At 43.9% G+C, this 71,491-nt stretch overlaps 3 protein-coding genes across 6 annotated transcripts in view; 1 reads left to right on the top strand and 2 right to left on the bottom strand.

Moving 5' to 3' along the window:
• The window catches only part of DRP2 (dystrophin related protein 2), a 162,956-nt gene extending 145,171 nt beyond the window's left edge, over positions 1–17,785 (top strand). For 2 of the 3 annotated variants that reach the window (XM_089685516.1, XM_089685517.1), the window contains exons 19-23: positions 195–341; positions 1,507–1,756; positions 2,882–2,981; positions 8,786–8,872; positions 10,955–17,785. In XM_089685516.1, the coding sequence (XP_089541642.1) occupies positions 195–341; positions 1,507–1,756; positions 2,882–2,981; positions 8,786–8,872; positions 10,955–10,971 (601 nt within the window). In that variant the 3' untranslated portion in view covers positions 10,972–17,785. The remainder of the gene's footprint in view (positions 1–194; positions 342–1,506; positions 1,757–2,881; positions 2,982–8,785; positions 8,873–10,954) is intronic. The other variant, XR_016313966.1, reaches the window with a different exon arrangement.
• A 2,607-nt stretch (positions 17,786–20,392) lies between these two features.
• TAF7 (TATA-box binding protein associated factor 7) lies at positions 20,393–54,490 on the bottom strand. 2 transcript variants are annotated; one of them, XM_089685514.1, is made up of 13 exons: positions 54,338–54,490; positions 47,772–47,814; positions 45,215–45,288; positions 42,091–42,169; positions 39,829–39,962; positions 37,579–37,705; positions 37,294–37,352; positions 35,370–35,442; positions 33,697–33,801; positions 29,305–29,469; positions 27,168–27,280; positions 27,002–27,061; positions 20,393–20,692 (listed from the first exon to the last, which is right to left on the bottom strand). In XM_089685514.1, the coding sequence occupies exons 2-13, from the start codon at positions 47,782–47,784 to the stop codon at positions 20,648–20,650; spliced, it is 1,047 nt and encodes a 348-aa protein (XP_089541640.1). In that variant the 5' UTR covers positions 47,785–47,814; positions 54,338–54,490; the 3' UTR covers positions 20,393–20,647. The 2 variants fall into 2 exon arrangements, with proteins under 2 accessions (XP_089541640.1, XP_089541641.1); XM_089685515.1 differs by having other exon boundaries at positions 33,709–33,801.
• A 10,027-nt stretch (positions 54,491–64,517) lies between these two features.
• The window catches only part of BTK (Bruton tyrosine kinase), a 70,868-nt gene continuing 63,894 nt past the window's right edge, over positions 64,518–71,491 (bottom strand). Inside the window, exons 17-19 of the mRNA XM_089685511.1 lie at positions 68,030–68,148; positions 67,727–67,884; positions 64,518–64,906 (exon numbers count right to left, since the gene is read on the bottom strand). Of these exons, the coding sequence (XP_089541637.1) occupies positions 64,838–64,906; positions 67,727–67,884; positions 68,030–68,148 (346 nt within the window). The 3' untranslated portion in view covers positions 64,518–64,837. The remainder of the gene's footprint in view (positions 64,907–67,726; positions 67,885–68,029; positions 68,149–71,491) is intronic.

Genomic DNA, 71,491 nt, shown 5'->3' with positions numbered 1-71,491 from the left:
TATTGACTCTGCAGACAGTTGGTGACTTCTGCGCACTGTGCGCTTCAGCATGCGCTGACCGCGCTCTGTCATTTTATGTGGCCTACCACCTGAACTTATCAGTTTAAAAGGATGTCTACATGCTAATAGAACTTACTTGATCAGACACCCATTACTGGCCATAAATAAAATGTCCTATGTTTTGTTTCTTCAAGCGATGAAGATCAGTATATACTACGCCATTCCAGTCCGATCACAGACCGAGACCCATGCGGTACTTCACAGTGTACAGGAACAATGGATCCGAAGGAAGAAGAGGGTGAGCTGGAAAAGGTCATCGCACAACTGGAGCATGAAAACAGGTACTAACACACCAGTCGTATCTTTAGGACATAAGTACATTCAACTTTTGCGGTTCTCCCCAAAACCCCATCATGGTAGGGTACCGTCAAGGGAGCCCTGGTGTTCTTCTCTAGAATCAGCCCTCCTGGTAGTGTGGCAGAGATGGCCTTTGGGTGCTGAAGATTCAGAAATGCTTGGAAGAGCTTTTTTGAACCTCCAACAGGAACTTGTAGAACCAGCAGAATGTGAACGTTGGGCCTAGGGACCAGACAGGAGTGGTGAAGTCAGCAGGCAGCCAGCGAAGATCTGCAGGAGTTATTGAGGTGCAATCCCAGGCCAGGAGTAGACCAGGTGAGAGTCATGGCAAGGTACCAAATCAAAGGTCAAAGACCAGGCCAGGGTTGTAACCACACTCCAGGTTGTCCATAGCCAGGTCTTCTACTATACCTTACCTTTTCTCTACTGCAGTTTAACAATACAATTTGATGATCCAGCTTCTGATTGGACCGTGAAGAAAAATCCGAACAGCCGAATGTTGCTAAGAACACGACTATCTTCTTGTTGACAATGCAGAATTGAGAATGCAGCTCGTCCTGCTTGCGCGATTACTTCTGTGCAGGTGGTAACGGGAGGTGGAGATCAGAGCAGATTCTATCTCTTCTTAAAATGCATTTAATTTTTTTTTGCTTTAGATAAACTCATAACTAGGTTTATTGATTTTTCTTTTTTTTTTTTTTCCTATCGGGAGTTCATTTTCAAAGGAAATGTAAACTCCCGACTGCAAAGCTTGGTCCACACGATGAGAATATCGGAGGAACGGTATCCGTTTGAGAGGCTTCTAAAGTCATTCAAAATTCATTGGGAAGAATTTTCCCCTTTATAGATAGCTAAAAAAGATGTACGGTGTCAGTAGGAAGTTATCGTAGAGGCAGAAATTGCTCAAGGAACCTCTAGCAGCCTCTGGAGGAACCCTAAGGTTCCATGGAACCCTGGCTGAGAAACCCTCAACGTTCGGCAGAAATTGCATTTTTACTGAACTTCTGAGTTCTGGTCTCCTGACTGATTTTGTACATCTGGGAGTGCAGGTTATCCTTGGCGTAGGGATGTAGAACTCTCCCCCCATCGCCCTGTCCTCGATCGCAGGTGGGTCCCGGATATAGTGTAAGCAATTGTCATTCTATGTAGAATTCTACAGGGAGAGCTGAAAAGACTCAAATGGCGACATGCGGAGGCTGGAGAGCAAGCCCTCCTGGGCGAGGTGTCGCCGGATTCGGGAGGCAGCGGCAGTGGCGATGTACAGAGCGAGGAATTGCTAAGCGAGGCGCGGATTTTACGGCATCACAAAAGCCGCCTTGAGACTCGTATGCAGATATTGGAGGACCACAACAAGCAACTGGAGTCCCAGCTGCATCGTCTCAGGGAATTGCTTCTACAGGTACAGAGCAGTTCAATTTGCTGAATACGTTGCTTGTGCATTGGAAAGTGTTATCTGTTAAAGTTGCTAGATCAGGCCCCCTCCAGGCTGCTAGAAAAGTTGCCGGCAGGACCCCCTCCAGTCTGCTAGACAGGTCGCCGGCAGGGCTCCTGCAGGCTGCTAGACAAGTCACTGGCAGGACCCCGTCTGGGCCGCTAGACCTGTGCATGCAGAGCTCCCTCCGGGCCTTCAGACCGGTCCCCCGCGGGGCTCCCTCCGGACCGCTATACCGCTGCTAGACAAGCTGCCGGCAGGACCCCGTCCGGGCCGCTAGACCTGTCCATGCAGAGCTCCCTTCGGACTGGTCCCCCCGCAGGGCTCCCTTCGGACCGGTCCCCCCACAGGGCTCCTTCTGGTGCCGCCAGACTGGTCCCCCCGCAGGGCTCTCTCCAGACCGGTCCCCCCCCGCAGGGCCCCCGCGGGACTCCCGGCCCACCAGACCCGTCCCCCCGCAGGTCTTCCTGCAGGCCACTACACTGGTCCCCCTGCAGTGCTCCCTCTAGGCCGCTAAACCGGGGTTACTCACAGGCTCCTCCCTTCAGGCTGCTAAACCAATCCCTGTAGACCTCCCTCCAAGCCACTAGACTTATCCCCGCAGCCTCTTCTCTACACTCCAAACTGGTAGTTGGATGCCCTCCGATATCACCTGTGTTGGCCCAGCTCCTCTCCCCCTCCTACATCATATCCCTCTCTTTTTCTAAAGAGAGACCCTTTCCAACTCTTCTCATCTCTACAACATAGAGACAGTCATCCGTCTAGACTGATGATGATGGCATCAGTCTGCTGCAAGCAGGAGGAAGCATTTTCCTCAGTCTCCTCCCTCCTCAGCAATTAGACTGCAACCTTGTAACAAGTTAGAAATTGGGTGGCTGCAGCAGGGGCTGATCTGTGTCAGACATTTGTGAACACAGCCAGAAACCGCGGGGAAAGTCCAGGAAGTAGATGAAGAGCCTGAACAAAGATGGTGCCAACCTTAGAAAGAGAAAAACAGATGAAGGCATTGTCAGGGGGGGAGGTACTACACCTGATCCTGATCTTACCCCCCCCCCCCGCTGTCTGAGTGACTATATCCCATACTGTTTGCAGCCTAGCGTGGATGAAGGCAAGCCTCTGTCATCAGCCCCGTCTCCGGATTCCGAGAGCAAGTCGTATCAGAACAACGGGACGCCCGAGACCGAGGCTGCAGGTAATGCTTCCCATAAATGATGTACATGCAGACAGATGGATCTGTTCAATCCCTCTACAATACGATGTTGCCATATGTATGGGCAGCCTACAGCCACCCGTCCACATCGCAGATAAAATCTTACAGTATTTGTATTTTCTATCAATTTATTTTTTTATTCACTTGAAAAAGATCTGAACTGGCTGGCAAATTTGACTACTCAGGAAGAGTCAATTCCCCAACAAAGACCCCTCCCCCTTACAGTCATAGACACTCCCATCACATCCAAGATGGCGGCAAAGAGCAGCAGTCTCAGTGCTTTTGGAGGCTTTAAATGAGTAATATAATAATTATGTATTATTATTAGCATGTGCTGACCTAGTCATTATTAATTATTTTTAAAATGGTTATAAAACATATTTAAATATTAAGCAATGTGATAATTGTTATTGGCATGTACGGATTTCATTATTAGTAATAATAATGTTATAAATATATTTAATTCTAATAATGAGTTATTATGAATGTGCTGATTTAGTCATTAATTAGTAGTAAAAATAATCCCAATAATTATTTTACAATTAAATAAAAATACAAATACAATAAGCAATTATCATCACTACTATTAGAATGTGTACTGATTGAGGTATATTCAGTAATAATTATAATAACAGTTATAAATATTATGTATTATTTAAAAATACTATTTATAACTATGTTGTTGTTATAATTATTACTGAATATATCTAAATCAGTACACATTCTAATAGTAGTGATGATAATTACTTATTATAGGTTTATTATGTATTATTTATAGGTAAAGTTGATCCAGGGAATATCTGATTGCCTCTCGGGGATCAGGAAGGAATTTTTTTCCCCTGCAGGAGCAAATTGGATCATGCTTTGCTGGATTATTTTTTTTTTGCCTTCCTCTGGATCAGTGGTTCTCAACCTTTCTAATGCCGCGACCCCTTAATACAGTTCCTCATGTTGTGGTGACCCCCAACCATAAAATTATTTTCGTTGCTACTTCATAACTGTAATTTTGCAGTGGGAGGACTAGCGCCCCATCACTGATGTCAGTGGGATGAATAGTGTCCCATCATTGGTATCAGTGGGAGGAATAGTGCCCCATCATTGGTATCAGTGGGATGAATAGTGTCCCATCATTGGTGTCAGTGGGAGGAATAGTGTCCCATCATTGGTATCAGTGGGAGGAATAGTGCCCCATCGTTGGCGTCAGTGGGAGGAATAGTGCCCCATCGTTGGCGTCAGTGGGAGGAATAGTGCCCCATCGTTGGCGTCAGTGGGAGGAATAGTGCCCCATCGTTGGCGTCAGTGGGAGGAATAGTGCCCCATCGTTGGCGTCAGTGGGAGGAATAGTGCCCCATCATTGGCGTCAGTGGGAGGAATACTGCCCCATCATTGGCGTCAGTGGGAGGAATAGTGTCCCATCATTGGCGTCAGTGGGAGGAATAGTGTCCCATCATTGGCGTCAGTGGGAGGAATAGTGCCCCATCATTGGCGTCAGTGGGAGGAATAGTGCCCCATCATTGGCGTCAGTGGGAGGAATAGTGCCCCATCATTGGTATGAGTGGGAGGAATAGTGCCCCATCATTGGTGTCAGTGGGAGGAATAGTGCCCCATCATTAGTATCAGTGGGAGGAATAGTGCCCCATCATTGGTGTCAGTGGAAGGAATAGTGCCCCATCATTGGTATCAGTGGGAGGAATAGTGCCCCATCATTGGTGTCAGTGGGAGGAATAGTGCCCCATCATTGGTGTGAGTGGAAGGAATAGTGCCCCATCATTGGTATGAGTGGGAGGAATAGTGCCCCATCGTTGGTGTGAGTGGGAGGAATAGTGCCCCATCGTTGGTATTGGGGGGAGGAATAGTGCCCCATCGTTGGCGTCAGTGGGGGGAGGAATAGTGCCCCATCGTTGGCGTCAGTGGGGGGAGGAATAGTGCCCCATCGTTGGCGTCAGTGGGGGGAGGAATAGTGCCCCATCGTTGGCGTCAGTGGGAGGAATAGTGCCCCATCGTTGGCTTCAGTGGGAGGAATAGTGCCCCATCGTTGGTGTCAGTGGGAGGAATAGTGCTCCATCATTGGCGTCAGTGGGAGGAATAGTGCCCAATCGTTGGCGTCAGTGGGAGGAATAGTGCCCAATCGTTGGCTTCAGTGGGAGGAATAGTGCCCCATCGTTGGCGTCAGTGGGAGGAATAGTGCCCCATCGTTGGCGTCAGTGGGAGGAATAGTGCCCCATCGTTGGCGTCAGTGGGAGGAATAGTGCCCCATCGTTGGCGTCAGTGGGAGGAATAGTGCCCCATCGTTGGCGTCAGTGGGAGGAATAGTGCCCCATCGTTGGCGTCAGTGGGAGGAATAGTGCCCCATCGTTGGCGTCAGTGGGAGGAATAGTGCCCCATCGTTGGCGTCAGTGGGAGGAATAGTGCCCCATCGTTGGCGTCAGTGGGAGGAATAGTGCCCCATCGTTGGCGTCAGTGGGAGGAATAGTGCCCCATCATTGGCGTCAGTGGGAGGAATAGTGCCCCATCATTGGTATGAGTGGGAGGAATAGTGCCCCATCATTGGTGTCAGTGGGAGGAATAGTGCCCCATCATTAGTATCAGTGGGAGGAATAGTGCCCCATCATTGGTGTCAGTGGAAGGAATAGTGCCCCATCATTGGTATCAGTGGGAGGAATAGTGCCCCATCATTGGTGTGAGTGGAAGGAATAGTGCCCCATCATTGGTGTGAGTGGGAGGAATAGTGCCCCATCGTTGGCGTCAGTGGGGGGAGGAATAGTGCCCCATCGTTGGCGTCAGTGGGGGGAGGAATAGTGCCCCATCGTTGGCGTCAGTGGGGGGAGGAATAGTGCCCCATCGTTGGCGTCAGTGGGGGGAGGAATAGTGCCCCATCGTTGGCGTCAGTGGGGGGAGGAATAGTGCCCCATCGTTGGCGTCAGTGGGGGGAGGAATAGTGCCCCATCGTTGGTATTAGTGACACAAATGATGGGGCACTATCCCTCCCACTGACACCAATGATACTTACCTTGCTGACTCCTGCTCCAGCCTGGGCTCGCTCTCTCCCTCTCTCATCTACAGCCTGCATACCTGGCTGCAGCAGCAAAATTTGCACTTACCTGTCAGCTGTCTTCCTTCTCTGGCCTCTCTCTTCACTCGTTCCTGCAGCTCCCTCGATCTTCTTCGATCTCCGCGCGCTGCCGCTCGGCTCCTCCTCTCCAAGCTCCACCTTCTCGCCGGTGATTGGCCGCCTGTGTACCTCTCCTGAGCTACAGTTCCGGTGGCCAATCAGCGGCGAGGAGGCGGTGACAGGGGCAGCATATCATCCCGCCCACACATCGCCGGAGACAGCAGCGGTGTCTCGGTTCCTAAGACCATCGGAAATATGTGTTTTCCGATGGTCTTAGGCGACCCCTGGGAAATGGTCGTTCGACCCCCAAAGGGGTCGCGACCCCCAGGTTGAGAACCGCTGCTCTGGATCAACTGTGGGTATAGGATTATAACTGTTTTTTTTTTTCTTATGGTTGAACTGGATGGACTTTTGTGTTTTTTCAGCCAGACTAACTATGTAACTATTTAGATAGACTAAGTAACAATTATTATCAGCATATTAGTAATATATATATATATTTGTTATACATATTATTATTATTACTAATAATGACTAAATCGGTACTTGCTGATCATAATTAATGATATTATTTATATGTTTATTACTTAAATATAATATTTATAACAATTTTATTCGTATATTTATTACTAATAATACTTAAATCAGTACATTCTAATAGTAATAAAACTTATATTTTTATTATATTATTTAATTAAAAATAATCTTAATAAAAAATTATAAAATTTTATATTACTGATTTAGTAATAACTAATTGCAAATATATTTTAAAAATTAATGTTATTACAAAAAAGAACTAAAAATCAGGACATGCTATTAATTATTATATTACTTATAAATAGTATTATTTTGTGATTTTTTTTTTTAGTAATAATAACAATAGCTACAAATATTATATTTTAAAATTATAATTAGTTATTAATTAGTAATAAAAATAATCATAAATGTTATAATTAAAGAATATAATATTGAAAATATAATAAGTATTATTATTAGAATGTACTGATTTAGGTATTATTAGTAATAAATATACTAATAAAATTATTTTATTATTATTTTAATTATTCCTAAATCAGAAAATGCTATTAGTAATAACTAATTATATATTTATCATAATTTTAAAATATATTTGTAACATTGTTATTATTACTAAAATAACTAAATCAGGACATGCTAATAATAATTATTATTATATTACTTATTATATGTTATTTAAAATATACTATTTATAACTATTAGCATGTCCTGATTTAGTGATTTTTAGTAATCATAATAGCTACAAATAATATATTTTAAAATTATAATAAATATATAATTATTAGTTATTGCTAATAGCATGTACTCAATTTGTCATTATTAACTAGTAACAGAAATAAAAGTTATTAAATAATATAAGAAGTATTATTACTATTAGAATGTACTGAATTAGGTATTATTAGTAATAATTATACTAATAAAATGATTTTAGTTTAATTAAAAAAAAATATATATATATATACCGTATATATATATATATATATATATAAGGTTTTTTGTATAAATACTAACATTAGTTATTATCAGAAGTACCGATTAGTCATTAATAATAATATGTATAACAATTTTATTATGATAAATATTAATTACTAAATTGGTACAGTCTGATAATAATTATATATATTTTTTTGCATATAATATTTATAACACTTTTTGGTTATTTTTTTTAAAATACAATAGTAAATTTATAATAAGTAATATAATACTTAGCTACTATTACTATATGTAATATATGTACTGATTTAATTATTAGTAATAATTATAACCTTGTTATAAATATATTTAAATAAAAATATAATAATGTAATGATTTGTTACTATTACCATGTACTGATCTAGCTATTATTAGGACTTATATTGATTGCAAATATTATATTTAAATAGTAATAATAATTGTATCAATTATTATATTTTTATTATATTATTTAAATATATTTGCAATCAGTATAAATTCCTAATCGCTAAATCAGAACACGCTAATAATATAATGGATAAATAATATTATTATTACTATTAGCGTGTTCTGATTTAGCTTTTATTAGGAATTATACTGATTGCAAATATTATATTTAAATAATATAATTCCTAATAAAAGCTAAATCAGAACACGCTAATAGTAATAATAATTTTATTTATCTATTATATTATTAGCGTGTTCTGATTTAGCGATTAGGAATTTATACTGATTGCAAATATATTTAAATAATATAATAAAAATATAATCATTGATACAATTATTATTACTATTAGCGTGTTCTGATTTAGTTTTCTTTTTCAGGCTTTCATTTCCCTATTTTTCACCCAGTGATCATGCCAGTAACACAATATAGCGTGTCGGAACGTGCTGCAGAAAATTGCTATGTGTCCTATGTTTTTTTTTTTTTTTGTGGGTTTTTTTTTGACCAGCACAGTGCATTTGTGTGAAGTGAAGTCGTAGGAGATGGGGCAAAGAGCCTCATTCTTGTGTCTGGACTGTGTTGGGCAACGCTACTCAGTGTTGCTGGTGTGACCGAGCTCTTACCTATTTTACATACCAAGGATCTTTACCAGATTAAAGTACTAATGAACATTTTTTTTTTTTACAAAATATTATTGTATCTTTTCCGTGTGCTGGAAGTTTAACCAATCATTTTCTTTAGATGACATGGACAGTCGAACAAAAGACATCGGGCTATGCTTTGAAGACATAATGGAAAAGCTAAGAAATGTGCTTCCAAGTGCAAAAGGTACAAGAAATTTTTTTTTCTGGAATACAAATACTCCCTACTTTTAGTGGAAGGGAATTAAAGGAAGAAAGATATAATCATGAAATGTATTCATAAATACAAGCAATGTAAGTGTTTGAATGGAGCCTGGTATCGGCCTCTTGCAGCCCCTGTGCAGCTGGGCTGGAGTGTGAGGGGAAGAAGCAGCAGAAGGAGCAGAGATGAGCTCAGCACCGTGCTGTTTTTCCTTTCACTGTCCAGTCACAGGTTGGGGGCTCGTCCGGGAGGAAGCAAGAACACTGCGAAACGCGTTGATCTATCATGCCAGTTTGAAACCCTAAACGTGTTTGTTACATCATTATAATAATACATCAAATGCCATATCATTTTGAATGTAACAAAAGCATGTTTATGGTTCCAAACTGGCATAATAGATCAACGCGGTTCACAGTGTTCTTGCTTCCTCCCGGACGAGCCCCCAACCTGTGACTGAACAGTGAAAGGAAAAACAGCACGGTGCTGTGCTCATCTCAATTATACCAACTGCTATGACATCATCCGTTAACTCCTTCCCGCCCAGCCCCGGTGGCGTCCCTTTAATAAGGTCTCCATCGGAGAATATGTGACCAATGCGATTGGCTGTCAGTTCTACAAAAGTCAACTGACAGATTTGTGAAGCCGGCAGGGCAACCAACTGTTCTCTGAATCAGCCGAAATTCTAACAAGCATCATTCAAAACACTTCCTCTGAGCCCAGGTCTTCCCGGATGCGTCGCTACCCATACGCTTTCTGCACAGCCACAATTTTTGGGGGATGGATAAACAAGATTCAAATCTTTGAATGTGCCTTAATGGTGACATATAAAACACTAAAATTAAAAAAAAAACAAAAAACTTTATTACAGCATTATAATAATACATCAAATGCCATATCATTTTGAATGTAACAAAGTTTTTTTTTTTACGTTTTAATGTTAGTGGTTTATATGTCCCCATTAAAAGTCCCTTTTTAATCTTGTTTCTCCATCCCCCAAAAATTGTGGCTTTGCAGAATGCGTATGGGTAGCGACACATCCGGGAAGACCTGGGCTCAGAAGAAGTGGGATGATTGATGCTTGCCATCATACTCAAGACTGTTAGAATTTCGGCTGATTCAGAGAACAATGGGTTGCACTGCCGGTTTCACAAATCTATCAGTTGACTTTTGTAGAAGTGACAGCCAATCACATTGGTCACATATTCTCCGATGGAGACCTTATTATAGGGACGCCATCGCAGCTGAGCGGGAAGGAGTTAACAGATGATGTCACAGCTGTTGGTAAAATTTTGTTTGCAGGAAACGGCATTGGCTATCTCCCCACATGGAAGAAAAATATATTTGAAAATTATATTTGCCGTCAAAAATATTCTTCCCAAATATATTGAATTATATTTGAAATACTACAATTTTGGCCGTATTCAATATATATATAATTTGAAATATATTTTTAAAAATATTTTTCAGATATTTTGTAACAAAAACACATTTCAACATGCAGTATATATAATTATTTATTGAAATATATTTGAAATACTACAATTTTGGCCGTATTCAATATATATATAATTTGAAATATATTTTTAAAAATATTTTTCAGATATTTTGTAACAAAAACACATTTCAACATGCAGTATATATAATTATTTATTGAAATATATTTGAAATACTACAATTTTGGCTATATACAATATATGTCAATATTTCAATAAATAATTATATATACTGCATGTTGAAATGTGTTTTTGTTACAAAATATCTGAAAAATATTTTTAAAAATATATTTCAAATTATATATATATTGAATACGGCCAAAATTGTAGTATTTCAAATATATTTCAATAAATAATTATATATACTGCATGTTGAAATGTGTTTTTGTTACAAAATATATTTTTAAAAATATATTTGAAATATATTTGAAAAATATTCTTCCCAAATATATTGACATATATTGAATATGGCAAAAATTGTATATTTGGGAAGAATATTTTTCAAATATATTTTTCTTCCATATGGGTAAAAAGTAAGCTTTCCTCTGCCCATTATTTTATTTTTTTTGTTCAGATGACGCTGCCGAATGACTGGAGTCCGATGTCGCCACTGTGCCGGCGGGCATCTCCTAGAACACAGCGTGCAACGTAACCAGATGAAGGATGATCAGCTTTGCTGAAAAATTCTTACAAATTCAAGCCAAAGAAAGGGGGGACGCTGAAAGTCGCCTAAGAAACAAATCACTCTGCGTTCACACCGGATCTTGGGAAGCTGAACAATATCCACGGGGGGAGGGAGGACAGGCTTGGAAGAAGATCTGTATAGTTCTGCAAACGGTTTGCCTGTCTCGGCTTTATCATTTCCCCCCTTTCAAAGAACTGGTTGATATTTTTGGCTGCTGGTGAGATGGAAAGATTTTTGGCAAGTACAGCTGTTCGTCCTGAGAGGCCGATCGATGCTGATGGGCAGCATACATGGAAAAGCACATAATACTAAGGATTACTAAGGAACAATAATGGTGCATACTAAGTATACTAGAGAATGTTACTCAGCGGGGACAGAATCTGTAATAAATAACTGATGCTACCCTCTAGGCTTCCGCTCCGTGGTGACAAATTGTATCTGCAGTCCTTCATCCAAGCTTTAAAGCTGAATTCAAATTGTAGATTTTTTTTTTTTTTTTTGCAGTTACATTCGTCTAGTTTGGACCAACAATAGTTGGATCCTTCTGGACGTGGAGGATCAGTGTGGTAATCAATGCTACTACAGTGATCTCTGCCGTCTTCTGCTGAGCGGTTGCCCTTCTGCGTAGAGAACACAGGGGGCGCCCACTTGGCCTTGGCAGCCACTTGGCCTTGGCGCCATTCACAGAACGTCTTGTATTTTTCCTCAATGGACACAAAGTGCTCTCTCCAGGTGGAGCTCACAAAATCACTGCCCTGCCTCCTCCACCTTCTTCAGGTCAGAGAGCGCTTTGCAATTGTACGTGTGCAATCCTTCAACCAGGGAGGGGCGCTGTTTGCCATCTTCGTCCTGAGCACTGGTTGACTTCCTAATACTGTCCACGGCCCGGCTCTCCTCTCTCTCCTCTTTCTACTTCATTGGCTGAGTGATGTGACCACAGAGTAGGAAAGGGAGTAGTGGTGCTGGTGCCCTCTGGTGGTGGGAGGTTGGCAGTGCAGGTTGTGCTGGCCAGTCTGCCCCCAACATGTCACAGGCCGGTACTGGTTCATGGCCTGGGGACAGCTGATCTACGGTGATCAGCCAGGTATGGCACATGCCCATTTACAGTGCTGAACGGAAAAAGTGCTGCATGCGTTCACTTGGACTGGAGGACCACAGGGACAGGGGATTTACAACCCAAAAACCCAACTCAAGGTCATTACACCCCACTCCATTCTCCCTGCACCTAAAATGAAAACCATGCGTACCTTAATTCCTGGTGTCTTCCTCGGGGTCGAGCACTGTCTTGTTCATGTTCTCCAGCATCAGGTGGTCTTCACTGTTGGATAGAAAGGCCCCCTATGTTCTGATGTATAAGCATCGGTCTTTGAGGCATGATGAAGATGAAGTCAGGGGGTGTCACTGACTGCCTAGGAGGAGTGAGAGAGCATCGCTGGACCATGGAAATTGTGAGTAGTAGATTGTTTTTGTTTTTTTTGCTTTGGCTTTAAAAGCCAAGTGGTCAATTTTTTTTAAATTAAATAATTCCACTAAGAACCAGTTACATTGAGCCTGGTTAATAAAAACATCCCTAATGTGCACTGTATGACCAAATGTGGACACCTGACCATCATATCAACACTAAATGGCCAAAAAGTATGTGGGCCTCCACCAAATAATGGAGTTCAGGTGTCTCTGGTGAAGGCTATCAAAAATACTCCATCATACATAGACAGGATTAGCGATTACCCTTTTCTGTTCCACCATGACTGTACCTGAGGACTGAGGCAGTCTACCTTTGTTTTGGACAACTGAGCTTCTCCAACCTTGTGGTACCGACTCTTTTCTGTTCCACCATGACTGTGCCCTTGTGTACAAAGCCAGCTCCATAAAGACATGGTTTGGTGTGGAGGAACTGGAGTCCGCAACCGCAGGTCCTCAAGTACCCCCAAGTCATGTTTTTAGTCAATAGCTTGGTATTTATGACTATCTAAAGGAAATTTTCAGAACATGGCCTACTGGGGATACCTGAAGACTGAGGCGGCCAACCTTTGTTTTGGACAACTGAGCTCTTCCAACCTTGTGGTAACAGTTTGGTGAAGACCCTTTTCTATTCCACCATGACTGTGCCCCTGTGTACAAAGCCAGCTCTATAAAGACATGGTTTGGTGTTGAGGAACTCGAGACACCAACCTCAGTCCTCAAGTACCCCCAAGTCATATTTTTAGTCAATAGCTCCATAAAGATATGGTTTGACCAGCTTGGTGTGGATTGGCCTGCACAGAGCCTTGACCTCAACCCTGCTGAACACCTTTGGGATGAATTAGAACGCCGATTGTAAGCCAGGTCTCTTTTTTTAGTGCCCAGCGTGAGGCCAGGTCTTCTCATCCAACATCAGTAACTGACCTCACATATATTCTTTTGGCTGAATAGAGACAAATTCCCAAAGCCACCTTCCAATATCTAGTCAAAAATTGTGCCATAAGTGTGGAGGTTGGGGTAGGAGAAAAGGGGGTCCAACTCCATATCAATGTCCATGGTTTTTGGAATTAGGTGTCCATCAGGCTCCTGGTCAGGTGTTCACCAATTTGTGGCCATACAGTGTGTGTTCACCTCCTTTAAAAGCCTCATCATCACTTCTTCCTCTTAAAAAGAAAAATGCAGTGCATGGATGAGTCTATTTTATTTTTTTTGGTTCAACTAGCAGGTTGAACGAAAAAAAAAAAAGGACTTGATTTCCCCAACAGGGGATACTTTCCTTGCCACTAGAATACAGTGATGGCACTGCCAGCTCTAGGCGATGGTGCTGATCGTGCAGAAATCTCCAACAGACTGGTTGTACAGAAGCTGATCGGTAGATAAACTTCTGTACAACAAGCTCCCCCAAACATGGATGGAAATGTGTCCGATCTTTGCAGAAGCGGACGAATTTTGAATCATGTATGGCCGGTATACCACAGCCATCTCATGAAAACTTGGTGGAACTCTGCTCCAAACACCTGAGGCTGTTGCGGGCATAAATGTGCTCATCCAGGATGGCTCTATGAATCTGCAGTGGTTCAATGCTGTACACCAATCAGCTTCATGGTATAGGCAGTGAAAAGCAGCCTCAGCCCCAGTTCCTCCCAATAGGTACGCCTCTGACATGTTTCAGTCTCCCTCCATGACTAAGCCCCCGGTGGGCAGGACAAAACGCATCAGCGGCATGGCTTTTGGGAGGAGCTGGGGCTGAGGCCGCTCATCAGTTCCTATACCTTGGAACCGATATGTGTGCAGCAGTTTTTGCTTTCCTGAGTCCGCTGCAATGTGTGATTAGCTGTCGATCCTGCGCGGTGACGTCACCCCTACCTCACAGAAGCTTCCCTCCTCCTCCTCCATTATGCCAAGCACTTCTCTTTGTAGGATTTAACTAAATTTTTAATTTTTTTTTTATTTGTGGCTTTTGCTGAATTATTTTTTTTTTTTTTTTTGCTGCTTTAGCTGAATTATTTTTTTTTTGCTTTAGCTAAATTGTTTTTTATTTTTTATTTTTTTTTGTGGCTTTTACTGAATTTTTTTTTTTTCTCAGGAGTGGGGTGCATAAAGTAAAAAGCTCCCTCCTGGAAACTTGAACAACATGATACACTAAACTTTTTATTTGTTTTATAAAGGAAAAACATTTGAAAAATATGAAGCGATTAGGCTGTCATAAAAGACAAATCAAAAATGACTGGCAGAAAAAAACACAAAAAAAAAACGCCCAGATATTTATATACGGTATGTAAGAACTATTGTATGCCAGATATGTCCTCCACTGAGGGGAAACTAATTGTAACGCGTATCTAATTGACCCAAAATTGATTTGTTAATTTTTTATTATGTACATGCCCAGTGTTTGATATTTATATGAGAGAAATGTTATTTATTATTTTGAAAGTAAACTTTGACCATTTAAAGGTGGGGGGGGGAAATGTTAGTAATGATCGGGAGTATATTTTAAACCTTGTTATGTTTGCAAAATACCCAGAAATGCTTACCTTGCAAAGGTCCCATTGACATAGGTGCGATCTGGAATTGCTGTGATTACAAATTGTGTCAAGACCCGCAGTTGGGTGTCAATCATCCTGAGTGGCACCTCAAACAGGGCGCAACAAAAGAAGCGTGTAAAATCGCGCCTTCCTCAGGGCCAAAAATTGGGTCCCTGAGCTTCTTTAGCGAGACAAACACCCATTCAAGCGAATGGGCTGCCCTACGTGCGAGACTGACCTGAACAAAATTGCAAGCAGGGATGCGTTCCTGTTGCCTGTGCTGCCAAATATGCCACTTGGTTCCAGGAGAGTGGTGCCCTAAAGTCTGTTTGGAATCGGCCATTTTTGGAAGTGTCTTTCTCTCGGGTCTTGCACCCCTCTCGACGATTCTATTGGGAGACCTCCATGTATTCATAAGGCATTCCAGGCAGGGGCATCCCTAGGGTTGGTGTCACCAAGTGTGGTAACATGTGGTGTCACCCCTTGCGGAGGTGGGCAGTTGTGCACACACAACCTGGCTCTTGCCCTCCCTGTGTCCCCGTCGCTCCCCCCGGACCAGTGTAGCAAGCCGATCCATTATGCTCCCCAATCCATCTTGCAGGGATCATCGGCCTGAAACCTATATGGGGTTAGCTGATCTTGCAACACCGGTCCATAGGGGTGCAACAGGGAGGGTAAGAGGCAGGCTGTGTGTGCACAACAGGGACTGTTACCGCAGATCCGATCCATCTTGCGGGGATCGTCGGCTTTACTTTTTGGTGTCACTGATTCCAGGTATGATATATTCCGGGTTACACTGGTCCAGCTTGGGCCGATGTAACTATGCCTATGCCATTAATGGCTGATGCTCCTGGAAGCTGAAAGCACTGAAGTAGACAATGTTACTACACCGCTACTCCAGTCCTGTGCTGATCAGCTGCACTGTGAACACAAGAGGTTGACTACTTGGCATGGGTGCCGTTCAGAGAATGCTTTACTTTTTCTGAATGAATGCAAAGCATTCTCTGATTGAATGGGGCGAATTGCTTAACCATTCACTTGTTCTATCCAAAATGAGAAAAAAGATATACTTAGTAGCGTAGGCAAATGTCAGCCTTCCAAGCACTTCTGGGACCACAAGTCCCAAAGGTCTCTGAGTCATAGCTCTGGCTCATGGGACTTGTAGTTCCACAACAGGTGGAGGGCCAAAGTTTTTGCCTTGCCTTAAAGCCTAGCTCCACATTTAATGTCATTTAGTTTGGGCCAAGCTGGCCCACATGAATTATTTACTGCACTAACAGGGGAGCTTGCTGCGTGCGCTGTATTAAGCCTCAACTAGATACAGTGCTGGGGTTCCACCAGTGAGATGGGCACTTCCCACCCCACTCCAGGAACAAAACAGAGCACCAGTGAGATGGGCACTTCCCACTCCAGGAACAAAACAGAGCACTACTTAGCCATTCACAGGAAGCTGTGTATTCTATGAATGAATGCAAAGCTTCCTGTGACTGGCTGCAATGAAAATCATGATGTCATCCGCTCGCACATTTAGTGTGGCAAATAGTTTAGGCCAGCTTGGCCAGTATAAACTAATCGAACTTCTAGTGTGGGCAAATAGTTTGGGTCAGTGCAAACTAATCGCACATCTAGTGTGGGTAGTTTAGTTTATACTGGCCAAGCTGGCCCAAACTATTTACCCACACTAGATGTACGATTAGTTTATACTGGCCAAGCTGGCCCAATCGCACTTGTAGTGTGGGCAAATAGTTTGGGCCAGGATGAACTAATCGCACTTGTAGTGTGGGTAAATAGTTTGGGCCAGCATGAACTAATCGCACTTGTAGTGTGGGTAAATAGTTTGGGCCAGCTTGGCCAGTATGAACTAATCGCACTTCCAGTACAGGTAAATAGTTTGGGTCAGTGCAAACTAATCGCACATCTAGTGTGGGTAGTTTAGTTTATACTGGCCAAGCTGGCCCAATCGCACTTGTAGTGTGGGCAAATAGTTTGGGCCAGCATGTACTAATCGCACTTGTAGTGTGGGCAAATAGTTTGGGCCAGCATGTACTAATCGCACTTGTAGTGTGGGTAAATAGTTTGGGCCACCTTGGCCCAAACGAACTATAAAAAAGTGACTTAAAGTTCGGCTTTAAAGGATACAAAAGTCACATGCAGATCAGTAGAAAAAAAAAAATGGCTGATGTGGGGGACCCAAGATTACAGGGTGGGTGGGGGTGCAAAGTTGGTTTCCCAGCAGACTTCAGGGTACAATACCTCTGAAACCAAGCTGTGTGGCAAGCCTGTTGACCCTTCCTTTGCAGAGTATGCATTTTTGGAGATTTTTTACACACAGGGCCACTTTAGGAGGTAGCAAGAACGGAATCAGAAAGTGACAAGAATGGGTATTTTTATGTAAAAAAAACCCAGAAAGCTCAAGTATGTGTTTTCTAGAAGGCGGAGCAGGTTATTCAGACTAGTTTGTGATATACTTTTATCTGTCTCTGCACCTATGATGTATTACCTTTTTTTTTTTTTGCTTAAAATTTTACTAATGACTTATTCTATAGAATTTCATGGAGCTCAAAAATAAAAAGTATTCTAAAGTATTTTATATTAAGGAATATTTTTTTTTTTTAAATAATGAAAAAGCCACATTTCCGATTTTATGGTGTAGTTAATAAAAAAAAAAACTAACGTTCCTTCTGTAAAAATCCACTTTTGTTCAGATCAATAAAAAAGTAATTGTGTAACAGGATTCGTACTCGTCAATTAGACCCGAAATTAATCTGCTTGTATTTCCTTTGTTCTTCCTTCCCCTCAGCAAGAGGATCATGAAATTTAAAAAAAAAAACCTTTCCATTTTCAATGATACACTTTACTTTAGACCCAATGATGTCATTACATGAGACTGCAATTACAGCCTCCCCCCCCCCTTACAAAGGAATGCTGTTACATTGGAGGTCTGGGCCCTCTTGATACTTCGTTTGGCAACATAAAAGATCAAAACGAGAAAAAGGAAGGACAGCACCTAAAAAGATTTTTTAAAAAAATTAAAAAAAAATTAAAGAATAGAAAAAAAAAAAAATGAAGAGCTTGTGAATGAAGTAAACCAAACCAATAATTAGAAGCCAGTCCTTTATTGGCTTGGGTAAGCATCTAAACACAGACCACCATCTTCAAAGTGCAACAGGGCCTTACAGTCTATATACATTTTTTTTTTTAAAGTCACATCTAAATCCGACCTCCATGTTTTTAGTAATGGTTACAGTTTGTTTGCATCAGAACTACTACATAGGCCCGAGTTGAACGGAGCGTTTCTCAGGAGCTTTGTAATTTCTGAATGCGTACAAAGCTTCCTCTAAATGTGTCCGAGATGGTGACCTCCTCCGACCGCCTCCCTCAGCCATCCGGAGGAAGCTTTGTATTCATTCATACAGTTACAATAGTTCCTGTGAATGGATGAGCGCCACTCTAGCCTGACTAGATTTGGTTCCAAACGAACTATTACCTGCTAGAGGTGCCCCTGCTGTATACAGCCACGGTGGGACGGGAAATTCCTGTACCAGAACAAAATTGAGTCAGGTTAAGCGGCGTTCACCCGTTCACAGGAAGCTTTGTATTCTATGAATGAATACAACGCTTCCTCCGATTGGCTGAAGCAGATGACATCACAGTCTCTGACGCGGAGGAAGCTTCGTATTCATTCAGAAAATACAAAGCTCCTTGGAAAGGGCCGGATGCTGCTCAGTTCAAGTGGATTTTGCTCCGGGGGAGGGGTTGAATGGCAAGTTCCCAAAATGATGCTAGAACACAGAGCTGTATATTGTGTTTAGCCAAGGATATATACAATTTATACAGCGGGCACCTCTAGTATTTATTTATTTCAGGTACTTATATAGCGCCATCAATTTACACAGCACTTTACATATATATTGTACATTCACATCAGTCCCTAACCCTCAAGGGGCGTACAATCTAAGGTCCCTAATTCACATTCATACATACACATACTAGGGACAATTTACACAGGAGATAATTTACCTACCAGCATGTCTTTAGAGTGTGGGAGGAAACCGGAGTACGCGGAGGAAACCCACGCAGGCACAGGGACAACATACAAACTCCAGGCAGGTGGTGCCGTGGTTGGGGTTCGAACAGATGACCCGAGTACTGTCAGATGGAAGTGCTAACCATTTAGCCACTGTGCTGCCTATAATAGTGAAGGTATAGTTAAAGGGGCAGCACAGTGGCTAAAGTCCATCTGACAGTACTCGGGTCGTTGGTTCAAATCCCAACCATGGCACCACCTGCCTGGAGTTTTCATGTTCTGCCTGTGCCTGCGTGGGTTTCCTCCCACACTCCAAAGACATGCTGGTCTAAATTGGCCCCAGTATGTATGAATGTGAGTTAGGGACCTTAGATTGTACGCTCCTTGAGGGGTTGGGGACTGATGTGATTGTACAATATCTATATGTAAAGGGCTACGTAAATTGACGGCATTATATAAGTACCTGAAATAAATACTAAACCCCGAACCCGGTGTTCACTAGATCCGCTCTCCCCGGACCCCGCGTTCACTAGATCCGCTCTCCCCGGACCCCGCGTTCACTATCTCCGCTCTCCCCGGACCCCGCATTCACTATCTCCGCTCTCCCCGGACCCCGCATTCACTATCTCCGCTCTCCCCGGACCCCGCATTCACTATCTCCGCTCTCCCCGGACCCCGCATTCACTATATCCGCTCTCCCCGGACCCCGCATTCACTATCTCCGCTCTCCCCGGACCCCGCATTCACTATATCCGCTCTCCCCGGACCCCGCATTCACTATATCCGCTCTCCCCCGGACCCTGCATTCACTATATCTGGTCTCCCACAGTACACACAACATGGAAATGCAATTATTTTAGTAAATATAAAATGCTAAATACCTTTTCTCATCAGCAGTATAGAGCAGTCTTGTGACTTGTATCAGTGTCCAGCAGACCACATGTTAAAGCTTGTAGGAGGAATTTTCATTCCCCCCTGATTGTCTCATGAGGCTGAATTACTCCTGACCCTCTGTCTGGACAGTGCCGATTGACCCTGCGGCAATCACATGCACCCTCCCAAGAAAAAGAAAAGACTCTCTAGCAATACACACCAAACTGAGCATGTGCAGCTTGCCCCCAAGGCTCTGTTCTATCGTTAGATAAATTGGACACGGTGGAAGGGGAGGATCAGAGAAGACAGAATTAACCCCTTAGGTTCCGCAGTGAGTATACCAGGCTGATTTTACTGTTTTGGGTTTAATTTGGACCAGCGTGGTCCCAACTCTTTAACCTTCACTAAAACATGGAGATCGGTTTTAATTAAAAACAGACATTACCTTTTTCTCCAACTTTTACTCAAAACCGATAAAATCAGAAATTTTGTGTATTTCATCAACACGAAATCTCCTAGCTTCTTACAGTCCACAAATCTGTGCTTGCAGTCTCTGTAGAGGTTTAGATACGGGTGTAATGCAGTCCAGCACCCAATACTCATTACCAGCACCCAGTGGTCCACAGAACGAGTCCAGCGTACATAAGTTCCACGTGGCTGCATAGAGGGCACTGCAGACAAGTACACTTTGTATGGTCACTTCTCTATTAGGGCTTCAAGTTGCTCCTCCAGAGATGTCACCTAAAAGGGAACAAGAAAAATATTTAGTTTGCGTTTTTTCTGCATCGAAGTCTAACTCTCCCCATCACTTGCCAGCATCTTCTGCTGGGTGCCGGTCTCCATTGGCCAGCACAGGGTGATGTCATTCTGGCACACGGGCTGCTCCAGGTCGGCTCGCTTTTCACGCCCCAGAAGACAGTCAGCAGGTGAGGTAGGTGTCTTATTGAAATAGAGGCATTGCACATCTCTTTTGCAGTAAAGAGTCTGCCTGCTTGCAGTTAGTATCTCCATTACTAAGAAATGCAACAGCTGACAGTATCAGCTACATACATTATACAGCGCTGTGTTCCAACAGTGGTACAGGGACTTCCCACTCTCGGGGAAAAGAAAGAAGGAAAAAAAAAAGAAAAAGAAAAAGAAAGAAAAAGAAAGAAAAAGAGAGAGAGAGGAAAAGAAAAAGGAGGAAAAGAAAGAGAAAAAAAAGAAAGAGGAAAGAGAAAAAAAAAGAAAGAAAAAAAAAAAGAGAGGAAAGAGAGAGGAAAAGAAAGAGAGAAAGAGGAAAAGAAAGAAAGAGAGAGAAAGAGGAAAAGAAAAAGAAAGAAAGAGAGAGAAAGAGGAAAAGAAAAAGAAAGAAAGAGAGAGAAAGAGGAAAAGAAAAAGAAAGAAAGAGAGAGAAAGAGGAAAAGAAAAAGAAAGAAAAAGAAAGAAAGAGAGAGAAAGAGGAAAAGAAAAAGAAAGAAAGAGAGAGAAAGAGGAAAAGAAAAAGAAAGAAAGAGAGAGAAAGAGGAAGAGAAAGAGGAAAAGAAAGAAAGAGAGAGAAAGAGGAAAAGAAAGAAAGAGAGAGAAAGAGGAAAAGAAAGAAAGAGAGAGAAAGAGGAAAAGAAAGAAAGAGAGAGAAAGAGGAAAAGAAAGAAAGAGAGAGAAAGAGGAAAAGAAAGAAAGAGAGAGAAAGAGGAAAAGAAAGAAAGAGAGAGAAAGAGGAAAAGAAAGAGAGAGAGAGAAAGAGGAAAAGAAAGAGAGAGAAAGAGGAAAAGAAAGAAAGAGAAAGAGGAAAAGAAAGAAAGAGAAAGAGGAAAAGAAAGAAAGAGGAAAAGAAAGAAAGAGGAAAAGAAAGAAAGAGGAAAAGAAAGAAAGAAAGAGGAAAAGAAAGAAAGAAAGAGGAAAAGAAAGAAAGAAAGAGGAAAAGAAAGAGGAAAAGAAAGAGGAAAAGAAAGAAAGGAAAAGGAAGGAAAGAAAGGAAAGAAAGGAAGGAAAGAAAAAGGAAGGAAGGAAAGAAAGGAAGGAAAGAAAGGAAGGAAAGAAAGGAAGGAAAGAAAAAGGAAGGAAAGAAAGGAAGGAAAGAAAGGAAGGAAAGAAAAAGGAAGGAAAGAAAGGAAAGAAAAAGGAAGGAAAGAAAGGAAAGAAGGAAGGAAGGAAAGAAAAGAAAGAGGAAAAGAATGAAAGGAAGGAAGGGAAGGAAAGAAGAAAAGAAAGGAAGGAAGGAAGGAAGGAAAGAAGAAAAGAAAGGAAGGAAGGGAAGGAAAGAAGAAAAGAAAGGAAGGAAGGGAAGGAAAAGAAAAGGAAAGGAAAGGAAAGGAAAGAAAGGAAAAGAGAAAGAAAGGAAAAGGGAAAGAAAGGAAAAGGAAAAGAAAAAGGAAAAGAGAAAGAAAGGAAAAGGAAAAGAAAAAGGAAAAGAGAAAGAAAGGAAAAGGAAAAGAAAAAGGAAAAGAGAAAGAAAGGAAAAGGAAAAGGAAAAGGAAAAGGAAAAGGAAAAGAAAGGAAAAGAAAAAGGAAAAGAGAAAGAAAGGAAAAGAAAAAGAAAAAGGAAAAGGAAAAGAAAGGAAAAGAAAAAGGAAAAGAAAAAGGAAAAGAGAAAGAAAGGAAAAGAGAAAGAAAGGAAAAGAGAAAGAAAGGAAAAGAGAAAGAAAGGAAAAGGAAAAGAAAAAGGAAAAGAAAAAGGAAAAGAAAAAGGAAAAGAGAAAGAAAGGAAAAGAGAAAGAAAGGAAAAGAGAAAGAAAGGAAAAGAGAAAGAAAGGAAAAGAGAAAGAAAGGAAAAGAGAAAGAAAGGAAAAGAGAAAGAAAGGAAAAGAGAAAGAAAGGAAAAGAGAAAGAAAGGAAAAGAGAAAGAAAGGAAAAGAGAAAGAAAGAAAGGAAAAGAGAAAGAAAGAAAGGAAAAGAGAAAGAAAGAAAGGAAAAGAGAAAGAAAGAAAGGAAAAGAGAAAGAAAGAAAGAAAAAGGAAAGAAAGAAAGAAAAAGGAAAGAAAGAAAGAAAAAGGAAAGAAAGAAAGAAAAAGGAAAGAAAGAAAGAAAAAGGAAAGAAAGAAAGAAAAAGGAAAGAAAGAAAGAAAAAGGAAAGAAAGAAAGAAAAAGGAAAGAAAGAAAGAAAAGAGAGGAAAAGAGAGAAAGGAGAAAGAGAAAGGAGGAAGAGAAAGGAGGAAGAGAAAGGAGGAAGAGAAAGGAGGAAGAGAAAGGAGGAAGAGAAAGGAGGAAGAGAAAGGAGGAAGAGAAAGAAGAGAAGAAAAAGAAGAGAAGAAAAAGAAGAGAAGAAAGAGAAAAAGAAAGAGAAAAAGAAAGAAAGAAAAAGAAGAGAGAAAGAAAGAAAGAAAGAAAGAGGAAAAGAAAGAAAAAGGAAAAGAAAGAAAAAGGAAAAGAAAGAAAAAGGAAAAGAAAGAAAAAGGAAAAGAGAGGAAAAGAAAGAGAAAGAGGAAAAGAAAGAGAAAGAGGAAAAGAAAGAGAAAGAGGAAAAGAAAGAGAAAGAGGAAAAGAAAGAGAGAGGAAAAGAAAGAGAAAGAGGAAAAGAAAGAAAGGAAGGAAGGGAAGGAAAGAAGAAAAGAAAAGAAGGAAGGAAGGAAGGAAAGAAGAAAAGAAAGGAAGGAAGGGAAGGAAAGAAGAAAAGAAAGGAAGGAAGGGAAGGAAAAGAAAAGGAAAGGAAGGAAGGGAAGGAAAAGGAAAGGAAAGGAAAGAAAAAGGAAAAGAGAAAGAAAGGAAAAGGGAAAGAAAGGAAAAGGAAAAGAAAAAGGAAAAGAGAAAGAAAGGAAAAGGAAAAGAAAAAGGAAAAGAGAAAGAAAGGAAAAGGAAAAGAAAAAGGAAAAGAGAAAGAAAGGAAAAGGAAAAGAAAAAGGAAAAGAGAAAGAAAGGAAAAGGAAAAGAAAAAGGAAAAGAGAAAGAAAGGAAAAGGAAAAGAAAAAGGAAAAGAGAAAGAAAGGAAAAGGAAAAGAAAAAGGAAAAGAGAAAGAAAGGAAAAGGAAAAGAAAAAGGAAAAGAGAAAGAAAGGAAAAGGAAAAGGAAAAGAGAAAGAAAGGAAAAGGAAAAGAAAAAGGAAAAGAGAAAGAAAGGAAAAGGAAAAGAAAAAGGAAAAGAGAAAGAAAGGAAAAGGAAAAGGAAAAGAGAAAGAAAGGAAAAGGAAAAGAAAAAGGAAAAGAAAAAGAAAAAGGAAAGAAAGGAAAAGAAAAAGGAAAGAAAGGAAAAGAAAAAGGAAAGAAAGGAAAAGAAAAAGGAAAGAAAGAAAGAAAAGAGAGGAAGAGGAAGAGAAAAGAGGAAGAGAAAAGAGGAAGAGAAAGGAGGAAGAGGAAGAGAAAGGAGGAAGAGAAAGGAGGAAGAGAAGGAGGAAGAGAAAAAGAAAGAAAAAGAAGAGAAGAAAAAGAAGAGAAGAAAGAGAAAAAGAAAGAAAGAAAAAGAAGAGAGAAAGAAAGAAAGAAAGAAAGAAAGAAAGAGGAAAAGAAAGAGAAAAAGGAAAAGAAAGAAAAAGGAAAAGAGAGGAAAAGAAAGAGAAAGAGGAAAAGAAAGAGAAAGAGGAAAAGAAAGAGAAAGAGGAAAAGAAAGAGAAAGAGGAAAAGAAAGAGAAAGAGGAAAAGAAAGAGAAAGAGGAAAAGAAAGAGAAAAAGGAAAAGAAAGAGAAAAAGGAAAAGAAAGAGAAAAAGGAAAAGAAAGAGAAAAAGGAAAAGAAAGAGAAAAAGGAAGAAAGAGAAAAAGGAAGAGAAAGAGGAAAAGAAAGAGAAAGAGGAAAAGAAAGAGAAAGAGGAAAAGAAAGAGAAAGAGAGAGAGAGAGAAAGAGAAAGAGGAAAAGAAAGAAAAAGAAAGAAAAAGGAAAAGAAAGAGAAAGAGGAAAAGAAAGAGAACATCACACTCTCTACCTTAGCCAATCGAAGAAAGCCTTGTATTCATTAAGAAAATACAAGGCTTCCTTTGAAAAGCTGAGCAGCACTCTTTTTTTTTTTTTTTTTTTTTTAATGAGGGGGACGGGAAGTCCCTGTTCCGGTGCCGGAACACAGCACTGTAGACTGTATGTAGCTGATGCTCCATACAGTCCATGCAGCACAGACAGCGGCTGCATTCCTTAGTATTGGAAATAGCTCATTTGGGCCAGCTTTGGACTAAACTAAAGTGACACAAAACCCAGAGTTCAACTATAAAGCTGTTTTTTCTGTTCGTATTCCGCCCCATCAACACGCTATTGGAGTTTTTAAAATAAAAATTTTCATTACATACAAGGCGGGATTTCGGGCTTTAGAGCAAACCCGCGCTCCTGCACACAATTCTTATCACACTACAGGGGATGGAAAACAAAAATGGAAACGCGACATGATTTGCATGTGTGAAAGTGACAACATGTTTCGCGGTGAAAGCAGAACGGATGTGACATTCTTTTGCTTCTGCTGTGTGATGAGACACCTAGCTAACAGGTGGGAAGCCTAACTTTCCTCATTCGTTGCGTGCGCTGCTAATAAAATATAGATATATTTTATTAGCAGCGCACACAGAATGAGGAAAGTATATATATTTTATATATCAAAAATATATGGACACACAACGTGATTTGCAGGTGTGAAAGTGCCGACGTTTCGCATTTTATACAGGAGTACTGAATTTTATTTTATGTATTATAAATGCACCAATACCGATACTCATGAATATGTTCCCGCTACCGGAAACCGATACTTTGCGGTGCCATTTGCATCCCCTCCCATGGCGGAGATTTCCCTTCACTTCCTGTCCCATAGCCAAAACAGGAGGCGAAAGGAAATCCCTCCAAATGAAGGGAATTCCTTGGGGACCCCCCAGGTCACCAGATCTACTGTCCCCCATTGGAGGATTTCCCCTCTATTACTTTTGTGGTGACGACTCAAAATTTGTGATCTTTTACTTTCAATGTTAAACAGGACAAATAGAGAGGGGGAATCTCCTTAATGGGAGGCACAGGCAGCAATAAAAAAAAACCTGACAAAGGATCTAATTCCACTCTATCCAAAATTGAAAAAAAAAATATTTTGCCTTTAGTTATACTTTAAAATAACCTTTTCTTTTTTTTAGTTTTGGATGGAGTGGAGAGGGATTAGAATGCTTGACACGTTTTATTGCTGTCTGTGCTCCCATTAACGTAATACTAATGGCTTACACGTTAAAAAAAAAAAAAAAAAAAGGACTAAAAAAACCCCCAAAAAGACAAAACAATATATTTTGTAACACAAAAGCATTTCAACATGCAAAATATATATATACACATACATACATATACACACATTCATATATATATATATATATATATATATATATATATATATATATATATTTATTTATTACACATACACATATATACACACACATATAAACATGCACACATACAATATATATATATATACATACATATATATATATATATATACACATACATACATACATACACATACATACACACACACACACTGTATATACATTTATTTATTGAAATATATTGAGTACGGCCAAAATTGTAGCATTTCAAATATATGGCAATATATGTGGGAAGAATATTTTTAAAATATATTTCGAACATATTATTCTGAGGACAGTGAGAGAGGAGAGAAGCACACAGAGCAAGCACGCCTGCCCCTCCCCTGCCCATTCACAGAAGCCTTTGTATTTTGTGAATTAGTTCACGTAATACAAAGGCTTCTGTGATGGGGCAAGAAGAGGGGAAGTAAGGGCATAGTAGCTGTACTCACTTGAAGGAACGGAGAGCAAAGCGTCAAACCTTGGACCTCTGGAAGCTATCTTGCTGGAGAAGAACAAACCTCTCAGATCTCAAATTAAAGAGATAAGTCCACGGGAGTACAGGCACCTCATTGGACTTTGCTCATAGTGGGCCTGCATTTTTACAAAGTTGCTGAATTCCTGGAGTTCCTAAGTATGAATGGGGCCTTATAGCTACAGAGATTTCAGGAGCTCGGGAACGCACGCATTGCCAATAGTTTAGCACCACCAAAGCAAATGTGAAAATGACCCAATGAGCAAACACCGATCGCTGTTCTAAGCTCATGAAAAGTCACGCCCGGTTGGTTACTAGGTGCCGCTGTACCATACAGATCCTCTCACCTGTTGCTTCTCCCGTTCCTCCTGCTGTCTGAATTCATCCAGCACAGCTTGTAGACGTGTCTGAGAAAGAAAGAGAACAAATCAGCAAGACTTACATCACTCTGTGTTCTGATGGAAATCTGCGATGACAACGACCCAGAAAATCGCAGGGAGACAATGCGTTTACCTTAAGAGCCACATTTTCCACCTTCATTATAAGCTCTTCTTGGCGTTTCCTCCTCTCCTGAGTTTCTCGCAATTTCTTTTGCAGGTTTTCAACTTGTTTCTGCAATTCCAGCACTTGGAGGAGAAAAAAAAAAAAAAAAGAATATTAATAAATTAACCTCTTCCGCGCCGCCCTATAGCAGAAATACTGCTACAGGGCAGCACAGGTGCGCAATATATAATATAAAATATAAATATACACCCTGTTCCAAATTATTATGAAAATTCTATTTAAGTGTCGCAAAGATGAAATATTTTGTTTTTCAGTGTAACTCATGGATGGCATTGTGTGTCAGGGCTCTTTTGATCACTGAAAACAATCTCGGACACCTGTGATAATTAGATTGGCCGGTGAGCCCAATGTAAGGAAAAACTACTAAAGGAGGGTGTTCCACATTATTAAGCAGAGCACCATTTTCAAGCAATATGGGGAAGAAAAAGGATCTCTCTGCTGCGGAAAAGAGTGAAATAGTTCAATGCCTTTGACGAGGTATGAAAACATTCGATATTTCACAAAAACTTAAGCGTGATCATCGCACTATGAAGAGATTTGTGGCTGATTCAGAGCACAGACGGGTTGGTGCAGATAAAGGCACATTGAGGAAGATTTCTGCCAGATCCATGCATCGGATCAAGAGAGCAGCTGCTAAAATACCATTACATAGCAGCATATATTTGAAGCTGCTGGTGCCTCTGCAGTCCCACGGACATCAAGGTGTAGAGTCCTCCAGAGTCCTGCAACTGTGCATAAACCTTCTATTGGCCACCACTAACCAATGCTCACCAGCAGAAACGGCTGCATTGGGCAGAAAAATACACGAAGACTCATTTTCAAACAGTCCTGTTCACTGATGAGTGCCATGCAACCCTGGATGGTCCAGATGGATAGAGTAGTGGATGGTTGGTGGACGGCCACCCTGTTCCAACAAGGCTGCGACGTCAGCAAGGCGGTGGTGGAGTCATGTTTTGGGCCGGAATCATGGGAACAGAGCTGGTCGGCCCCTTTAGGGTCCCCAAAGGTGTAAAGATGATTTCTGCAAAGTATGTGGAGTTTACGACTGACCACTTTCTTCCCTGATACAGAAGGAAGAACTATGCTTTCCGTAATAAAATCATCTTCATGCATGACAATGCACCATCTCATGCTGCAAAGAATACCTCTGCATCAATGGCTGCTATGGGGATAAAAGGAGAGAAAGTCATGGTGTGGCCTCCATCCTCCCCTGACCTCAATCCTATTGAGAACCTTTGGAGCATCCTCAAGCAAAAGACCTATAAGGGTGGGAGGCAGTTTACATCCAAACAGCAGCTCTGGGAAGCTATTCTGACATCTTACAAACAAATTCAAGCAGAAACTGTCCAAAAACTCCCAAGTTCAATGGATGCCAGACTTGTGATCTGCTATCAAATAAGGGGTCCTATGTTACAATGTAACGTGACCGCTTCAAATGTTTACAAAGTTAAAATGTTGTTAAAAGTTTGATTGAAATAGCTTTTGATTTCAGTAAATCTGCTGCAAACACAACAAATGACAATTTTCAGTTCTTTACAACCTATAAAGTGTTTTGAAACTTCCTGTGCGGAATAATTTGGAACAAAAATCCTGTTATCATTAGGAGGTTTGTTCAATAAAATGTGAATTGTACTCTTATAGTTGTAACCTGAGAATTATGCCGACTGTTATTTACATCAATTATTTAGGTAAATGAGAAAAATATCATTTGCATAATATTTTGAAACACGGTGTATATAATTTTTACGGTAACGTGACTTTGCATTTCCAGGTAGGTGGCGTGCGCATGCCATTCGCGGTCAATCACCGGGTCCCGCCCGGTGATTCTCCACCGGCACCCACTGAGTATTACCGACAGGGGAGAGACCTGTGTATAAACAACACAGATCTCTCACCTGTCAGCTCCTGCACACTGCTTTGTATGGCTTGTTTTTTGTTGGGTAAACTTGGACTTGGCTATACCAGGCTGTCCCCACTTTATTTCTTCCAAGGCAAGCACAGGATGGGTTTAAAATTCCTATCATTTGAACATGCTGCTGCCTGACACGAGCCGTACCAAAGAATTCTCCAATAGGGTGTTGCTCACCTATCTGGTTGGTGCCTCCTTCCTGGCCGTCCTGACCTTTTCTTTGGTCTTCATCGGCTTCCATGATGTTCAGGTCTTCCTCTTCTTGCCTCTCTCCCTCCTCCTCCTCGCCATCGCTGCTGCTGCTCAGGTCGTTGAAAATCTCACGCAATTCATCCCTTCCCACTGACGGGAAACATGGAAGACATCGATAAACACCACCAGATAAAAAGAACTAACAAAGTCAAGACTGTCCACCAACTGGCAGAAACAGTCAACTGAAAATCTGTGCGATTTAAAATGCATGCAAAAGCAAAAAAAAAAAACCCCCCCCCCAAATTTTGGGCTGAATATGGAATTGTTAAAGACACAGCTTTTTTTTTTTTTTTTGCCATATGTCCCAATGGGGGATACATTTGTTCCCTTCGAATTATGTAAACGTCAGGGTAATTCATAGACGGACTTTAGAATTCCGTCGTCCCTCAGTGAGGTCGGCAGATTCCTGCAGCTGCTGCAAACCGGTACTTGAATTTGGACACTGTCCTCAGTGCAGCTGAGGTCCCGCTTCCCCACTGCAGTGGTCACACAGACACTGCCGCGGTCACACAGACACTGCCGCGGTCACACAGACACTGCCGCGGGTAACACAGACACTGTAGCGGGTCACACAGACACTGCCGCGGTCACACAGACACTGCCGCGGTCACACAGACACTGCCGCGGTCACACAGACACTGCCGCGGTCACACAGACACTGCCGCGGGTAACACAGACACTGCCGCGGGTAACACAGACACTGCCGCGGGTAACACAGACACTCCTGCGGTCACACAGACACTCCTGCGGTCACACAGACACTCCTGCGGTCACACAGACACTCCTGCGGTCACACAGACACTCCTGCGGTCACACAGACACTCCTGCGGTCACACAGACACACTGCCGCGGGTAACACAGACACTCCTGCGGTCACACAGACACTTCTGCGGTCACACACACACTCCTGCGGTCACACACACACTGCCGCGGGTAACAGACACTGCCGCGGGTCACACAGACACTGTAGCGGGTCACACAGACACTGCCGCGGTCACACAGACACTGCCGCGGTCACACAGACACTGCCGCGGTCACACAGACACTGCCGCGGTCACACAGACACTGCCGCGGGTAACACAGACACTCCTGCGGTCACACAGACACTCCTGCGGTCACACAGACACTCCTGCGGTCACACAGACACTGCCGCGGGTAACACAGACACTGCCGCGGGTAACACAGACACTCCTGCGGTCACACAGACACTCCTGCGGTCACACAGACACTCCTGCGGTCACACAGACACTGCCGCGGGTAACACAGACACTCCTGCGGTCACACAGACACTCCTGCGGTCACACAGACACTCCTGCGGTCACACACACACACTGCCGCGGGTAACAGACACTGCCGCGGGTAACACAGACACTGTAGCGGGTCACACAGACACTGCCGCGGTCACACAGACACTGCCGCGGTCACACAGACACTGCCGCGGGTAACACAGACACTGCCGCGGGTAACACAGACACTGCAGCGACTCGGGAGTTTTGTATCTAGATGGGCGAAGCCTCGTGGAGATTCAAAGACACTAGTTCCCCATCCCCATCAGCTCCCCCTGTGACTGACAAGTAGCGGGCAGGTTCCAAAATCGATAGCCTGCTACTGGCTAAATAATCTACCCACTGCCTGCTGTCAGTCACAAAAGTAGCGGGTCCTACCCCACATGGAAGAAAAATATATTTGAAATATATTTTAAAAATATTCTGCCCAAATATTTTGACATGCTACAATTTTGGCCATACTCGATATATTTCAAAATATATAAAAAACATTTTTTTTTTAATTATATATATATATATATATATATACACACACACACACACATATACACACACACTGTATGTTGAAATGTGTTTTTATTACAAAATATATATAAAAAATTAAAAAAAAAATACATTTCAAATATACTGTATGTATACAAATCTACATTTTTGGAATGCATTTCCAAATATATGTAAAAATATATGTTAAAATGACTTTTTTATATGTTAAAAAAAATCTGAAGAATATATTTTTAAAAAATATATTTTTTAACAACGTCCTTAACAACTGATGAGTCATAAGCTGTCAGTGGGGTTCCCTGTTCACAGCTGAATGTAAATAAATAATTGCCGGCAATTTTTTTTATTTTTTTTTTATGCCCTCCCCCCAAAAAAAAAAAAATGGTACTTAATAAGCTTGATGAAAGCTCTGCAAAAGCTTGGCAACAGCTTGCTTAAAGAAACAATAATAATGACAAAATAAACAAAAATAAATATATGCATACATACATGTATACACACACTCACTATAAATATAATTTTTTTTTTCTGCAAACGTGCCTTTTTTCTACACAAATAAAGTTTCATATATATATTCATATATAATATAATTTAATATATATATATATAAAATGTATTTATATATTGTTATATATTTTGCTTATATAAAAGACAAGTTTGCAGAAAAAAAAAACCCCACATATACCATATATATATATATATATATATATATATATATATATATATATATATATATACACACACACACACATATACACACACATAATTTTTTTTTATTATTTATTTATTTTTTCTACACAAGTAAAGTTATGTATATACACAGTCAGGTCCATAAATATTGGGACATGGACATAATTCTAACATTTTTGGCTCTATACACCACCACAATGGATTTGAAATGAAACGAACAAGATGTGCTTTAACTGCAGACTGTCAGCTTTAATTTGAGGGTATTTACATCCAAATCAGGAGAACGGTGTAGGAATTACAACAGTTTGCATATGTGCCTCCCACTTGTTAAGGGACCAAAAGTAATGGGACAGAATAATAATCATAAATCAAACTTTCACTTTTTAATATTTGGTTGCAAATCCTTTGCAGTCAATTACAGCCTGAAGTCTGGAACGCATAGACATCACCAGACGCTGGGTTTCATCCCTGGTGATGCTCTGCCAGGCCTCTACTGCAACTGTCTTCAGTTCCTGCTTGTTCTTGGGGCATTTTCCCTTCAGTTTTGTCTTCAGCAAGTGAAATGCATGCTCAATCGGATTCAGGTCAGGTGACTGACTTGGCCATTGCAGAACATTCCACTTCTTTCCCTTAAAAAACTCTTTGGTTGCTTTTGCAGTATGCTTTGGGTCATTGTCCATCTGCACTGTGAAGCGTCCAATGAGTTGTGAAGCATTTGGCTGAATATGAGCAGATAATATTCCCGAAACACTTCACAGTTCATCCGGCTGCTTTTGTCAGCAGTCACATCATCAATAAATACAAGAGAACCAGTTCCATTGGCAGCCATACATGCCCACGCCATGACACTACCACCACCATGCTTCACTGATGAGGGGGTATGCTTAGGATCATGAGCAGTTCCTTTCCTTCTCCATACTCTTCTCTTCCCATCACTCTGGTACAAGTTGATCTCGGTCTCCTCTGTCCATAGGATGTTGTTCCAGAACTGTGAAGGCTTTTTTAGATGTCGTTTGGCAAACTCTAATCTGGCCTTCCTGCTTTTGAGGCTCACCAATGGTTTCCATCTTGTGGTGAACCCTCTGTATTCACTCTGGTGAAGTCTTCTCTTGATTGTTGACTTTGACACACATACACCTACCTCCTGGAGAGTGTTCTTGATCTGGCCAACTGTTGTGAAGGGTGTTTTCTTCACCCGGGAAAGAATTCTTCGCTCATCCACCACAGTTGTTTTCCGTGGTCTTCCGGGTCTTTTGGTGTTGCTGAGCTCACCGGGGCGTTCCTTCTTTTTAAGAATGTTCCAAACAGTTGTTTTGGCCACGCCTAATGTTTTTGCTATCTCTCTGATGGGTTTGTTTTGTTTTTTCAGCCTAATGATGGCTTGCTTCACTGATAGTGACAGCTCTTTGGATCTCGTCTTGAGAGTTGACAGCAACAGATTCCAAATGCAAATAGCACACTTGAAATGAACTCTGGACCTTTTATCTGCTCATTGTAATTGGGATAATGAGGGAATAACACACACCTGGCCATAGAACAGCTGAGAAGCCAATTGTCCCATTACTTTTGGTCCCTTAACAAGTGGGAGGCACATATGCAAACTGTTGTCATTCCTACACCGTTCACCTGATTTGGATGTAAATACCCTCAAATTAAAGCTGACAGTCTGCAGTTAAAGCACATCTTGTTCGTTTCATTTCAAATCCATTGTGGTGGTGTATAGAGCCAAAAATGTTAGAATTGTGTCAATGTCCCAATATTTATGGACCTGAATGTACATTTTTTTTTTTTTAAATCTGGAAAAGAATAAAATATAAATTATTCATAAAATATGCATTACTTGAAGACCTACGCCCTTGTTTTATTCCGGATGATACCGGAGAGCTGTCCAACCCGGTCAGATTTTCACCTTCTTTGGATTCATCTTCGGCAATCACCTCCCATCCTGAATTCTTTGGTTAGGGAAAAGGGTTTCCTTCTTTATTAGAATAAATTCGTTACAGATCTGAATCGATTTTAAAAAAAAAAACTTTAGAAATATACATTTTGGGAAAGTCCAGCTCGATATACTTGGACAAAATCTTGGTTTTTTTTTTTATTATACCTTGAAATGGGAAAAAAATGGATTTCCATCTACAAATGGAGCCAAATATGTCATTCTTAGCCTTAGGGCTCGTATCGCTGAAGGGTGGTAAAATCCCGCATTTTTTTTTACTGCCCCCCCCAGAGGCCAGAGGTGTACACATGCTGCTTCCTTGAATCTGACCTGGTATCTGCCTCTGGCAACCTGGGGTACAGCAGAGATCAGGACTAGGAGAGGGAGAAGAAGCACAAAGGAGCCAATTAGGTGTGCTGCAATGCAAGAAGAATGCTGATAGAAGGAGAGAGCATAGTGACAGAGGGAAAAGCTCCTATGTCTGCCGCTGCTTTTGTCGGATCCCAGCTTTCCCTTCAGCCTTGTGCAGGTGTACCAGCCCCTCTCCTGCCTGAAAGGTTTTCCTCTGATTTCACTGCACACTGGGAGCTTCTCACAATGTGCATTAGAAGTTGCAGCAAGTCATTTCCAGGCTGGAGGATGTCCAGCATCATCTAGCACTTTCCTCCCGAGCCTGACTGTCCTTGGTCCCGCCGCATTCATTAGAACCCGCCTCATTTCCTGGCTGGAGGACGTCCAGCATCATCTAGTACTTTTCTCCGAGCCGGACTGTCCTTGGCCCGACCCCTTTCATTCATTAGAGCCAGCCTAACTTCCTGGCTAGAGGACGTCCAGCATCATCTAGCACTTTTCTCCCCAGACTGACTGTCCTTGGTCCCGCCGCATTCATTAGAACCCGCCTCATTTCCTGGCTGGAGGACGTCCAGCATCATCTAGTACTTTTCTCCGAGCCGGACTGTCCTTGGCCCGACCCCTTTCATTCATTAGAGCCAGCCTAACTTCCTGGCTAGAGGACGTCCAGCATCATCTAGCACTTTTCTCCCCAGACTGACTGTCCTTTGCCCTGCCCCTTTCATTAGAGCCGGCCTCATTTCCTGGCTGGACAACGTCCGGAATCATCTAGCACCTTCCTCCCCAGACTGACCGTCTCTGGCTCTGCCCCTTTCGTTCATTGGATTTCAACTCAGTCAATCATGAAGGCTCAGCATCACATGTGGGCGTTACCATACAAACACAGCATGCCCAGAAACGCCCACTCCTCCACCCATCAAGGCATTTTAATATTTGCATAACCCCTCCCAAGGGTCAGCCCGCTGCTTGCATCAGGACCGAGGGCTCGAGAGGTGTACTGAGGCAGGGTGCTGAGGTGTTCTCAGGAAACAATGTGCAGCATCTTGCTGGCCCCTCCCACCAGCCATGATCTGCCTGCATTTCATACAGAAGCACAGAAACCCAGTCATGATGTCTTAAATAGGGTGGAAAATAAAAATATTTTATCTAATAACTGCATTAGCTTGTCTATGGGGAGGACTAGAGAAGGCAAAATAAACACAAATTATATTCAGTTTGAAGGATACGGACACTAACAGCTTCTGCATCTGTGCTCAGAAGGCGCTTCACTTCTTTCTCCACATCCGGGGATTCGATGTACTGGAGTAAAAAATAAAAGTAGCCAGGAAGAATTACTGCGTATGTCACAAATGTACCCTATGGGGGAGATCTACTAAAGATGAAGTGTGCAAAATCTGCTGCAGCCAATCAGCTTGCAGGTTTTATTGTCAAAAGCCACATGGAAGAAAAATATATTTGAAACGCTACAATTTTGCCCATATTCAATATATTTCAATATATATATATACACACTCTGTATGTTGAAATGCGTTTTTATTACAAAATAGATTAAAAATATTTTTCAAATATACTGTATATCTGGAGTATATTTTAAAAAAAAAATATTTTTAAAAATATGTATTTTTTAAATATATTCTTTAAATTTTTTTTTAACATATAAAAAAGAAATTTTAACTTAGATTTTTTTTTTTATATATATTTGTAAATGCATTCCAAAAATGTAGATTTGCATTTTCAAAGACATACAGTATATTTGAAACGTATTTTAAAAAATATTTTTCATATATTTTGAATTGAAAACAAATTTCACCAGTGCTGCCTCGACAGTGCCTTCTCATCAATGCCCACCAGTGCTGCCTCATCAGTGCCCATCAATGCCGCATATCAGTGCCGCCTATCAGGGCAGCCTCATCAGTGCCCATAAATGCCGCCTATCAGTGCAGCCTTATAACTGCCTTCTCATTAATGCCCACCAGTGCTGCCTCATCAGTGCCACATATCAGTGCAGCCTTATCAGTGCCCATAAATGCCGCCTATCAGTGCAGCCTCATCAATGCCCACCAGTGCTGCCTCATCAGTGCCCATCAATGCCGCATATCAGTGCAGGCTTATCAGTGCCCATCAATGCCGCCTATCAGTGCAGCTTCATCAGTGCCTTCTCATCAATGCCCACCAGTGCTCCCTCATCAGTGCCCATCAATGCCGCCTATCAGTGTCCATCAGTGCCGCATATTAGTGCAGCCTCATCAGTGCCCATAAATGCCGCCTATCAGTGCTGCATATCATTGCAGCCTTATCAGTGCCTTCTCATCAATGCCCACCAGTGCTGCCTCATCAGTGCCGCATATCAGTGCAGCCTCATCAGTGCCCATAAATGCCGCCTATCAGTGCCCATCAGTGCCCCATATCAGTGCAGCCTCATCACTGCCTTCTCATCAATGCCCACCAGTGCTGCCTCATCAGTGCCCATCAATGCCGCCTATCAGTGCCCATCAGTGTACGCATATCAGTGCAGCCTCATCAGTGCCCATCAATGCCGCCTATCAGTGCAGCCTTATCAGTGCCTTCTTATCAACGCCCACCAGTGCTCCCTCATTAGTGCCTTCTCATCAATGCTGCCTATCAGTGCAGCCTCATCAGTGCTGTATATAGGTGCCGTATATTAGTGCCTTCTCATCAATGCCCACCAGTGCTGCCTCATCAGTGCCCATCAATGCTGCCTATCAGTGCAGCCTCATCAGTGCTGTATATAGGTGCCGTATATTAGTGCCTTCTCATCAATGCCCACCAGTGCTGCCTCATCAGTGCCCATCAATGCCGCCTATCAGTGCCCATCAGTGCAGCCTCATCAATGCACATCATTGAAGGAGAAAACTGACCCATTTGCTAAATTTTATATTAGAAACAAAGAAAAACTTTCTTTTTTGTTTCATAACTGTTGGTCTTTTTTCATTTATAGTGAAAAAAAACTAAAAAAAAAACTAAAAAAAAAAAAACTCCAGTGGTGATTAAATAACACCAAAAGAAAGCCCTTTCATTTGGGTACAATGTTGCATGACCGCGCAATTGTCATTCAAAGTACAACAGCGCTGAAAGCTGAACATTGGTCTGGGCAGGAAGGGGGTGAGCGCCCGGTAGGCGAGGGGTTACCTTCTTCTTGGCGGTTTTCCTGAAGCGTCTTTTGCGCACATTCTTCAGCGGTAAAGTTACTGGAATGATAAGAATGTTTCACAATGGCAGCAAATACACAACATACGTATCTGTAGGGACCACCCCCATAACTTCCCGGGACCACCCCCATACCCCCCCTGTACCCGCCCCCATACCCCTCTGGACCCGCCCCCATACCCCATCCCTGGACCCCCCCCATCGGACCCACCCCCATACCACCCCCTACCGGTCATCACCACTATCCATCCTGAAAGGAAGACTCACTGCCGTGATTCCATATGAACTTCTTCTCTCGGTCCCGGTCCTTCTTCTTGTTGCTCTTCGGATCACTTGCTGGCGCCGGCTCCTCCAGGGGAGGATACAGATCCCCGTCCAAGGTGCAAACCAGCATCTACAGCAAAGTCAAATACAACGACTCAGTACCTGTAAAAGGATTCGGTTGGGTCTCCTTCACACGTTGAGTCGCATACACTGGATTCCAGCAGCACAGTCCTGGTGCACGCAAACCGCGGCGGCCGCTCACCCTACGAAGGCTGCTGGCACACTGACAGTCAGAGACGGATGTCCAAGCCTGGACGCTGGCAGGATCGATCGATATTTTTTTTTTCGCATTTATGGAAGTTAATGGTAAGGCTCCATTCACACTTAATGCGACTTTTCATGCGACTTTGGGGTCCAAAGTCGCATGACAAGTCACCCCCCATGTTTCCCAATGGGTACCTTTCATATCCGTGCAATTTCAAGTCGCAGCAACTTCAAAGTAGTTCCTGCACTACTTTGGTCCGACTTTCACGTGACTTGAGGGTCTTAGACTTTAATGTAAACCCTCCAAAGTCGCATGAAAGTCGCACCTGAATGTTGTACATGCGAATTTGTATAGCAAAAACAATTATCCTTGGGCAAAGCAAAAGTCGCACCCAAGGGCGGACTGACAACTCATGGGGCCCCTGGGCAATAGGGGATCATGGGGCCCGTGTCCTTGCCCAAACTCAAAAAAGCCTATGAAAAAAGGTACCAGGGGCATCTCATGGGGCCCCCTACTGCTCCTGGGCCCTTGGGCAGTGCCCGAGTTTCCAAATGGTCAGTTCACCCCTGGACTCGCACCAAAGTTGCATCAAGTCGCACTGTAAAGTAGCAATAGAATCACACGATTTTAGAGTTGCACAAGTGTGAAAAATGAAAAGGTGACCGAATACTATGCACCCTCCCCCACCCCTCCATCATGAGCGGTCAGTGCTCACGGAGCCAATCCGGCAGTCCAGGGATCTGAATTCTACCTCTTTCTCTTCCAGGACGAACCACAGCAGTTCACTGTGCTGGCACCGACCAATCAAAATCTGATCTGTCCTGGAAGCCCTGCAGAAAGAAGAGCATGGACTTTCAAATCCCCAGGCCGCTGGACTGGCTGCGTTGGCACAGATAGCTCATCACCCACTGGGGTATGTACCGGGAAGGGTGTACAGTCCTAATTCCCCTTTTCATTTTTTTCGGAAAAGGTGAACACTTTAATGCGATATTAAAAGCATTTAAATAAAAAATGTTATACTTGCCTGGTTTTGCACAGAGCCGCCCCAGATCCTCCTCTTCTAGGATTCGTCGCCGGCCCTTCTCGCCCCTCCTTCCTGCCTAGCAAGCTGTTTGCTATCGGGGCTCCCGAGCAGCTGCTGTGTGTGTCCATTTACACATGGAGCTGCGGCCTGGCCCCGCCCCTGCTGTCTCAGCCAATGAGGAGGGAGAGTCCCTGGAGAGCCGAGGCTCTTGTGCACATTGCTGGATCGCAATGGGGCTCAGGCAAGTATTAGGGGGGCTTGTGGGAGGGAGCTGCACACAGAAGTTTTTTTTGTTATAGCAATGCACAGAATTGAAAATTCTGGACCGAAACTGAAAATTATGGATGCATTTGGCCAAAAAAAAAAAAACTAAACCAAAAAGGACTTTAAAAGAAAATAAGTAAAAAAAATAAAAAAAAAATTATATATATTTATTTTTTTATATAATTGTATTATATTTGACTTTTTAATTGATAGCATGAATTTAAATGAATATGAATTTAATTTCAGCACCTTTCAGGCCAGTAGGCTACTTTCCCACAGAGCAGTTTTTAAAAGCATTTTTGCATTAAAAAAAAAAAAAAAAAAACTCAAGAAAACGGTGTCCCTTTAAATTCAATGTAGGCCTTTACTCTGGTCCATTGCACTTCCCTTGCGGTGTTAAAAATCCTGCTTGCACATTTTTGGTGCAAATTTGGCGAGTAAAAAAAACCCTCCCAACTGAGGCCTGGTTCACACCAATGTGTTTTAAACACAAAACATTGGTTCAATATACCTCAATGTAGACGCTTCAGAAAACGCATGTAGTGAGTTTTTAATGCCTTTTGTGTTTTTAATCCGCTCACCAAGTTGGTGAAAAAAAATGCAAAGTGTTGCGATTCCTGTGTGAATGACATGCGGTGTCCCGTGCCGCATTCGTGTGATCCCGGTCCCAATCATACCATCACTCAGTCCTAAGCCTTACCTGGCAGATGTCTGCAGTTTTGTAGAAAGTCTTCTTGTCGATCGTTTTCAAACACTCGGTCACACATGGGATATCCACCAACTTTGCAGCGAGGGGCACCCTGTCGACTCGCACAATTCCGTGACGTCCGTCGGCTATAGTAAAAAAAAAACAAAAAACACAAATAAAAGTTGCGCATTCATCTAATGCACCAAAACTGCGCACATACCGTTTCTGGTATTGTGCCGCAACACCCGTCAGTCAGCAAGGTGCAATGCGGTCCTATTCAGAAGGACGGACACACCAGGCCCTGAGGCCGTGGTGCAGAGACATCACGTTTTTCTGCAGGCGTTCTGAAAGGGCGCAGCAAAATCAAACGTTCTCTAGGTGGCCTGTTCACATCGAAACACCGCTATCACATGAAGATTTTGTTTTCAGCACAGGAATCTGCAAGGTGTATAAAACTCATTGAATCGCGCATGGAAACGGGTGTCTCTGCAAAGAAATCTGCGCGTGTGCTGTGAACGAGGCCTTATACCGTGATCAGTGATAACACTATAATAATATAAATAATAAAAATAAAAAAAATACTATAATAGTATAAATAATAAAAATAAATACTATAATATTATAAATAAAAAAATACTATAATAATATAAAATAACAAAAATAAATAAAATCCTATAATATAAATAATACAAATAAATAAAATCCTATAATAATATAAATAATACAAATAAATAAAATCCTATAATAATATAAATAATACAAATAAATAAAATCCTATAATAATATAAATAATACAAATAAATAAAATCCTATAATAATATAAATAATACAAATAAATAAAATCCTATAATATAAAATAATAAAAATAAATAAAATACTATAATAACAATATAAATAATAAAAATAAATAAAATACTATGATATAAATAATAAAAATAAATAAAATACTAAATCACTGTACTAGTGACACTTGCTGGAAAGGAGTTAGGGGCACTCAAGGGTACCTAACAAGTGTTTAGTAAATGTAAAAGCAGCACACATTACACAACTTAATATTGCTCCGTTTTTTTCTCCCTGCTTTTCAGGACGAAGAAGCAGAGCTCTGTGTTGATTGTCAACCCAGGGCTCTGGGCTGTGATTGGACACAGCCGATCAGCAGGTTGTGGCTGTGAATCGGCCGGTACCTGCAGATAGCCTCCCGCGGTGTACAATCACAGCAGCTGCCGGAGCGCCCTAATCCCGGAAGTAGGGGGTGGGGCATTTTAAATGCTTTTGTGTAACTTATTTTTTGCAATTAAAAAAAAAAATTATTTTTTTTGCTTACCTTTTTTTTCTTCTCATTACATAGGAGACACAAAGTCCCCTATTTGATGATTTTTAGGTGATGGGTTCTCTTTAATGAGCTATACGGGGGTCTAATAGACCCCCCAATGTCTCCTCTGGGCTCCACTGAATGTATTGCAATGCAGATCGCCGGGAAAGTGACAGCGGTGACCCCGGAAGTGACATCATACATTTCGCCTTCTGGGTCACAGAAAGAAGGGGAGGAAAGCGGAGATCCAGCCCCTCTACCCGGTGGTTTGTCAAACTCCATATATATATTACTTATATAAAAAAAGAATATATATATATCTATATATATAAAATTGTATTATATTCGACTTTTTAATTAATCTGAATTTATTTTCAGCACCTTTTCGGCCAATAGGCTGCTCCCACACTGAGCACTTTTTGCAGCGCAAGAAAAATGCGTCCCTTTAAATTCAATGTATGTCTTCACACTGGTCCGTTGCGCTTCCCTCGCGGATGCAGATCGCACTGCAACACATTCCATCACTGTTACTTTAGCCGGGGAAAGTGACAGGGATGACCGGGAAGTGATGCCGGACATGTCACTTTCTGGGTCTCAGCGAGTAGGGGACGTGCGCCCGTCCTCCTTCCTGCCCTCCATCCGCCATGTCAGGCCCCAGTCCTGCACATGGGCAACCAAAGCCAGGAATACACGGCAGGGGTGCGCGCATGGGGGAGGGGGCGACAAACCATTCCCGTAATGTGTGTAAGCAATCGGGTGCCCTGAATGCTTCTGCCTGTCAGTTTTACACACGATCCTGGTAGCTGCAGTGTGTAAGATTCCCCCCCCCCCCGCTGTCCGGTTTGTAGGACGTACGCACCCGACAGCGGCCTTTTATGCTGCCGCACATGCGTTGTAAAGGGGGTTAAAGACGTACGGCGGTAGTGAAGGGGTTAAAAGGGCATTTTGCTGTTATTACTTACGATGCAACTCGATGGAAAGTCGATCTTTTGTGCTGACATTTCCGGACTGGACCATCCGCCGCACAGTGGACGCGTATTCCTGGGAGACCAAAATATCACGAAAAACACTTTTACAAATACAACCGAGCTAGGAAAATATGCAGATGAGGCGTAAGACTTCCGATTGTTTCAATTCAGCTTGCAGATGGCCATACACATTTCAATCAGACAACACCTGAACTATGTACACGGCTCAAAAAATATGAAAGGCAGACTTTGTAATCCGAGTGACACTCCTGGGATATGGATCTGGTCAGGTAAGTCGCAGAGGGGGGTGGTAATCAGTTTCAGCTGCTTTGGTGTTCGTGAAATTAACGGTTTCCCGACCGCCCTATTGTAGAAATACTGCTACAGGGCTGCGCTAAATCATGTATATATGTGATTTTTCATTTCTGGGTAGGGGACGAGCACGCTGCCCTACCCACCCCGCCGTTGGTGGCTACAGCTGTCGGACACCGGGTCCCAGCCGGAGATTCTGCGCCGGCACCCGGCGATCGCCGAGGAACAGTGAAAGGGGAGAGGTCTGTATGTAAACAACACAGATCAAACCCCTGTCAGCTCCGACATGCTGCATTGGATCTGAGGTGTGAAGATGAAGGAATTGGGGTGATCCAAGGTGTGAAGGTGCAGGATTTGGGGAGATCCGAGGTGTGAAGGTGCAGGAATTGGGGAGATCCGAAGAGTGAAGGTGCAGGAATCGGGGTGATCCGAAGAGTGAAGGTGCAGGAATCGGGGTGATCCGAAGAGTGAAGGTGCAGGAATCGGGGTGATCCGAAGAGTGAAGGTGCAGGAATTGGGGTGATCCGAGGTGTGAAGGTGCAGCAATTGGAGTGATCCGAGGTGTGAAGGTGCAGCAATTGGGGTGATCTGAGGTGTAAAGGTGCAGGAATTGGGGTTGAGGTGTGAAGGTTCAGGGATTGGGGTGATCTGAGGTGTGAAGGTGCAGGGATTGGGGTGATCTGAGGTGTGAAGGTGCAGGGATTGGGGTGATCTGAGGTGTGAAGGTGCAGCAATTGAAGTGATCTGAGGTGTGAAGGTGCAGGAATTGGGGGGATCTGAGGTGTGAAGGTGCAGGAATTGGGGGGATCTGAGGTGTGAAGGTGCAGGAATTGGGGGGATCTGAGGTGTGAAGGTGCAGGAATTGGGGGGATCTGAGGTGTGAAGGTGCAGGAATTGGGGGGATCTGAGGTGTGAAGGTGCAGGAATTGGGGGGATCTGAGGTGTGAAGGTGCAGGAATTGGGGGGATCTGAGGTGTGAAGGTGCAGGAATTGGGGGGATCTGAGGTGTGAAGGTGCAGCAATTGGAGTGATCTGTAGTGTGAAGGTGCAGGAATTGGGGTGATCCAAGGTGTGAAGGTGCAGGAATTGGGGTGATCCAAGGTGTGAAGGTGCAGCAATTGGGGTGATCCAAGGTGTGAAGGTGCAGCAATTGGAATGATCCGAGGTGTGAAGGTGCAGCAATTGGGGTGATCTGAGGTGTGAAGGTGCAGCAATTGGAATGATCTGAGGTGTGAAGGTGCAGGAATTGGGGTGATCTGAGGTGTGAAGGTGCAGCAATTGGGGTGATCTGAGGTGTGAAGGTGCAGGAATTGGAGTGATCTGTAGTGTGAAGGTGCAGGAATTGGGGTGATCTGAGGTGTGAAGGTGCAGCAATTGGGGTGATCTGAGGTGTGAAGGTGCAGCAATTGGGGTGATCTGAGGTGTAAAGGTGCAGGAATTGGGGTTGAGGTGTGAAGGTTCAGGGATTGGGGTGATCTGAGGTGTGCAGGTGCAGGGATTGGGGTGATCTGAGGTGTGAAGGTGCAGCAATTGGAGTGATCCGAGGTGTGAAGGTGCAGCAATTGGGGTGATCTGAGGTGTGAAGGTGCAGCAATTGGAGTGATCTGAGGTGTGAAGGTGCAGCAATTGGAATGATCTGAGGTGTGAAGGTGCAGCAATTGGGGTGATCTGAGGTGTGAAGATGCAGCAATTGGGGTGATCTGAGGTGTGAAGGTGCAGGAATTGGAGTGATCTGTAGTGTGAAGGTGCAGCAATTGGGGTGATCTGAGGTGTGAAGGTGCAGCAATTGGGGTGATCTGAGGTGTGAAGGTGCAGCAATTGGGGTGATCCGAGGTGTGAAGGTGCAGCAATTGGGGTGATCCGAGGTGTGAAGGTGCAGGAATTGGAGTGATCTGTAGTGTGAAGGTGCAGGAATTGGGGTGATCTGAGGTGTGAAGGTGCAGCAATTGGGGTGATCTGAGGTGTGAAGGTGCAGCAATTGGGGTGATCTGAGGTGTGAAGGTGCAGCAATTGGGGTGATCTGAGGTGTGAAGGTGCAGCAATTGGAGTGATCTGTAGTGTGAAGGTGCAGGAATTGGGGTTATCTGAGGTGTGAAGGTGCAGAAATTTGGGTGATCTGAGGTGTGAAGGTGCAGGAATTGGGGTGATCTGAGGTGTGAAGGTGCAGGAATTGGGGTGATCTGAGGTGTGAAGGTGCAGGAATTGGGGTGATCTGAGGTGTGAAGGTGCAGGAATTGGGGTGATCTGAGGTGTGAAGGTGCAGGAATTGGGGTGATCCTTCACATGGAAATTATTTTAGTAAATATAAACTGCTAAATACCTTTTCTCATCAGCAGTATAGAGCAGTCTTGTGACTTCTATCAGTGTCCAGCAGAGCACTGGTTAAAACGTGTAGGAGGAGTTTTCATTCTCCTCTCACTGTCCTATGATGCTGCATAACCCCTGACCCTCTGTCTAGACAGTGCTGATTGGCCCTGCATTGATCACATGCACTCTCCCAAGGAACAAAAAAAAAAACAAAAAAAAAACCTCTCTAGCCATACACACTAAACAGAGCATGTGCAGAGCAGCTCCTAGAGCTATCAGCAGATGGATTGGGGACAGTAGAAGAAGGGGAGAATCAGAGAAGACAGGATCAAACAGCCTTTTTACACAATGCGGAGGATTAACCCCTTACAGTGAGTATAACAAGCATGCTTTACTGCATCTACAGACCGATTTTCCTGTTGTGGGTTCGGTAACACTTTAACATAGAAATATGCTACGATCGTTCTACTATAACCATTATTATGAAGGTTCTCCATACCGGAGGAAGCCTCAGAATGTACTGACTTTCCAGTTCATGGGGAGCATCGTCCTTATTCCGCGATGCCTTCTGCTCTGTAGGAGGAAAAAAAAATAAAAAATCACTGACTACAATGTACAAAATACATCGATCTCTGTAAGAAATGATCTCTGCAAACTGAGGGCACCTAAGGCACTGCTGCCTCTGACTGCTGGTCTCACCAGATTTGCAGTGAGATTTGGTGATGTCACTACTGTGTTGCTCACTATTCTTGCTGGAGAGAAAGCTGTACCTGAGGACTTGCAGTGCAAGGATCTCCCTGCTTCCAAACCTGGTAGTCTCTGGAGATTTGGAGATGTCACTACTGTCCTGTTCTCTGTTCTCCTTGCTGGAGAGGAAGCTGTACCCAAATACCTGCAGTGCAAGGATCTCCCTTCTTTCAAACCTGGTAGTCTCTCGAAATTTGGAGATGACACTACTGTCCTGTTCTCCTTGCTGGATAGGAAGCTGTACCTAAAGACTTGCAGTGCATGATCTCCCTGCTTCCAAACCTGGTAGTCTCTGGAGATTTGGTGGTGTCACTACTGTGCAGCTCACTGTTCTCCTTGCTGGAGAGGAAGCTTTACCCAAATACCTGCAGTGCAAGGATCTCCCTGCTTCCAAACCTGGTAGTCGCTAGAGATTTGGAGATGTCACTTCTGTCCTGTTCTCCTTTCTGGAGAGGAAGCTGTACCCAAATACCTGCAGTGCAAGGATCTTCCTTCTTTCACACCTGGTAATCTCTAGAAATTTGGAGATGACACTACTGTCCTGTTCTCCTTGCTGGATAGGAAGCTGTACCTAAAGACTTGCAGTGCATGATCTCCCTGCTTCCAAACCTGGTAGTCTCTGGAGATTTGGTGGTGTCACTACTGTGCAGCTCACTGTTCTCCTTGCTGGAGAGGAAGCTTTACCCAAATACCTGCAGTGCAAGGATCTCCCTGCTTCCAAACCTGGTAGTCGCTAGAGATTTGGAGATGTCACTTCTGTCCTGTTCTCCTTTCTGGAGAGGAAGCTGTACCCAAATACCTTCAGTGCAAGGATCTTCCTTCTTTCACACCTGGTAATCTCTAGAAATTTGGAGATGACACTACTGTCCTGTTCTCCTTGCTGGATAGGAAGCCGTACCTAAAGACTTGCAGTGCATGATCTCCCTGCTTCCAAACCTGGTAGTCTCTGGAGATTTGGTGGTGTCACTACTGTGCAGCTCACTGTTCTCCTTGCTGGAGAGGAAGCTTTACCCAAATACCTGCAGTGCAAGGATCTCCCTTCTTCTAAACCTGCTAGTCTCTAGAGATTTGGAGATGTCACTACTGTCCTGTTCTCTGTTCTCCTTGCTGGAGAGGAAGCTGTACCTAAAGACTTGCAGTGCAAGGATCTCCCTGCTTCCAAACCTGGTAGTCTCTGGAGATTTGGTGGTGTCACTACTGTGCAGCTCACGGTTCTCCTTGCTGGAGAGGAAGCTGTACCCAAACACACCCGTGCGTCTCACAAGAGGTCATGCGACAAAAAAAAAAAAAGCATCTACACCGCAACACGTGTGCGTTTTCAACGCATTTCAGGCCTGGTTCACACCACGTTTGCGTTTTGCAGTGCGTTTTGCGTTTGACGTGTTTTTTAAAACTTTTTTTGACCAATTTGTTGCTGGGCAGATTAAAAACACAAAACACATTAACAACGCCACGCCTGTTTGTTTTTTTTATGCGTTTTCAATGCATTTCAGGCCTGGTTGACACCAATACAGTTTGTGTCTTGATGTGCGTTTTTGATTTTTTTTTTTTTTAAAGTGTCTTTTAGACCCTGTATGTCGCATTAAAGAGAACCCGTCACCTAAAAAAAATTTTTTTTAATTGCAAAAAATTAAAGTCACACCTAAGCTCATAACATCCCCCCCCCCCCAAAATGTTGAGGCTCCAACCCCACATATACGAATTACGTAAACGTAGAAGCGCACATCGGGGCTCAAATGCGTGAAAACAAAAATTGCGATACACGTTACATATCGCTGCGCACGCCAGAGTGAGAGCAATAATTCTAGCACCAGACCTCCTCTGTAACGCCACACCGATAACCAATAGGGGGCTTTCAAAGCGTCGTCTATAAAAAAAAAAAAACAGGGTACTGAAGTTTGTCGCCATTTCACGGGTGCGCGCAAATTTAAGGTTTGACACGTTGGGTATCTATTTACTCGGCCCGACCTCGTCTATTATATTTTACCAAAAATCTTGGTAACTTATTGTGTTTGTTTACCCTACAATTCACTTTAGTGTGTTTTTTTTTTTTTTTACTGAAATTGTGCGTTTTCTAGACTTTTGTGGTAATATCACGTGACCTAAAAAATTGGAACTACCGCTATTTTCTTCTCCAGGAGTGTCTGCTTTCAGAAAAAAATTATATCATGTTTTTTGGGGGGGGGGGGGTAATCTTCAGGCCTGAAATAATTTTTTAAACATGTAAAAAAGTAAAAACAAAAAAAAAAAATGACTGGCAGTGACAGGGTTAATCTAAAATAAAGTGCTCAATAATGAAGATACATTACTTGCAGACGTCATTTGGATTTCCCACCGATGACTTGGACTGTTCTGGAAGAAAAAAAAAAAATTAGTTTGAGTAACAAAATAACACAGCTTTCTATCCTCCCCAGCAGATCTAGGAAAACAAAAAAAACAAACAAACTCCAAAACAATAAAAATCAAATACATTCAGCAAAGATACAGCCTCCATATATTCAGCAAAGGGACATCCCAATCAAGCAAAAAGACATCCCAATGCAGCAAAGAGACACTCCCATTTATTAAAAGAGACATCCCAATCCAGCAGACATCCCCATACATCCAACAAAGAGACATCCCCATATATTCAGAAAAAAAAAAACATCCCAATTAGGCATCCCCATATATTCAGCAAAGATACAGCCTCCATATATTCAGCAGAGGCATCCCAATCCAGCAGAGACACCCCCATATATTCAAAGAGACTTAATCCATCAGACACATCCCCATATATTCAAAGACACATCCCAATACAGCAAAGAGGCATCCACATATATTCAAAGAGACATCCCAATCCAGCAGAGACATTACCGTATATTCAGCAAAGAAATATCCATATCTAGCAAAGATACATTTCCATATATTCAGAGACATCTCCATATATCCAGCAAAGAGACATTCATATCCAACAAAGAGACATACCCATTTATTTAGCAAAGAGACAGCCCCATATATTCAAAGAGAGAGCCCATTAAATTGGTTGCGTGACTCAATAAAAAAAAGTCGCGTGACTCAAACAAAAAAGGCCACGTGACTCAAACAAAAAAGGCCACGTGACTCAAACAAAAAAGGCCACGTGACTCAAACAAAAAAGGCCACGTGACCTTTTTTTTTTTTTTTTTTATTGAGTCACGCAACTTTTTTTTGAGCAGGGGCAGACTGACCATTTGGAAACTCGGGTTCTGCCCGAGGGCCCAATGTCAGTAGGGGGCCCCATGAGGTGCCCCTGGTACCTTTTTCATAGGCTTTTTTGAGTTTGGGCAAGGACACAGGGGCCCCATGATCCCCTATTGCCCGGGGGCCCCATCAGTTGTCAGTCCGCATCTGTTTTTGAGTCATGTGTTTTTGATGCATTTTGCATTTTTAATCTGCCCAGCCAAAAATTGGAAACAAAAAATAAATAAAAAAAAAAACGCAAAATGCAACAAAACGCAAAAAAAAAAAAAAAGTAAAAAAAACGTGTGTATAAAAGCAAAACGCAGTGCAAAAAGGACAAAATGCAAACTGCATTGGTGTGAACAAGGGCTGAAATGCATGGAAAACGCATGGAAAAACACGTGTTATGTTTTTGATGCATTTTTAATCTGCCCAGCAAAAATGAAAAAAAAAACAAAAAAACCAAAACGCACCAAAAAAGCGTCAAAAACACCCACGCAAAACACTGCAAAACGGACAAAACACAAACTGCACTGGTATGAATCAAGCCTGAAATGCATTGAAAATGCAGCAAAAACGCATCAAAAATGCATGTGCTGCATTTTTGATGCATTTTGCAGTGTTAGTCCAGCCACAAGTTGGGAAAAAAAAACATTTAAAAAGCGTAAAAACGCAAGCTGTATTTGTGTGAACCACAAAAAAACACAAAATGCATCAAAAATGCCCGTGCAAAACAGACAAAACGCAACCTGCATGTGTAGGAACCAGGCCTGAAATGCATTGAAAACACACGAAAAATGCACACCAATGATGGGACACTATTCCTCCCACTGACACCAATGATGGGGCACTATTCCTCCCACTGATACCAATGATGGGGCACTATTCCTCCCACTGACACCAATGATGGGGCACTATTCCTCCCACTGACACCAATGATGGGGCACTATTCCTCCCACTGACACCAATGATGGGGCACTATTCCTCCCACTGACACCAATGATGGGGCACTATTCCTCCCACTGACACCAATGATGGGGCACTATTCCTCCCACTGACACCAATGATGGGGCACTATTCCTCCCACTGACACCAATGATGGGGCACTATTCCTCCCACTGACACCAATGATGGGGCACTATTCCTCCCACTGACACCAATGATGGGGCACTACTCCTCCCACTGACACCAATGATGGGGCGCTACTCCTCCCACTGATACCAACGATGGGGCACTATTCCTTCCACTGACACCAATGATGGGGCACTATTCCTCCCTCTGATACCAATGATGGAGCACTATTCCTCCCACTGACACCAATGATGGGACACTATTTCTCCCACTGACACCAATGATGGAGCACTATTCCTCCCACTGACACCAATGATGGGACACTATTCCTCCCACTGACACCAATGATGGGGCACTATTCCTCCCACTGACACCAATGATGGGGCACTATTCCTCCCACTGACACCAATGATGGGGCACTATTCCTCCCACTGATACCAATGATGGGGCACTATTCCTCCCACTGACACCAATGATGGGGCACTATTCCTCCCACTGACACCAATGATGGGGCACTATTCCTCCCACTGACACCAATGATGGGACACTATTCCTCCCACTGATACCAATGATGGGGCACTATTCCTCTCACTGACACCAATGATGTGATACTATTCCTCCCACTGACACCAATGATGGGGCACTATTCCTCCCACTGACACCAATGATGGGGCACTATTCCTCCCACTGATACCAATGATGGGGCACTATTCCTCCCACCAGTGTACTTTGAATTTTTTTAATCAGTCAACTTGTTGCTGGGCAGATTAAAACCGCATGCTTTTTTTTATGCGTTTTGTGATTTTTGACCTGCTTTTTGTTGCATTCAACATTTTTTAACCACCTGCTGTTGTATATAAATGGACAGGAGCGCCGTACACAGTGGAACACCAATCGTCGTACGGGAACTCTCTGCGAGGCCAATCAGTGATCACATGAAGAGTAGTAAGCAAGATGTCACTTCTGACATCATTGCTTACTACGTGTGAAATCTGTGAATGATCACTGAGGTCACATGGTACAGGGCTATTCACAACAGCCTTGTACCATGTGACAAGCTGTGAACAATCACAGCTCTCACAGTATTTCTCAATGGCTGCAAGAATGCAGACAGAGAGAAATATAAATGATTGCTTTTACATCCTATATGGGTGTAAAAGCAATCAGTGTAAAAAATAAATAAATCTTCATCACCCCCCACAAGTAGTACCATGGTGACACTGTACTGCTAGGGTGACAGTATGTAAAAAAACAAAACAAATAATAATATAAAAAATAAAATACAAATGTAAAAAAAAAATATTTTTTAAAAATTATAATTTTTGGTTATAAAATAATTTGGTTTATTTTTTTTTTTTTTTTACTAAAAAGATAACTGAATAAATTTTGGCCAAGATTTATGATGAAAGATTATTTGCAAAATTTTATAACAAAAACACTTTTTTTTTTAAAAATGTTTGGACATTTTCATTTACATAGCAAAAAAATATAAATCCCAGCGGTAAATAAATACCACCAGAATAAAGTTTTATTTGTCTCAAAAAAAATGCTAAACAATTCATATGGGTACAGTGTTGCATGACCGCGCAATTGTTATTCAAAGTGTGATAGCGCTGAAAGCTGACAATTGGCCTGGACAGGAAGGGGGGGGGGGAAAGCGTCCGGACCGGAAGGGGGGGGGGGGGGGAAGCGTCCGGACCGGAAGGGGGGGGGGAAGCGTCCGGACCGGAAGGGGGGGGGGGGAAGCGTCCGGACCGGAAGGGGGGGGGGGAAAGCGTCCGGACCGGAAGGGGGGGGGGGAAAGCGTCCGGACCGGAAGGGGGGGGGGGGGAAGCGTCCGGACCGGAAGGGGGGGGGGAAAAGCGTCCGGACCGGAAGGGGGGGGGGAAAAGCGTCCGGACCGGAAGGGGGGGGGGAAAAGCGTCCGGACCGGAAGGGGGGGGGGAAAAGCGTCCGGACCGGAAGGGGGGGGGGAAAAGCGTCCGGACCGGAAGGGGGGGGGGAAAAGCGTCCGGACCGGAAGGGGGGGGGGGGAAAAGCGTCCGGACCGGAAGGGGGGGGGGAAAAGCGTCCGGACCGGAAGGGGGGGGGGGAAAAGCGTCCGGACCGGAAGGGGGGGGGAAGCGTCCGGACCGGAAGGGGGGGGGAAGCGTCCGGACCGGAAGGGGGGGGGGGGGAAGCGTCCGGACCGGAAGGGGGGGGGAAAAGCGTCCGGACCGGAAGGGGGGGGGGAAAGCGTCCGGACCGGAAGGGGGGGGGGGAAAGCGTCCGGACCGGAAGGGGGGGGGGGGGAAGCGTCCGGACCGGAAGGGGGGGGGGGGGAAAGCGTCCGGACCGGAAGGGGGGGGGGGGGGGGAAGCGTCCGGACCGGAAGGGGGGGGGGGAAAGCGTCCGGACCGGAAGGGGGGGGGGGGGGAAAGCGTCCGGACCGGAAGGGGGGGGGGGGGAAAGCGTCCGGACCGGAAGGGGGGGGGGGGGAAAGCGTCCGGACCGGAAGGGGGGGGGGGAAGCGTCCGGACCGGAAGGGGGGGGGGGAAGCGTCCGGACCGGAAGGGGGGGGGGAAAGCGTCCGGACCGGAAGGGGGGGGGGAAAGCGTCCGGACCGGAAGGGGGGGGGGAGCGTCCGGACCGGAAGGGGGGGGGGAAGCGTCCGGACCGGAAGGGGGGGGGGGAAAGCGTCCGGACCGGAAGGGGGGGGGGGGAAAGCGTCCGGACCGGAAGGGGGGGGGGGGAAAGCGTCCGGACCGGAAGGGGGGGGGGGGAAAGCGTCCGGACCGGAAGGGGGGGGGGGGGGGGAAAGCGTCCGGACCGGAAGGGGGGGGGAAAGCGTCCGGACAGGAAGGGGGGGGGAAAGCGTCCGGAAGGGGGGGGGAGAAAGCGTCCGGACCGGAAGGGGTGGGTGAAAGCGTCCGGACCGGAAGGGGGGGGGGGAAAGCGTCCGGACCGGAAGGGGGGGGGAAAGCGTCCGGACAGGAAGGGGGGGGGAAAGCGTCCGGAAGGGGGGGGGGGGGGAAAGCGTCTGGAAGGGGGGGGGGGGGGGGAGAAAGCGTCCGGACCGGAAGGGGTGGGTGAAAGCGTCCGGACAGGAAGGGGGGGAAAGCGCCCGGACTGGAAGGGGGGGAAAGCGCCCGGACTGGAAGGGGGGGGGAAAAGCGCCCGGACTGGAAGGGGGGGGGGGAAGCGCCCGGACTGGAAGGGGGGGGGAAAGCGCCCGGACTGGAAGGGGGGGGGAAGCGCCCGGACTGGAAGGGGGGGGGGGGGGAGTGTCCAGACAGGGGGGGGGGGGGAGTGTCCAGACAGGAAGGGGGGGAAAGCGCCCGGACTGGAAGGGGGGGGAAAGCGTCCGGACCGGAAGGGGTGGGTGAAAGCGTCCGGACCGGAAGGGGGGGAAAGCGCCCGGACTGGAAGGGGGGGGGGGGAAAGCGCCCGGACTGGAAGGGGGGGGGGGGGAAAGCGCCCGGACTGGAAGGGGGGGGGGGGAAAGCGCCCGGACTGGAAGGGGGGGGGGGAAAGCGCCCGGACTGGAAGGGGGGGGGGGGAAGCGCCTGGACTGGAAGGGGGGGGGGGGGGGAGTGTCCAGACAGGAAGGGGGGGAAAGCGCCCGGACTGGAAGGGGGGGGGGGGGAAGCGCCCAGACTGGAAGGGGGGGGGAAGCGCCCAGACTGGAAGGGGGGGGGAAGCGCCCAGACTGGAAGGGGGGGGGGAAGCGCCCGGACTGGAAGGGGGGGGGGGAAAGCGCCCGGACTGGAAGGGGGGGGGGAAAGCGCCCGGACTGGAAGGGGGGGGGGGGAAAGCGCCCGGACTGGAAGGGGGGGGGGGGGGGAGTGTCCAGACAGGAAGGGGGGGAAAGCGCCCGGACTGGAAGGGGTTAAATTCTCTTTTTAACCAGCTTGTTGCTGGGCAGATTAAAAACACAAAACGCATCAAAAACACAACACACGTACATTTTTAATGTTTTTTTCGATGCATTTCAGGCCTGGTTCACACCTATGCAGTCACGTTTTTGATGCTTTTTGCTTTTCTTGGGGGGGGGGGGTGGGGGGCCAACTTGTTGCTGGGCAGATCAAAAACGCTTTAAAAACACGTCGGAAACGCACTCCACTCGTTTTCTGCAGAGTCTCCTTTGACGTCTATTGAAAGACGAAACGTTTTGCGTTTGCACAAGTCCCCGCCGCTTCCCAAACTCGCAGCATCTCAAGTCCATAATAAATGGATCGTAGCGCGTTTCTGCAAAAAAGCCTTAAAAACCGCACCGGGCCTCAATGGGGGGGGAGTTGTGTTTTTTGGTGAAGTTTTTTTTTTTAAACTCGCCACACACAATATACACCAAAACTGCGGCAAGTGGGATTTTTACCACCGCGAGGGAAGCGCAGCAAAGCAGCGTGAAGACAGGCGTTGAATTTAAAGGGACGCGTTTTTACAGCGCTTTTTTTTTAAAAAAATGCAAAAACGGCGCAGTCTATTGGCCACAAAGGCGCTAATGCTCATTATTATATATAATTACTCAGAAAAGTGACTGACCCTCAATGTATACATATATATCTATATAAACAACCTCCCACGTGACCCCAGGGTCCCCCGCCCACTTCCTGTACACAGGACTTACCGGCTCCGCTCTCTTTCCCGGTCTCCAAAGGGCTCAGTCGGTCTTCGGGGGTCTCACCCTCCCTCAGTCGGTTTTCTCTGCTGTACACAGATCTCCGAGTAGCAAAACCACGCGAGAGTTCAGCAGCCAATGAAACCGCTGACTAACACAAAATGGCGGCCGGAGCCCTTGATAGGGTACACCTGTTATTCTCGCACCCGGAAGTCCAAGATGTGTCCTCAATCCTAGGTTTCGGCGGCCATCTTGCCGGAGCCTGTGTTCCTGTTTGGGCTGTTAACTCTTTGTAGTCAAGAAGGAACATGGGGTTCTTCCCTTCCACACAGCCTGACAGAGACTCCTTTAGGGGGGGGCTGTTATATCAATAGTTTTGTGGTAGGAACAGTCAATAAAAGTTAAAAGTAGAACTTAAAAATCAAAAAAATTTTTTTTTAAATTTTGGATACATTAAGGGAGGGTTACAACCCCCAGTAGATGAGAGGAAGAAGAGGGAGTCTTTGGTTGCCACCACAACTAGTGTCCCCATCACTTCCTGTCCCATAGCCAAAATAGGAAGTGAGATGAAATCCCTCCAAAGTGAGGGAATCCCAAAAAAAAAGTGTGTCCCCACTGGAAGGTTTCTCTTCACTTCCTGTCCCGTAGCCAAAACAGGACGTGAGAAGAAATCCCTCCAAAGTGAGGGAATCCCAAAAAGAAGTGTGTCCCCACTAGAAGGTTTCTCTTCACTTCCTGTCCCGTAGCCAAAACAGGAAGTGAGATGAAATCCCTCCAAAGTGAGGGTATCCCCCAAAAAAAAGTGTGTCCCCACTGGAAGGTTTCTCTTCACTTCCTGTCCCATAGCCAAAACTGGAAGTGAGATGAAATCCCTCCAAAGTGAGGGAATCCCAAAAAAAAGTGTTGCCGCTGGAAGGTTTCTCTTCACTTCCTGTCCCATAGCCAAAACAGGAAGTGAGATAAAATCCCTCCAAAGTGAGGGAATCCCAAAAAAATAGTGTGTCCCCACTGGAAGGTTTCTGTTCACTTCCTGTCCCATAGCCAAAACAGGAAGTGAGCTGAAATACCTCCAAAGTGAGGGAATCCCAAAAAAATAGTGTGTCCCCACTGGAAGGTTTCTGTTCACTTCCTGTCCCATAGCCAAAACAGGAAGTGAGATGAAATCCCTCCAAAGTGAGGGAATCCAAAAAAAGTGTGTCCCCACTGGAAGGTTTCTCTTTACTCCCTGTCCCGTAGCCAAAAAGGAAGTGAGATGAAATCCCTCCAAAGTGAGGGAATCCCAAAAAAAAGTGTGTCCCCACTGGAAGGTTTCTCTTCACTTCCTGTCCCGTAGCCAAAACAGGAAGTGAGATGAAATCCCTCCAAAGTGAGGAAATCCCAAAAAAAAGTGTGTCCCCACTGGAAGGTTTCTCTTCACTTCCTGTTCCATAAGCAAAACAGGCAGAAGAGGGAGTCCCTGGTTGTCACCAGAACTAGTGTCCCCAATGAAACATTATCCTTCGGTATATCGGTAAATGACAGTTACATTAATTTGGCATGCCAATCACTGGTCACCAGGAACTCCAGCATCTGTTGGAGACGATCATTTCACGCGTAAAATGTGTTTTTCCATGTTGGGTGGAGCGGTGAAGGTATAGAATACTTGTTGAGGTTTTATTGCCATCTGTGACCCCGTTGGGTAGATTTGCCCTTTCCGGTTTCCCCACTTACCATTGTCACCAAGAGAGAACATGATGGAGGAACCAAAGTCCTTCGAGCTCCAGTTGCTGTTTTTTGACTTGTAAGTGATGTGATAATTTCTTTGCCCATTTTCCAGTGTATACTTATGTTATGCAGTTTGTTTTGCCCTTTTCCAATATGGCCGCTATGCTCTCTGGGCACTGAGGATGAGGTCATCAGAGAGAGCACTTGTGGAAAAGAGGGAAGTGTGGATTTTTCTGGCAGAGAGAGAGCTCAGACTGTAATGCAGGCCATAGATAGCTCGAGAAGAGGAGGAACAAGAGGAAGAAGAGGAGGGGGAGGAGGAAGAAGAGGAGGGGGAGGAGGAAGAAGAGGGGGAGGAGGAAGAAGAGGAAGAGGTGGATGAGGAAGAAGAGGAGGAGGAGGAAGAAGAAGAGGAGGGGGAGAAGGAGGAAGAGGAGGAGGAAGAAGAGGAGGAGGAAGAGGAGGAGGATTCCAGTCCCCTATCATATTTGACATTAAAAAGTATAGCAGTTGCAACAATGTATCTATTTGTATCCGAATAAAACCATCTGTATCTGAAATGGATACAAATAGATACAATGTTGCAACCGCAATACTTTTTCATGTCAAATATAATAGGGGAGCTCTCTGCAGGGACAGAAGTAATCAAATGCTGGCCATAGACGGGACGAAAATCAGCCGATTTTTTTTACCGTTGGTGGTAACGTCGGCCTATTGAACGACCGATTTTTCGTTTCCGGTTTTTGACCCGTCTATGGCCTGCATAAGTGTTGCAGCCTCTTCTCACTGAGACATGCAGAAAACACTGTTAATGCTTTAATGTTCCTGTTTGGATGGTTCACTGAATGTGATTTCTTCAATACATGGCACTTTCATATACAATGCTGTGTGGATTACTGTCTATGTGGATGATACATTTCTCAGTTGGGATTTCGCTTGTTATCCACAAGCCCCAATTGAGTGGAGGCACTAGCGCTTGTTAGAGATCTTGTCCTGATCACACAGATTATAGAGACTCTGCTCCTAAATACTATACAGGTGGCGCCATCATACCCCAGTAGCCGCAAACAGTGTACAAATAGCGCTACAGACTTGATTCAGATGATTGGTTTTCGTTGCTTGAATAATCTCCTTGGATGGTTTGTCTCAGAAACCCAAAGGGGGCATTCTAAGAAAGAGCTTTTATCACCACATGACCCCGAAAGAGCTACAGTAAGCCAAGATGGAACCCACTTGTGTCTCCAGAGACTTTGGTGTGGACGAAATTCATGGATGGAGCCACCAGTTGTGTGTATTGTACAACTGCACTAAGGGCCCTCTGGAACTTAGGGGCCAATTTATACGATAGGGTGGGTGCTTGTTACCACATCTGGACCCTGCTAACTGCTCGGTGACACCATTTGGATTACAAGAGAGGGAAGAGTTCTGTGCATCACAAAAGCAACTCTTTATCGATCTATCTACCTTGGTCTTTCTTGACCCTTTTTAACATGGAGGAACCCTTGAAAAAAAAATTTATTCTTAGGGAATCCCTACTAGAGCTACAGTGTATGGTACATTGGCGGTCAGTGGGAAGAATGCCCCTTACATTGGCGGTCAGTGGGAAGAATGCCCCTTACATTGGCGGTCAGTGGGAAGAATGCCCCTTACATTGGCGATCAGTGGGAAGAATGTCCCTTACATTGGCGGTCAGTGGGATGAATGCCTCTTACATTGGTGGTCAGTGAGAAGAATGCCCCTTACATTGGTGATCAGTGGGAAGAATGTCCATTACATTGGCGAACAGTGGAAAGAATGTTCCTTACATTGGCGATCAGTGGGAAGAATGTTCCTTACATTGGCGGTCAGTGGGAAGAATGTTCCTTACATTGGCGGTCAGTGGGAAGAATGTTCCTTACATTGGCGGTCAGTGGGAAGAATGTTCCTTACATTGGCGGTCAGTGGGAAGAATGCCCCTTACAGTGGTGATCAGTGGGAAGAATGTTCCTTACATTGGTGGTCAGTGGGAAGAATGCCCTTTACATTGGCGGTCAGTGGGAAGAATGCCCTTTACATTGGCGGTCAGTGGGAAGAATGTTCCTTACATTAGAGGTCAGTGGGAAGAATGTCCCTTACATTGGTGGTCAGTGGGAAGAATGTCCCTTACATTGGCGGTCAGTGGGAAGAATGTCCCTTACATTGGCGGTCAGTGGGAAGAATGCCCCTTACATTGGCGGTCAGTGGGAAGAATGCCCCTTACATTGGCGGTCAGTGGGAAGAATGCCCCTTACATTGGCGGTCAGTGGGAAGAATGTCCCTTACATTGGCGGTCAGTGGGAAGAATGTCCCTTACATTGGCGATCAGTGGGAAGAATGTCCCTTACATTGTGATCAGTGGGAAGAATGTCCCTTACATTGGCGGTCAGTGGGAAGAATGTCCCTTACATTGGGGGTCAGTGGGAAGAATGTCCCTTACATTGGCGGTCAGTGGGAAGAATGTCCCTTACATTGGCGGTCAGTGGGAAGAATGCCCCTTACATTGGCGGTCAGTGGGAAGAATGTCCCTTACATTGGCGGTCCGTGGGAAGAATGTCCCTTACATTGGTGGTCAGTGGGAAGAATATCCCTTACATTGGCGGTCAGTGGGAAGAATGTTCCTTACATTGGTGGTCAGCATGATGAATGCCCCCCTCACAGACATCTAAAAGATCAGTGGTGTTAGTGGGAACATATCTGAGAGGCAGAAATTGCTCAAAGAACACCCTAGCAAACTCTGGAGGAACCTTCATGTTCAATGGAACCTGGTTGACAAAGGCTGCTTTATAGTTAATCAGTGTTAGTATTGGTCAGTAATTGAATGGGGGGGTCCAAAATGTGTTCTTGCTCAGGGACCCTTTGGGGAGAAACCTTCCCAGGATTCGGGAACATTATGGAGCACACCTGGGGTTGGAGCACCATTGGTGGGTACAAGTCATGATGGGAAGGATTCTCGGGTACAATGTGCTACTGAGCCATGGGTTTTCAAGGACACTGATGAGCTCAACATTTCAGTAGAGAAAAAAAGTGCATAGAAAGTCATTGAACAGAGTTTGGTTTTTACACACGAGAATATTTTTGTCTGGCCAATTTATTACCATGGAATGACCACACACACATCTGCTAAAATCTGTTTATAGCTTCATTAACTGAACATGTACAGTTGTGTTCAAAATACTAGCAGTCAGACATCACTAACCGGATCAATCACTGTTTTTGGTGGAAATGATATTTCTACATGGCAAATAATTTCCTAGCAGGTGTAGTAGAGTAATAGAAATCCAACAGACCCAACAGTCATGACATGCATGCTGCTGATTCTGTGTCATTGAATCACTCATTGAAAGGGGCATGTTCAAAATAATAGCAGTGTGGAGTTCTATTAGTGAGGTCATTCATTCTTTGAAAAACATGTGGCAATTATTGCCCTTATTTAAGGAAGGAAGGCAGCAAATGTTGTACATGCTGGTTACAGTGCATTTCTCTCTGAAATTCTGAGGAAAATGGGTCGTTCCAGACATTGTTCAGAAGAACGGCGTACCTTGATTAAATAGTTGATTGGAGAGGGGAAAACATATAAAGAAGTGCAGAAAATGATCGGCTGCTCAGCTAAAATGATCACAAATGCTTTAAAATGGCAACCAAAACCTGAAAGATGTGGAAGAAAGCAAAAAACTACCATTGGAATGGATAGAAGAATAGCCAAAATGGCGCGGACTCAGCCAACAATCAGCTCCAGGAAGATGAAAGAAGGTGTGACGTTCCCTGTGAGGACTGTTACAATTAGAAGACGCCTATGTGAAGCCAAGCTATCTGCAAGAAGCCCCCGCAAAGTCCCACTGTTGGAAAAAAGACGTGCTGAAGAGGTTACAATCTGCCAAAGAGCACATTGACTGGCCTAAAGAGAAATGGCGCAACATTTTGTGGACTGATGAAAGTAAGATTGTTCTTTTTGGGTCTAGTGGGCGGAGACAGTTTGTCAGACGACCCCCAAACACTGAATTCAAGCCACAGTACACTGTGAAGACAGTGAAGCATGGTGGTGCAAGCATCATGATATGGGGATGTTTCTCATACTACGGTGTTGGGCCTATTTATCGCATACCAGGGATCATGGATCAGTTTGAATACATCAGAATACTTGAAGAGGTCATGCTGCCTTATGCTGAAGAGGAAATGCCCTTGAAATGGGTGTTCCAACAAGACAACGACCCCAAACACACCAGTAAACGTCCAACATCTTGGTTCCAGACCAACAAGATGGACGTTATGGAGTGGCCAGCCCAACCCCCGGATCTTAATCCAATAGAAAACTTGTGGGGTGACATCAAAAATGCCGTTTCTGAGGCAAAACCAAGAAATAGAGAAGAACTGTGGAATGTGGTCCAATCATCCTGGGCTGGAATACCTGATCACAGGGGCCAGAAGTTGGGGGACTCCATGCAACACAGATGTACAGCAGTTCTCAGAAACAGTGCGACTACAACCAAATATTCATGAAGTCATTCAAAGGAAAGCAAAATCTTCAAACATTTCTCAGTTTATATAGTGAATGTTTGAGTTTGTAAAGAAGAATACAAACACTGCTATTTTTTTGAACCGTCTAATATTCACTTTTCTTCAATTTTTTTAGAGGAACAACACAAATTTGATGTATTTTTCTTCATGTTGTGATTTGGAATAGAATGTGTCGTGTTCCCAATGCATTTGTGTGGATGGAAATAAAAGCTATTAGAAGGATTTTCAGCTTTATTCACTTTTTTCAACACACTGCTATTATTTTGAACACAACTGTACATTACAATATACTTGTTTTGGTGCTCAAAGGGCCTCTGCAAGTCATACAAGTCAATGGGAATGGAGAATGTGCTGGAAGCAGGTTAGAAGGAGGTCAGTGCAGGTCAGAAGGAGGTCAATGCAGGTCAGAGAGTCAATGTAGGTCATAAGGAGGCTAGTGCAGGTCAGAAGGAGGTCAGTGCAGGTCAGAAGGAGGTCAGTGAAGGTTAGTAGGTCAATGCAGGTCAGAAGGAGGTCAATATAGATTAATGCAGGTCAGTGCAGATAAGAAGGAGGTCAGTTCAGGCCAGAAGGAAGTCAATGCAGGCCAGAAGGAGGTCAATGCAGGCCAGAAGAAGGTCAGTGCAGGTCAGAAGAAGGTCAATGCAGGCCAGAAGAAGGTCAATGCAGGCCAGAAGGAGGTCAATGAAGTTCAGAAGGAGGTCAAAAGCAGGCTAGAAGTAGGTAATTGCAACTCAGAAGATCAATGTAGGTCAGAAGGAGGTCAGTGCAGGTCAGAAGGAGGTCAGCGCAGGTCAGAAGGAAGTCAATGCAGGCCAGAAGGAGGTCAATGCAGGCCAGAAGGAGGTCAATGCAGGCCAGAAGGAGGTCGGTGCAGGTCAGAAGAAGGTCAATGCAGGCCAGAAGGAGGTCAATGCAAGCCAGAAGGAGGTCAAGGCAGGCCAGAAGGAGGTCAAGGCAGGCCAGAAGGAGGTCAATGCAGGACAGAAGAAGGTCAGTGCAGGTCAGAAGAAGGTCAATGCAGGCCAGAAGGAGGTCAAGGCAGGCCAGAAGGAAGTCAATGCAGGCCAGAAGAAGGTCAGTGCAGGTCAGAAGAAGGTCAATGCAGGCCAGAAGGAGGTCAATGCAGGCCAGAAGGAGGTCAATGCAGGCCAGAAGGAGGTCGGTGCAGGTCAGAGGTACCTGTCAATGAATTCTGAACAAACTCAGAAGCATCTCAAACTGATGCCATCAACACAAACTCAAAGGCCAGCACAACCCCCCGCAGGATTGGTTGGACACTGCAGGACGATTCATTAAAACTGGATTTTAACAGACAAGAAAAAAGCCGTTGAGTTGCTGCCGATTTCAGACCCTCAATCCTAATTGTTCATTTTAAGAAAATAAAGAAAGTGTGTGACCCCCTAATAATCAACACCTTTGGTTTGCTCTCTGTGCTCTGTGATAGTGTTTGTTATATATCTGCTCTGTAAAAGGAAATAAATACCTGCTGATCCCGCCAGAAATCCAGAGCCATCCAGAGCTGTCCCGCGCACACTTCCGGTGTTGTCCTACAGAGCTGGAGTCTCATCATTTTCCAGGACGAGGGGCACGTTGTCTATTTACAAATAATCAGTTTCATAAAGGAATAAATAAATGAGTCCTCATCAGAGTCACTCATTACACCAGTTTCTCCATCAGAGCCCCTCTCTTACACCAGAGTCCCCTCTTACAGCAGTGTCTCTATTAGAGTCTCCTCTTACACCAGTGTCTCCATTAGAGTCTCCTCTTACACCAGTGTCTCCATTAGAGTCCCCTCTTACACCAGTGTCTCCATTAGAGTCCCCTCTTACACCAGTGTCTCCATTAGAGTCCCCTCTTACACCAGTGTCTCCGTTAGAGTCCCCTCTTACACCAGTGTCTCCATTAGAGTCCCCTCTTACACCAGTGTCTCCGTTAGAGTCCCTTCTTACACCAGTGTCTCCATTAGAGTTCCCTTTTACAGCAGTGTCTCCGTTAGAGTCTCCTCATACACCAGTGTCTCCATTAGAGTTCTCTTTTACAGCAGTGTCCCCATTAGAGTCCCCTCTTACACCAGTGTCTCCATTAGAGTCTCCTCTTACACCAGTGTCTTCATTAGAGTGCCCTCTTACACCAGTGTCTCCAATAGAGTCCCCTCTTACACCAGTGTCTCCAATAGAGTTCCCTCTTACACCAGTGTCTCCATTAGAGTCCCCTCTTACACCAGTGTCTCCATTAGAGTCCCCTCTTACACCAGTGTATCTATTAGAGTCCCCTCTTACACCAGTGTCTCCATCAGAGTCCCCTCTTACACCAGTGTCTTCATCAGAGTCTCCTCTTACACCAGTGTCTCCATCAGCGTCCCCTCTTACACCAGTGTCTCCATTAGAGTCCCCTCTTACACCAGTGTCTCCATTAGAGTTCCCTCTTACACCAGTGTCTCCATTAGAGTCCCCTCTTACACCAGTGTCTCCATCAGAGTCCCCTCTTACACCAGTGTCTCCATCAGCATCCCCTCTTACACCAGTGTCTCCATTAGAGTCCCCTCTTACACCAGTGTCTCCATCAGAGTCCCCTCTTACACCAGTGTCTCCATCAGCGTCCCCTCTTACACCAGTGTCTCCATTAGAGTTCCCTCTTACACCAGTGTCTCCGTTAGAGTCCCCTCTTACACCAGTGTCTCCGTTAGAGTCCCCTCTTACACCAGTGTCTCCATTAGAGTTCCCTCTTACACCAGTGTCTCCATTAGAGTTCCCTCTTACACCAGTGTCTCCATTAGAGTTCCCTCTTACACCAGTGTCTCCATTAGAGTTCCCTCTTACACCAGTGTCTCCATTAGAGTCTCCTCTTACACCAGTGTCTTCATTAGAGTGCCCTCTTACACCAGTGACTCCATTAGAGTCCCCTCTTACACCAGTGTCTCCAATAGAGTCCCCTCTTACACCAGTGTCTCCAATAGAGTTCCCTCTTACACCAGTGTCTCCATTAGAGTCCCCTCTTACACCAGTGTCTCCATTAGAGTCCCCTCTTACACCAGTGTATCTATTAGAGTCCCCTCTTACACCAGTGTCTCCATCAGAGTCCCCTCTTACACCAGTGTCTTCATCAGAGTCTCCTCTTACACCAGTGTCTCCATCAGCGTCCCCTCTTACACCAGTGTCTCCATTAGAGTCCCCTCTTACACCAGTGTCTCCATTAGAGTTCCCTCTTACACCAGTGTCTCCATTAGAGTCCCCTCTTACACCAGTGTCTCCATCAGAGTCCCCTCTTACACCAGTGTCTCCATCAGCGTCCCCTCTTACACCAGTGTCTCCATTAGAGTCCCCTCTTACACCAGTGTCTCCATTAGAGTTCCCTCTTACACCAGTGTCTCCATTAGAGTCCCCTCTTACACCAGTGTCTCCATCAGAGTCCCCTCTTACACCAGTGTCTCCATCAGAGTCCCCTCTTACACCAGTGTCTCCATTAGAGTCCTTGGGTCAAGTTCTGTGCTGTGTTGGTGATTGGGAGGAATATTCTGGGATAACCAAGAAGTGGACGTTCCAGCATATATGATCAAAATGCGCCCCTGACCACCTTAACCGGGGTCAAAAAGGTCTGGTGAGTGAGCAATGCACTTCATTTCACTGGCACGTGGCGAAGATCTATGGACATATGGTTTCCAGAGCCGTGTCCCAAGAGAACTGTCACTATCAGATTTGCTAACACGTTTATTATTTATATGGACATTTATTGATTTGCACTATATCGGGAGGACCGAGCACCATATCTGGCACTATTGGTTTATCAACGCATAGATATGGTGGTATTGTTTTTTTCTCTTTTTGTTATTTTTTTTTTTTTTGTTGCACAGCGCCTACCTATTCACACCTATAGAAGTGTCAATTCACTTTTTAGGGGCAGCTGCAAATACACATTGTTGTCACAGAGTGGGCACATGGTTACGACTTCGCACGGTGTCAGTAGGCGCCATAATAATTTAATTTGATTTTATTTTTCTGTACTAGCAGGATCTTTACAGAGACACGAATGTGGGAAAACGTGCATTGCAGGGATGTGCTGTGCCCTGACATTCGCTATAAACACAGATACCAGTTCTTGCAAGTGACTGCATCGTCAGTGAGGTTCTCTTTTTCTTTTGTCCAGTTGTACGGAACCATCTCCACATGGAATATATATATATACACACAATAAAGTCAATGTACATCCAGGTGTTTTTCTTTTCATTGGTTCCTTAGAATTGTCTATGAGGCCAAAATACGTTATTCTCTGTCACAGATCCTCCATGATTTCTAGAAGTGCTCCATGTAAGATCCGGAAGGCCGGTCTGTCTTCAGCTTTCTGTGGAAACGCATGAAATATGTTTTATTTCCATATATCTGTGTGTGGTCATTGGTGTTTGAATCTACCTTGAATGTGATGATGACAACTGTTTGTCTATCTACTGTACGCCTCAAAATGTTAAATTAGGACCTTATTTTATTTCTTGGCTGTTTAGCCACTTAGGACTATTCTTGGCATATTATTATTATTATACAGGATTTATATAGCGCCAACAGTTTGTGGAGCACTTATCATCTATATACAGTATTGGTCTGTTGCTATATTCCACTATATGTATGTTTATTGATAGAGAAAGTGTAACAGGTTGATATGTATTTATGTACCAACATTCCCTATTGTATATATATATATATATATATATAGATATACATACACCCAAATCCACACAATATATATACAGTATCTCCCAGAAGTGAGTCCACCCCTCCCCCACCTAATATATATATATATATATATATATATATATATATATATATATATATACACACACACACACACACATACATATATACACACAGTATCTCTCAGAAGTGAGTCAACCCCTCCACCACCTATCACCACCTATATATATACCGTATCTCCCAGAAGTGAGCCCACCCCTCCCATATATATATATACACACAAACACACAATATCTCCCAAAAGTGAGTCCAAGACCACAACTGCCTTGCTAAAGAAGCTGAGGGTAAAGGTGATGGACTGGCCAAGCATGTCTCCAGACCTAAACCCTATTGAGCATCAGTGGGGCATCCTCAGACGGAAGGTGGAGGAGCGCAAGGTTTCTAACATCCACCAGCTCCGTGATGACGTCATTATGGAGGAGTGGAAGAGGACTCCAGTGGCAACCTGTGAAGCTCTGGTGACCTCCATGCCCAAGAGGGTTAAGGCAGTGCTGGAAAATAATGGCGGCCACACAAAATATTGACACTTTGGGCCCAATTTGGACCTTGTCACTTAGGGGTGGATTTCCTTTTGTTGCCAGCGGTTTAGACATTAATGGCTGTCTTGAGATATTTTGAGGGGACAGCAAATTTACATGTTATACAAGCTGTACACTGACTACGTCACATTGTAGCAAAGTGTCATTTCATCAGTGTTGTCACATGAAAAGAGAGAATAGAATATTTACAAACATGTGAGGGGTGGACTCTTCTGGGAGATACCGTGTATATATATATATATATTGATCATTATTATTTTATTACCTATACTACATTATATTCCATTAATTACATTCCTTTGTCATAATTAATATTATTTATATATGATTTATTATTACTATATTATTTATTTTAATTATTATATTATTTCATTGTTATATTTCATCAATTACATTCCTTTATGGTCATAATTATTTATTTACAGTATATATTATTTATCATTATAATCTATATATTTATCAATATTATTAATATATTATTTATTATTATTAATATATAACTTATTTTATCAATTATGTTATTGCATTATATTCCATTAATTACATTCTTTATTGTCATAATAATTAATATTATTTATCATTCTTATTAATATATTATTTATTTTATTTATTAATTAATTATATTTCATTATTATATTCCATCAATTACATTTCTTTATTGTCATAATTATTTATTTACAGTATATATTATTTGTTTATCATTAGAATGTATATATCAATATTAATATATTTATTATTAATATATAACTTATTTTATCAATTATGTTATTGCATTATTATATTCCATTAATTACATTCCTTTATTGTCATAATAATTAATATTATTTATCATTCTTATTAATATATTATTTATTTTATTTATTAATTATATTATTTCATTATTATATTCCAGTAATCACGTTCTTTTATTGTCATTATAATTAATATTATTTATCGTTCCTATTAATATATTATTTATTTTATTTATTAATTATATTATTTCATTATTATATTCCATCAATTACATTCCTTTATTGTCATAATTATTATTTATTTACAGTATATATTTTTTGTTTATCATTAGAATGTATATATCAATATTAATATATTTATTATTATTAATATATAACTTATTTTATTTATCAGTTATGTTATTGCATTATTATATTCCATTAATTACATTCCTTTATTGCAGTGTTTCTCAACTCCAGTCCTCATGGACCCCCAACAGGTCATGTTTTCAGGATTTCCCTCAGATGAAACAGCTGTGGTAATTACTAAGGCAGTGAAACTGATCAAATCACCTGTGCAAAATAATGGAAATCCTGAAAACATGACCTGTTGGGGGTCCATGAGGACTGGAGTTGAGAAACACTGCTTTATTGTCATAATTATTATTTATTTATATATTATCTATCTACATTATTTATTCTATTTATAAATTAAATTATTACATTATTAGATTTAATTAATTACATTCCCCTATTTCTCATATTCATTATTTTTTTTTATATTATTTATCGTTATTAATTATATATATTATTTATCATTATTATGTAGATTATTTAGTTTATGTATTAATTATATTATTACATGATATTATATTACATTATAACATTCTATTAATTACATTACATTGTTGTCATCGTAATTATTATTTATTTATATATTTGTTTATTTATAAGCATACATACTGTATATATTTATTTATATTTTATTTGTCATTATTTATATGTTATTCATTTTATGTATTAATTATATTATTACATTATATCACATTATTATACTGTATTCCATGAATTACATTCCATTACTGTCATGGTAAGGTTTAGATCCAATTTTAAGCTCTGATAATGTATCATCTGGCTCCCAAATCCATCCGATCCATCCAGCGTTACCTCCACCCAGCAGCTGAGCATCACATTGTAGACTCTGTCTGTGGCCAGCTGGGGTCTGTAGAGTCGCGCCCCCTTCATTATCTGCTCCACGATTTCACTGTTGTTGAATCTTTCGTACGGCATCTTCCCGAAGGTGAACACCTCCCACATTAATACACCTAATGAGCGAAGAAAAAAAAAAAAAAAGAAAATGTCCTGAAAATGTATTTGTGATTACCACATATAACACATATGACTTTTAGAGCTTCTTCACACTAGCGGATGAGGGGGGGGGGGCGGTAAAACCCTGCGAGAGTTTCTTACCGAATGACCAGACATCGGATTTACTGCTGAACTTGCTGTACAGCAGAACCTCAATGGGAGACCAGCGGACGGGGAACTTCGACCCCAGCGAACTCGTATATTCGTCATCCAGAACGTACCTGTTACCGAAAAGATACATTTGCATGTATGGTCAGTATGACCAGTTTAGACGTGCAGAACTAAAAAATTAGTTTAGTTTTGGATCGAATTGTTAAGTTATTCATTTCGTTGCATTCATAACAAATGTCATTTCATTCGTTTTCAACCGGATTCAAATTTTCCCAATGGTTTCTAAGTATTCTAATGGAATTTGAATCAAAAATATAAAATCGATCCAAATTCATAGTGAAGAATAGCTGGTTCCATTCAATTCAAAATTTGAGTTTCAGAAAATCGTCTATATTCTATTTTATTCTATTCTTTCTATTCTATTCTTTTCTGTTCCTTTATTTTTATTCTGTTCCATTATTTTCTATTCTATTTCTTTCTATTCCTTTATTGTCTATTCTTTTCTATTCTACCCTCCTATTTTTCCTATTCTAATTGCTTCTATCCTATTCTGTTTTATTCTATCCTATTTCTTCTATTCTATTTTTTTTTAATTTCTATTCTAATCTGTTTTATCTATTCTATTATTTTTATTTGTTGTCTATGCAATTGAGAGAGAGAGGGTGGGGCGAGAGAGAAAGAAAAAGGGGGGAGAGAGAGAGAAAGAAAAGGGGGGAGCGAGAAAGAGAGGGGGGGAGAGAAAAAGAGAGGGGGGGGAGAGAAAAAGAGAGGGGGGAGAGAAAAAAGAGAGAAAAAGAGAGGGAGGAGAGAGAGAGACACAGAGGGGGGAGGGGGGAGAGAGACACAGAGGGGGGAGGGGGAGAGAGAGAAAGGAAGGGTGGAGAGAAAAAGAAAGGGGGGGGCAAGAGAGAAAGAGGAGGGGGAGAGGGAGAGAAAGAGGGAGAGGGAAGAAAAACAGGAGGGAGAGGGGGGAGGGGGGGAGAGAGAGAGGGGAGAGAGAGAAAGAGAGGGGGAGAGAGAAAAAAAGGGAGAGAGGAGAGAGAAAGGGGAGAGAGAGAAAGAGAGGGTGGAGAGAGAGAGGGGGGGGGAAGAAGAGAGAGAGGGGGGGAGAGAGAAAGAGAGATAGGGAAGAGAGAGAAAGGGGAGAGAGAAAGAGAGAGAGAGAGAGGGGGGAGAGAGAGAAAGAGGGGGTGGAGAGAGAAAGAGGGGGGAGAGAAAAAGAGAAGGGGGAGAGAGAAAAGAGAAACAGAGGGGAGGAAAAGAGAGAGGGGGGTGAGAGAGGGGGGCGAGAGAGAGATGGGGGGAGAGAGAGAAAGAGAGAGAGAGAGAGGGCGAGAGAGAAAGAGGGGAGAAAGAGAGAAAGAGGGGAGAAAGAGAGAGAGGGAGGGCGAGAGAGAAAGAAATGGGGGGCGGGAGAGAAACAGAGGGGAGGAGAGAGAGAAAGAAAGGAGGGAGAGAAACAGAGGGGAGGAGAGAGAGAAAGAAAGGGGGGGAGAGAGAAAGAGAGGGGAGGGAGAGGGTGACAGAGAGGGGGGGAGGGGGGAGAGAGAGAAAGAGGAGGGGAGAGAGAAAGAGGGGGGGAGAGAGAAAGAGGGGGGAGAGAGAAAGAAGAGGGAGAGAGAGAAAGAGGGGGAGAGAGAGAAAGAGGGGGAGAGAGAGAAAGGGGAGGGGAGAAAGAGAGAGAAAGAAAGAGAGAGGGGAGCGAGAAAGAGGGGGGGAGAGAGAGAAAAAGAGGGGGCAAAGAGAGAGAGAGGGGCAAAAGAGAGAGAGAGAGAGAGAGAGGGAGAGAGAGAAAGAAGGGGGGGAGAAAAGAGAGAAAGAAAGAAAGAAAGAAAGAGAGAAAGAGCAGGCGAGAGAGAAAGAAATGGGGGGCGGGAGAGAAACAGAGGGGGGGGAGAGAAAAACAGAGGGGGAGAGAAAACAGAGGGGGGGGGAGAGAGAGATGGGGGGAGAGAGAGAGAGGGGGGAGAGAGAGGGGGGAGAGAGAGAGGGGGGGGAGAGAGAGGGGGGAGAGAGAGAAAAAGAGGGGGAGAGAGAGGGGGAGAGAGAGAAAAGAGGGGGAGAGAGAGAAAGAGGGGGGAAGAAAAAGAGAGGGGGGAGAGAGAAAGAGAGAGAGGGGGGTGAGAGAGAAAGAGGGGGGCGAGAGAGAAAGAGAGGGTGGAGAGAGAGAGGGGGGAAGAGGAGAGGGGGGGGGAGAGAGAAAGAGAGAGAGGGAAGAAGAGAAAGGGGAGAGAGAAAGAGAGAGAGAGGGGGGGGAGAGAGAGAGAGAAAGAGGGGTGGAGAGAGAAGAGGGGGGGAGAGAAAAAGAGAAGGGGGAGAGAGAAAAGAGAAACAGAGGGGAGGAAGAGAGAGAGGGGGGCAAAAGAGAGAGAGGGGGGTGAGAGAGGGGGGCGAGAGAGAGATGGGGGAAAGAGAGAAAGAGAGAGAGAGAGAGGGGGGCGAGAGAGAAGAGGGAGAAAGAGAGAAGAAGGGGAGAAAGAGAAAGAGGGGAGAAAGAGAGGGAGGGAGGCGAGAGAGAAAGAAATGGGGGGCGGGAGAGAAACAGAGGGGAGGAGAGAGAGAAAGAAAGAAAGGAGGGAGAGAAACAGAGGGAAGGAGAGAGAGAAAGAAAGGGGGGAGAGAGAGAAAGAGAGGGAGGGAGAGGGTGACAGAGAGGGGGGGAGGGGGGAGAGAGAGAAAAGAGGAGGGAGAGAGAGAAAAGAGGGGGGAGAGAGAAAGAAGAGGGAGAGAGAGAAAGAGGGGGAGAGAGAAAGAGGGGGAAGAAAGAGAGAGAAGAGGGGGGAGAGAGAAGAGAGAGAAAGAAAGAGAGAGGGGAGAGAGGAAAGAAAGAGAGAGGGGAGCGAGAAAGAGAGGGGGGAGAGAGAGAAAAAGAGGGGGCAAAGAGAGAGAGAGAGGGGCAAAAGAGAGAGAGAGAGAGAGGGGCGAGAGAGAAAGAAGTGGGGCAAGAGAGAAAGAGGGGGGCGAGAGAAAGAGAGGAGGGAGAGAGAGAAAGAGGGGGGGGGGAGAAAAGAGAGAAAGAAAGAAAGAAAGAAAGAGAGAAAGAGGAGGCGAGAGAGAAAGAAATGGGGGGCGGGAGAGAAACAGAGGGGGGGGGAGAGAAAAACAGAGGGGGGAGAGAAAACAGAGGGGGGGGAGAGAGAGATGGGGGAGAGAGAGAGAGAAGAGAGGGGGAGAGAGAGAAAAAGAGGGGGAGAGAGAAAGAGAGGGGGGAGAGAGAAAGAGAGAGAGGGGGGTGAGAGAGAAAGAGGGGGGCGAGAGAGAAAGAGAGGGGGCGAGAGAGAAAGAAGAGGGGGCGAGAGAGAAAGAGAGGGGGGGAGAGAGACAGCGAGGGGGAGAAAAGAGAGAGAGAAAGAGAGAGAGAAAGAAAGAGAGAGAGGGGAGAGAGAGAGGGGAGAGAGAGGGGTGAGAGAGAGAGGGGGGGGAGAGAGGGGGGCGAGAGAGAGATGGGGGAGA

The sequence above is a fragment of the Staurois parvus genome, unplaced genomic scaffold, assembly GCF_062004578.1.
Source record: "Staurois parvus isolate SC_StPar_1 unplaced genomic scaffold, SC_StPar_1.0 ptg000377l, whole genome shotgun sequence".
In the NCBI taxonomy this organism is placed as follows: Eukaryota; Metazoa; Chordata; class Amphibia; order Anura; family Ranidae; genus Staurois; species Staurois parvus.
The sequence above is the reverse complement of the archived record's forward strand: the minus strand, read 5'-3'. Positions and strand labels throughout refer to the sequence as shown.

Bases quoted from the DNA above. Each gene is read 5' to 3' on its own strand.
- TAF7 (XM_089685514.1), bottom strand. The intron at 39,963-42,090 runs GTAAGTAATAAC...TTTTTACTATAG, and splicing joins ACTTTCCATCGAGTTGCATC to CCGACGGACGTCACGGAATT. The intron at 37,706-39,828 runs GTAAGGCTTAGG...ACTTTGCTGTAG, and splicing joins AAACTGCAGACATCTGCCAG to ATGCTGGTTTGCACCTTGGA.